The sequence below is a fragment of the Daucus carota genome, chromosome 1 (assembly GCF_001625215.2).
Source record: "Daucus carota subsp. sativus chromosome 1, DH1 v3.0, whole genome shotgun sequence".
NCBI classification, from domain to species: Eukaryota; Viridiplantae; Streptophyta; class Magnoliopsida; order Apiales; family Apiaceae; genus Daucus; species Daucus carota.
In genome coordinates, this window is record NC_030381.2 from 12,127,698 (window position 1) to 12,198,192 (window position 70,495).

The window sequence follows — 70,495 nt, forward strand, 5'->3', positions numbered from 1 at the left end:
AATAAGCATATAATTGTCATGGATCACAATTTAACTAAGATGAAATAAAAATTACCTACGCAATATCATATAATTATCAAATCAGCATATAACAACTAAAATCATGACAATCATACAAAGATATTCGCAAGCCCGAGGGAAAGTTGAAGAAAAGTTCACAAGTCCTATACATGTAAGCATTGAGTACAAGTAAACTCACACAACTCCTCGCAGAAAATATTAACAATTAATATTAGTGATCTACATATAAGCATGCAAAAATGTCACTAACACTAAAAGTATCACAACTATATGTAGTTAGACATGAAATAAAATATCAATTAATAAATCATCAAATATCCAACACAAAAAGTTATGCTTCAAGTATATACACTAATATAAATGGATTCAGCCTAGTGAGAATCTAAGTAACTCCACAAATACTAGTATATCATGACTAAATTCTAACTAGATTCTAACCACATACCAATTACTGATACAAGTCACAAGTCTAGAAACAAATAAGTCATGCTTCAGATTTTATACCTATAAAAATGAATTCAACCTAGAAAATAATCCTAAGTATGTTCACAAATACAGATATATCACGACTAGATTATGACAAAGTTTCTCTACTAGATACCAATTGTTAAAGAGGTATAGATCAAGAAAAATAACATAATTAAGTCATGCTTCATGTCATCTCTAATCATTTAAATCATGAACAAATAAGTCACTTAATTGTCATGCAACATAATTTAAATAATTGAAATAACAAACGCTCATGCTAAAACATATAATCACCATCTAAGCATGCAAAGCAATAAACATGGCAATCACATAGAATAGCAAAAAGCACGAGGTACTGTATTTTAAATAAATTCACAAGTCCTATGTATAGACAATTTAATACTCATGAATTCATTCAAGAAATACGATAGACATGCTCATGAAAGAAGTAATACCTTATAGAAAGTATAGTATGTGATCCACTTGCAGTTAAGTAAAGTGATAAGTTGAATACCTCTGAGACTTGACATTTCAGTTGATGTTACTTTCTTGTACTGATGAAGTCCAGTGGTTGTTGGCATAAGTCTTGGCAGGTCTAGAATCTTCCAAAATGCGCATATTCAAAAGATCCTTGACTTCCTTTTATTGCCATCATTCTTTAGGCTAACTAGTAGACCATAAAGAATTGCAACTTTCCAACAAACTCATCATATCACTAATCTGCATTCACTTAGCAATTATCTTGCACAAGTGACGTTAGTCCACATATAATATAATCATGGTATCACAGCACATATAGTCATTTGTGTGTGCCTTGTATCATGAGAGGTAATAATATGGATACCAAATATGACTCTAGCAAGAAAAAATATTAAAATAATATGCTAGTCAGAAGTCATACCATGTCCATGACGAGCATCAGGTCTTGGAGAGTAACTCATAGAGAGCTGATGAGGAAAGAGATATACAAATTCCGTTGGATCTGCAACTGCAAAGTCCTTGAAATGTTGTATGAAGCTTTATCTTCAAGCTCACTGTAATATCCTGAACCAACGTCTCGTCAATGGTGCTTTAGTTTAATCATGAAGGTCGTTGAGTCCCCTAAGATGTAGAGTCCTGAACTTGAAGATTCTGTTTCCATCATCTTCATAACCTTCTCTTTTGAATTAACTCTTAAGCAACCAAATTTGGCTTGTCCCTCGTAACAGAGCCAAAAACATCCAGTTGGAATCTAAATACCCGACAAGTACTAAGTACTGAATTGTCTTTAGGTCAGGGTATCAGAATCCGCACAATCTGCTTTCAAACTGATTGAGATCATCTTGCTGTCCAATCACTCAATCTGGATCCCTTTAAGAGCTTCTGAATCTTCCCCAAATTTCACTTCAGATTGAAACCCAAAGAAATAACATCCTTTCACAATAGCTCTCCTAGTCTTCACTTGACCATTAGGAACATATAAGAACTAGAACCCGAGAATGATATTGACTTCAAACCCTTTGTCTAAGCAGATACGTTCTTCATATGTCCTGTTCATCTTCAATGTGGTGTTGAGTTTGACTAGTGGATCCACCAAATGCTCCGCCTAAGCTGTTGTTGGGATTTCCTTAACAATTCTTATCCTTGCAAAGAGATTCTGCTTGGATTTGAATCATCATAACACCAATGATATCACCTTTAACAGCTTGGAGCAAAGTGTCATTCAATGTCCTGTCCAGACTTACAATCACCTTCTGTTGATTAATCACAATCACCCTGTAGACTGTAGACTCCATTGAGTAGCCGAGAAAAATATTCTTTGAGCTTTAGATGCAAGACTTGCAAAGATGCTCACACTAATATTTCGAAATGAAGCATTTTCCTCCAAACACATACCATGAATTAGTGTTTGCTTCTGATTGGCCACTGACAAGAATGGTGTCTTTCTAGATTTATCAACAATCAGGGTTCATCTTGATCAACCTCTATTTGTGATGTCTTGTCCTTCGAACACATACGAACAACACGAAAGAATCTAGAGTAGTCAATGATCATCGCAAAAAGAAATCTGGCTTTGTTTGCAGACATGACATTAGTTGATCCGTAGAAATCCATACGTATCATCTGAAGCGGCTCAGTAATGTTGATCATATATTTGCTTCTGTGCGATGCTCCTTCGACTTCCCTATTTTGACATAACTCATATTCTTCATCCAATAATGAATTCCAGATGAGGTAGTCCTCTCACCGATTATCTTCTTACGAATAGAAAGAGCTCCTTGTTTTGACATACAAGTGCGAGAGCTTCAGATGCCATAGCCAACACTTATCTCATGAAGCTTTACTATCGAAACAGCTCACTCCATCTTCAATTAAAGTTACATATTAGCTACGAGCAAATTCAAATCCTTTCTGATTTGAGATAAAGCACTATTCCATGAACTGACATAATGTCCTTTGTCAGAGAACAGTCTGATACTAGGAATTTGTGTGCTTTGACTCTTTCAAGAAAGATATGTTTCCATGATGACATTCCAGGAAAACAGGCATGTCCCGCAAGAGAATCTTTGTTGTCATCTTTCAAAGATTATTGACGGAACTGCTCACACGATCACATTTGCTGACAGGGTACTTTTGGTAAATATATGATTTCAGCTACTCAGCAAACAGAGTGCACCAAAAATCATATGGAACATATGTAACCTGCAATCACAAATGGAAAGTGTTCTATGGTCCCCAATCATTATTGGGTCCGGATGGATTAGAGATTTTTCTTTAACAGTGGTAACAACAGAATCAACCTTAACATGCTAATTCTTATTTAGACATTGCCCTAATGTGATTCTCAAACATGCTTTTCTAAAATCAATGCAAGTACACGGACATGCATTCATGACAAGAAAATAAGCAGACATGATGTTGAATACACATGGCAAATAATCAAAGATAAGACAAGAGCAAGGTAGGCAGTTATGCAATTCAGAAGATTCAGTACTCTCTACTTAAACCAATTAACACAAGTGTAACAGGTAGCAAGTAGAATTACAGATATTCAATAATCTTCTAAGAGCATAAGGATTAATCCCAATCTGTTGTTATACGGGATTATACTATCTCTATTACCTAAGTTAGTTTTAGATCTAACATGAAGTTCTAAAAGTTCTACTAACACAAGGTAGACATTCCATCATAGAACAAATAAATTCCTTAACAAACAATTCAGATAAATAAGCAAATCTAGTTGTACTAGGGAATTTGAAACTAAGTGTTTTAACAAAGTTATATATGCTAGGATCATAACCCATAAAACTAAGAGTCGTGTTCCAAAGGAAAGCTTCTAATCTCACCATTGCAAATAATCAAATACTAAATATTCATACACATGTTAAGAATCTGCTAAAGACACATGCACAAGATTATCATCAATCCTAGTTACCAGAACAGTGATCTAGCATACTAGTTCAACATTATCTATTGTGATGCTATCATGCTTGTGCTTGTGTGTTAAACAATTCTACTCAGAGATTTATAACATGCTTTAAATATAAAGAAATAAGTATTGCATAGTTAGAAAGAATTTGTACCTGAGAAGTGCGAGGTGAGTCATCTTCAGAGAATGCTAGGATAGCCAGATAACCATAATCATCCTTCTCATTAGCAATTGATCCATCTCACACCTTTCCTTATGTAGCATAAGAACTTGTTGTGATGCTTCTTTCAAAACATCCACTTGAATTTCAGACAAGCCCTATCATCCTTGTTTGTCGAGGCTTCAATATGTATAGCAACCTTCTTTGCTAAAGATACCAATCAATATTGTGTGTACTTACCAACTCAGTTTTCAAACAACCTGTCGAACTAAACCCCGAAGAGTCTCCACTTGAAACCAATGGATTCCATCTGAATCTGACATGACTAAACCTCTCAGACAGTGTTATGCCAATCCTTGAAGTTCTGTCCTCACATTCTTCAAAAGTGTTAACTTTCGTCGACTTGAGCTTCCTCAAATTCAGCAGTTACAAACTCTTCTGTTCAATCCTAAGGTTTTGACATAAATGCACGAAACTGATTTGGTGTGGTAGTAACTCGATAATTATATCCTTAAACCTCCACAGTTCTCTGTCTTTGATTCAGTTGATTCTGGATGGATTTAGCATTGCTACAATTCACTGTGTAATTGTATATCCCCGAATCACTGAGTTAGATTGAAATCCCTTGAAGATTCGTCCGTAAAAACTTCTCTTTTCCTACTACCAGTGATGCCATTCAAAGTTGACATTTCGAGCCCTGGAAAGATGCTTCACTGCAGATGTAGCAAATTCCCATCCTGATCTGGTGATCTGATAATCAAATAGGAGTAATTACTCAGATCAAGGCCTGAAGTACCTTCTTCAAAATTCACTGTCAGTAGTGTCCAATCAGTCTTCAATAGAATCTTCTTCGAATCACAATCAGCTTTGTCGAACATAGAAAACTGCTTCTAATAATCCTTTGAGTAATCAATTGGATTGGGTCATCAATGTACTTCCATTACCGGTTCTGAGAATCTGGTATTTGAAAGCCCGGTGTTTGTCTTGTAATCTGTCAGCCTGATCTGTCTCAACTAAATGTCAATCTGATTTGTCTTGGAGTAGAATAATTAAAAAGGTTACGGGACACTTGATTATTTAAACTAAGTTTAAATTATAGAGAAAATAAATTTAAAAAAAGTTTTAAAAGATGAAAGAAAATAAAGTATAAAATAAGCTTAGTCAAATCTATAAAATAAATTTAATTATATTTAAAAAATAAATTCAAATAAATTCATAATAAACTGAAAAGTTTAGAATAAATTTATTTCAAATTCATTTAGTAAATATATTAAAATTTATTAGATAAATTTAATTTTTGAAAATATTCAAGTGTCTCGTCTCCAATTAAATCATAGCTTCCTGAACAAACTAAATTGAACCCTTGAACTTGAACTTATATCCATAATCAGTTAAAACCTCTTAAATTTATATTCTAGATTTTAACTTAAATTTAAATCATAAACTATACAAATTTAAATAATAAATTTATAAAAATTTATGATAAACTTGATAAAGTCTAAGAGTAAACTTTACAAGTCTAAAATAAATTTAAACAAATTTTATAATTGAATTTAGTACAGTTTATAAAGTAAATTTAATTAAGTTTATAAGATAAATTTAATTAATTCATAATAAACTCAATTAATAAGTTTAAAATAAATTAAGTCAAATTTATAAAATAAACTTATTAAAATTTAAAGTATAAATTTATAAGTCCCGGTCCAAAGTTCAGTATCCGACAGATAATCCTTGCTTAGGCCTACGGACAAATTCAGCAACACAAACCGGAAGAACATTTCCCCTAATCAAATATCAAAAGCTAGGTTCTTGATTTTCCGTACGATAAGGATCCTGATTTGTATATCAATCAGCCTGCGCTCTGATACCAATTGTTAGGTCCAAAGTATCGTAGAAGGGGGGGTTGAATACGATACTCACTACAAATTTAAATTCTTTCGAATCTTGCGGATAAATAAATTGCAGTCCTGTAATGGGTTTCGTGTTCCGGATATTTATTGGGTCGGTTTCTGAGGATATGAAAATATTAAACCAACACACAATATTTTCCAAGGTATATCTGTATATTGATAAATACCTCGAAGGGTGCTATAAATCCAAACCCGAAGGTTGGCTACAATGACCACTCCTCTAAATATTACAAGCCCTATCCACTACAAATATTTATGGTACAAAACTAGGCTAGGGTGTGTGTATATTTGAGAGAGTTTGTGCAAAGCACTTGGCCATCCATCCCGAAGGATGATGATAATTGTGAGAACCACAATCACATATTTATAGGCTTTCATAAACTAACCATGGTTAATGAGTTCGTCCTGGACGACTTGAGTTCGTCCTGGACGAATTCAATTTAACTGTGGTTAAATTGAATTGTCCAAATAAAAACTAACTCCAAAGTTGCGCCACTGAATCTTTGAAGGTCAAACTTGGCGCCAGTCAAATGTTGCGCTTGCCCAATGCTTCACAGTATATGTACCACTTAAAATTTATTCTAAGTTATAACCCGTACCACTGAGAAAATGGCTTGGAGTCGCAAACTTTGACTTGGTCAAAGTTTGCGCTCCAAGTGAAGTTGCGCCTCCATGATGTCTAGTGATGATTCCCTTAGAAAAGAAACATGGCTTTCCAAAGTTGCGCTTCCACAAGCATTCCAGTGTATGTATGACTTAGATGAATTCTAAGTTGTAAAAGTTGCGCCAAGATTGTTGATTAGAGGAGCAACATTTGACCAGGTCAAATGTTGTTCCAATATAGTGCATCCCTTGTAGAGTTGTGACTTAGAAATTATTCTAAGTCACAAAGGGTTAGTGCCAAGAGTTGTTAGTAGAGGAGCAACATTTGACCGGTCAAATGTTGCGCCCGGGTCAAACCTTGCGCCTTGGTCAAATGTTGCGCCATAGAGTGTGCAAGAGGTATATGGTGACTTAGAGAAATTCTAAGGCAAATATGAACTTGCTCCACCATTGTAATGCTTCCCCTGTTATCTCTCATCTCTTGGGGACGAACTTTGACTTTGGTCAAAGGTTGCGCCTCAAGAGTGCTATGTCTTCACTGTGATGTACTTAGAGAATTTTCTAAGTGAGGAAGAGCTGTTGACTTCGGTCAAATGTTGTTCCTCACATAGTAAGAGCTTTCCTTGTTATCACTCCTTTGACTGAGATTGACTTGAGTTTGCTCCATCCATATATTTATATTATATTCATAATATTATATCAATATATGTATAAATAAAGATATATATATAAATGTATATAAATAATATTTATATAAACATATAGTAATATATATATATACATATATTTAAATATATTCTCATATATTTAAATATATATAATATACATAAAATTATATGTAAATATAAATATAAATATATATAGGGATATATATATAATTATCTATAGATATAAATATACACATATTTATGCACATAATATAATATATATATATACACTTAAATATATAAATGTTTATGTAAAATATAAATACATATACTATATACATATATATTTATTTAAATATATATACATATAAATATACATATACATATGTTTAAAAACATATATACATATATATTATATATATTATATTTAATTAAATATACATATATACATATATAATTATATTTGTACATATACAAATATATAAGTGCACACATATATAAAATGTCACTTCCTGATATGGCTTTCTGTGGAAGCTTTGACATATGGCATTTGAGCAGTAAGCTTTGGCATAGCTGGCATTTGGCTTGACTTGGCTTTGGAACAAATGACTTGATATGACTGGATCAATTCTTCGATCGATAAATACTTTGCAAAGCTCCGTACGTGCTGACGCTTAGTGCACTGGTCTGGTTCACAAGCGACTAACACTGAAGTTGAACATTGTACCGTCTTTGTCAGCAACCATTGATCAGTCGGTTCCGGGTTAGTTTATGCTTCAGTTTGTTGATTATAAATAACCAACCAAGATATATAGAAATATCTTGCTTCAGGGGTTGCACTGAAATCTTTCGAGTACTTGGACAACATCTTCATTGCTTCCACAATCTTGAATACTTCAATCTTTATTCTTCACTGAGGCATGAACATATTAATGAACTTCTTCCAGTGAACTTATTCCTTCAAGACTGTAGATGGCTTCTTCAACCTTTGTCTTCGTATCTTCCGATTCCGGTGCAGGCGTAGTGTTATTTACTTGTCCTGTTCTATTGTTGAGTTATCATCCCTATGTAACAGATAGGGTTGTCTTTACATTTAGACTTACAATAACTAAAGTTTGGTACTTATTTTAATATTTAGTATTCTGATGATATTGATTCCGCTTATTGATAAAAACTATATATGGATATTATATTAATATCAATATGAACTCCTTGTTTATTTGAACTTTGAAGCATGATAAAAGATTCACATAGTTGTTTCGTATATTAAATTATTTGAGTTAAAAAAATTTCAAATAATTGGTTCAGTTTTGAAAGAACAATTCGGTTTTTTCGGTTTCAGTTTTGTATAGTTGGTTCGGTTTAGAGTAAAAATTCGGTTTAGTTTCAGAAAAAAGAACAATGCGATTTTTTCGGTTCACTTCGGTTTTGAACTGAGCTGTCGGCCCTATTTAAAAGAACACACAGTTTGTTAGTAGTAAATAAGTAAGAAACCAAAAATGACATTTGTATCTAAAGGACTTCTCAAGGGTACTAATAGCGACTCCTGATAAATTTGTAGAATTTGCAAATGGAAGTAACATTTTAGTGATACATTAGCTATAATTTTGTATTAGCACTAGTTTGAATTAGTAGTATTAACATTATATTTTAATGGTACCGATGAGATCTTACTGCAGGGGAGCTATGTTGACAATTATCCAAAAGATATGTTACTCAAATAACAACATGAAAGTTAAGTCTAGTTTAATTGTACACTATAAATTCCACTACATGTATTTATAAGAAATTAAAATTCAAATCAAATTGAATCAGTTGAAACTAAACTAATTGTACACTATGCATTAGGTTGTTATCTAACCAGCTAGACCTTGTTAATGGTTCATTAAGTTGTAGAAGTGAGTTCTAACTTATAGACACTATGCATTCCACTAATGTTATCTATAACTAATTGTACACTAATGTTATCTAATTTGCTAGAGCTTAGTTTTCACTCTCACTTAGGCCTGACAATTTGACACGTGACACGCTAACACGAAACGAAACGACACGAAAAAAATGGATATGGGTTTTGATTTTCGATACACGAAACACGAAAGTACACGAACACGAAATTACACGATAGATTTCGTGTCGGATATGGGTTTTCATTTGGGGTACACGAAATACACGAAAGTACACGAAATATTTGAAGATAATATTTATTATATATATGTTATGATATATTAAATATATAATTGAGTAAAAAGTATATATTTATATGTATGTGTGGATATATATTGTAGATACATTAACAAATTTATAGAGAATTGTATACAAGTATAAATATATCATTCACATTTAATAAATTTATAAAGGAAAATATATATTAAATCCATTTTTTGATTAAAAAATATATTAATATTTTTATATATAATATACACGAAAAGTACACGAAATATACACGAAACGATTCGGATCGGATACGGGTTTCAAATTAGGTACACGAAATTAATAACGGGCGGATACAGGTTTCACCTTCGAGTACACGAAACACGAAAATACACGAAACGAAAGTATACGAAACGAAACGATTGACACCCCTACTCTCACTACAACGTTTTGTTCGGATAGTTGAATGGCGACATCACTAAATTATAGACTAAACGAAATTAATTTTAAATAACAAGTTATTCACATTATGCAGTACACTAAATTATAGACTAAATGACATTAATCTCAACTAATCATTAATTTACACTAATCTATCATTAATTTTATGAAGAAAATCTAGATGAAAACATACAAATCAACTATACACCACCAAATCACCTTAAACATAAATCCACAAATCAACTTATGAACAAGTATACAATCAACAAATCAACATACAAATATTATTAAAAACTACAAAAATGTTAAAAAAAACATTAAACCCTAAATTAACATACCTCCTCTAGTTCTAGCCATAACTAATTAGTTTTGACAGTGAAAAACTTAAATAGTAGCTGTTATGAAAGAACATTAGGAGTTAATTGTCAGTATTTAGTATAAAATATTATAAAAGCCTAGAAATTCGAAAAATCAAACATGCATTCACTATACGAGATGCATAACACATATATAGAGATTTCGCTACGAACTATAACTTTCGGAGATTTTCCTCTTGATTTTCCTCAGCTCTTGAAGATTTGATTATAATTTAGTGATATCGTCTTTGTTTTCTTAAAAAAAACTGTAAAAAGATGAATTAGTGCTTTTTAATATTGGGCTGGGTTTCTAAATCTAGTGGACTGGCTTGCTAATTTTTAGTTTTTATTCTAATATGGTTTCTATTAGAGTAGTATTTTATATATCAACATCAACGTCATCTTTACAAACCCTTCAAGTTTTTTAAATCGATGAATTTAATATAAAATATATAGCACATACACTGCTAAACCCATGACAGGCAATTCAACTACGTACAATCGGATACCATCTACAAAGATTATGAATGCTTAATTTAATTTGAATGCAATTTTTAGACATACATAACTATTTCATAAATATATTAAAGATCATCAAAATTATCATAATTAATAAATAACATTTACATTATCAAGAAGTAGCAAATGTTACTTAAGAAAATCTCGTGTAACAATATATGATCGTGTGAAGTAAAATGGAGGAAAAATTGAAAAATGAAGCTAGGAAGGAGCAATTAAAGGATGTGGCAGCTGAATATAAACAAAAGATAAGATTAATAATATTGTTATACAGTTAAATTCGACTTAATTATTTCAAAATTAATATTTCGGAAATGGTCAAAATTTCTATTTCGACGATATCAAAGTTGTTCAACCAACTGTGGCGACGAAGTTTTGTCGAATTTACTAATTTTGTTAACAATATAAAGTTCTCCTACAATTGGTTTATTGACTCAATATATTGTGATGTTGAACATTGAGGAGGATCGATAAATAAACGGAAGACCTCCAATTCATTTGAAATTGTAACTTATGATTTTACGGGATTTAATGTGATAAGTTGTAATTTTAAAAAAATTATTTGAGCAAATTTGACTTATTAATGATTTATGGATTATTAAAAGTATAATAATAAAAATAAATGTGATTTACGGATAACTAATAACTTATGTGTAATATATATCAATTTTTTTTATAAAAAAACTAAGTCACCGATCGAAAAGAATACCTCAAAAACTAACTTCCAACTTTATATCAGTTTCTAATTATTTATTTCTGATTTTAAATCAATTCCTAATTTATTATACAAACATATTTTTCTGTTTAAATCGCAAATATTTTAAATCCGATCTTTATAAATCGGAACTAACAGCTGTTAGTTAAAAGAAAGAACTCCAGTCTTATTTGCAAATAAATATTACATTCATTTGCAACCCTAAAAAGTCACGGGGCCTAGATTTGTGTGTGTTGAAAGTTTGAACCATAATTAACTGAATCTAAGTCGTAATACATGTCCGGAGGTAAGACTTGAACCTAACAACCAGAATTTGAAATTTTATGCGAGCTATTTATTCGGACCTTGGTCACTCTGGGCTCCCCCTTTGATCGATTATATATTGTCATTTACCTTTGATGACAGATATGACTCATATGGGCACAGAACAAACAAAAAAAAAAAAAGGTTTTCTGTATAATTTTTTTGTTCAAAGTCAATCTACCCATCTCCCAGAAACCATCAATACAAGCTAGCTGTTAGCCTATTACCGGATACCTTCTACTGAATATAGGATTGAGATAACTATTGCTTTGTTTGCTGCAGATATTTTTCAATGTTAAAAGAAGATCATATCTAGCTACTAAAACTTAAAATCTTGTTCCCAGTTCCTAATGAATGTTTTTGAATCATTTTATATTAAATTATTATTCACTTCGGTGAACAAATATATATCCATATCCGTTCATTATATCCATTTTTGATATTTTTTCATTAAACTTCTTCATTGATCCGTTTCTTCATATTAATTAAAAATATAATATATTTCTCTTTATTGGTGTTTAATAAATTCCACCATCTTACCTCCAATTTCTCATTTTTCTTTATATTTGCCTATCTTTTTCTAAAACTCTTTATCCAACAAATTAAAATGTTAAAGGCTCATCGGAACCGACCTAGTATAACTATGGCATCAGACGACTGATAAATCTGATACGTATGAACAGTGGCGGATCTGACTATGAAGTTAAGGGGGGTCAATTTTTTTGTAAAAAAATTTAAAAGGGGTCACAAAAAAATTAAGGGGGTCAATTTCAATTTTACAACCTAAGAATACGTATAATATTAACAAAAAAAAAATTAAGGGGGGTCAGTTGCCCCCTCTTGCCCAGATCCGCCTCTGCGTATGAACCCCGGTATCCAAACCTGACATTGACTAAACAAAAATAATAATATTGCGCACTCCGTACATACGTCTTGTTTTACATGGTAATATTGAAACGTAAAGATAAACATTATCTGTCATGTTTTATTACATCAATAATATTAATGACAATTTCCAAGCCGCTACTTACATTTTTTTAGGGACACTTACAGTTTTTTGTTGGCTTGCTCGATATAACAATTGTAGTCATACAAGGCTATATATAGAGACGGCATCTATTATTGAGTTACCATAAAAATTTAGAGTTGTACAAGTCGATTGTTATATGTTAGCCATGCATGCACTAGATATGAGCTTTTATCTATATATTTTGCTTATAATTTTTCCTTTGTTGGTTTTGTTGGTATTGCTAAGACGCGAGAATGGACGCTCAGGCATGAAAATTCCCCCAGGATCATGTGGATGGCCAGTGATCGGAGAAAGTATCAAGTTTGTGTTATCCGGTCCGCAGAGATTTATCAGCGAGAGGCGAAGAAAGTACTCCAACGATGTGTTTCAAACGAGTCTTTTCGGGCAAAGGATGGCGGTGTTTTGTGGAGCACAAGGAAATAAGTTTGTGTTCACCAAACTACTGACCAGCTGGTGGCCTGTGTCTGTGAGAAAGGTTCTGGTTTTCCCCGAGTTCGCCGACGCTTCTGTGAAAGAAGTTTCGGCTGTGATGCATGGCTTTGTGCGTGAGATTCTAAAGCCCGAGGCACTCAAGCAGTACATCCCGGTGATGGACGCTATGGCACGAGACCATGTGGAATCGGAATGGGATGGTAATGAAGTGGTGAAGGTGCTTCCACTCACGAAGAAGTACACGTTTGATCTTGCGTTTAATACGTTTATGAGTGTTGTGGATGATGAGCATCTCGCGAGGCTATTCAAGCAGTTTACACTTATGACTACTGGACTGTTTTCGGTCCCAATTGATCTTCCGGGCATGGCCTTTAATAAAGGAATTAAGGGCGGGGAAGTGGTCCGGGGGGAGCTCTTGAAGATAATTAGCAAGAGGCGCAAGGAAATGATGGAGAGCAAAGAAGGCTCACAATTGTCTACGGATTTTTTGGCTCGATTGCTGCTGGTGCAGGATGAAAATGGAAAATATATGAGCGAAAAGGAGATATCGAATAATATTATTGGTTTACTTGTTGCTGGCTACGAGACCACCAGCACGGCTGTTACCTTTGCGCTCAAGTATCTTGCGGAGCTTCCACATATTTATGATGAGGTTCACAAAGAACTAATGGAAATAGCACAATCAAAAGGAGAGGGGGAGTTGTTAACGTGGGAAGATATTCAGAAGATGAGATACACATGGAACGTTGTCTGTGAATCTCTAAGGCTCACGCCACCTGCTCATGGTGGCTTTAGGGAGGCTGTCAATGATGTTTCGTTTGCTGGTTTTACCATTCCAAAGGGGTGGAAGGTATCTAACAAAAGCATATTCCAATTTCCTTTCGACTCTATATAACATCTACGAAACATTTCCCTAATTTATAAATTTTTGTTTTCTGTGCAGGCATCGTGGACAGTGCATAGCACACACAAGGATCCAGAATGCTTTCCGGATCCAGAGAAATTTGATCCATCAAGGTTTGAAGGGAAAGGACCTGCCCCGTACACATTCGTGCCTTTTGGCGGAGGACCTAGAATGTGCCCCGGAAAAGAGTATGCTAGACTTGAAATTCTGGTTTTTATATACAACATAGTTACCAGATACAAGTTGGAAAAGAGCAATCCCCGAGAGAAGATGATATTCCACTTTGCCCCAGTACCAAATGAAGGCCTTCCACTTCGCATAATCCCCCATACAATATAAAGAGCAGAGTGAAGATGTATGTGCAGTGTAGACTCTGCAGCATGTAGTTATTTCATAAATGTACTTATTCAAAATCGTGATACAGTTGCAATGTACTCCCCTCCTTCCCGTTTTACATATATTGTATGTGTAATGTGTGTCTTGTGAAAAAGCACTCATCTAAGAAAATTTTTAGTCGGATAATCTGTTAGTTGTCCTTTTTTTAAAAAAAAAATTCAAATATTTATTGGGAAAGATCGAAGAAAATAACAAAAGTAAAGTAGACCTTCACCATTTCTATTAGTTATAGTTGTTGAACAAGTATATATGAGTAAGAGAAATGGACCTGAGATATGTTGTTATCAGAGTAGATGAACGCCATTGAAGAACAAACTAAAAGTTTCATTATACTAGAGTGTTTGATTACAAGCTATAGAAAGAAGAAATGTAAAACTTACATACTAAGCTACCAATCTGTAACTGACTATATATAGAACTGAGTAGTCTAACTAACTAACAATAATTACAGCTAGCATTTCTATTTACAGTAACAGAATGAGAAGGTGGTGGACGTCCAGATACTTCCAGGCTGTTATGCTGAGCTGGACTATGCTGAGCTGGAGTAGTTGAAGCAACTGGAGTAGTGGATAGTTTAACATCCCCCCGCAAGCTTGGGAGGGGAAGACACATGCCAAGCTTGGATTTAAGCTCATTGAACTGTGGTGATGGCAGTATCTTGGTGAACAGATCTGCTAGCTGATTTTGGGAAGGTAAGTATGAAAGTTGAATCAAGCCTTCCATGACCTTATCACGAGTAAAGTGACAGTCTATATCTATGTGCTTCGTGCGCTCGTGAAAGACAGGATTTCGAGCAATATGTAAAGCTGATTGATTATCACAGTATAATGTGATTGGAGTAAGCTTGTCAATACCCAGTTCTGTTAACAATCGTACGAGCCAAGTGACCTCAGAAGCAGCAGATGCCATAGCTCGATATTCAGCTTCTGATGAAGACTTGGAGACAGTAGATTGTTTCTTTGATTTCCAACTAATTGGTGAATTACCAAGTAGAAGAAGATAGCCTGAGATTGAACGTCTAGTATTTGGGCATGCAGCCCAGTCAGAATCAGAATATGCTTTCAAGGTTAAAGCATTGATGCCGTTAAGAATAAGACCTTGACCAGCTGTGCTAGCAACATAGTGTAAAACATGCTGTAAAGCATCAAAATGTTGAATCCTGGGTGAATGCATGAATTGACTAAGTGTCTGCACTGAATAAGCAAGATCTGGTCGCGTATGAGTTAAGAAATTGAGCTTGCCCACGAGTGCTCGATACAGTGCAGTATCCTCAAATAATTCACCAGTATCAACATGGAGTTTTAGGTTGAGTGGTAAAGGAGTGGCAACATGTTTGTACTGAGTGATACCAGAATTAGTAATAAGTTCCCTTGTAAACTTTGCTTGAGTAAGCATGATGCCATCAGTACAATAACCAACCTCGAACCCTAAAAAGAAATGTAACAAGCCAAGATCTTTAATGCCAAAAACATGATGTAAATGAGCCTTAAATGCATTGATCTCAGCTAAATCAGTCCCTGTGATGATAATATCATCCACGTAAACAGCTGCTATAGTGATATTGGAACCAACCCTTTTAATGAACAAAGAATAATCATTCTTTGATTGAGTGAAATTCTGAAATTTCAGCTCCTGAAGTAACTTTGCAAACCACTCTCGACTAGCCTGTTTCAACCCATATATTGATTTTTTAAGTCTGCGGACTTTGTTGTGTGGGTTTGGAAGGCCTTCAGGCATCATCATATACACCTCTTCATGCAAATCTCCATGGAGAAATGCATTATTAACATCTAATTGGAAGACCTTCCACTTTTTGCTGGCTGCTAAAGAGAGTATACTACGGACTGTAGCCATCTTGACAACTGGAGAAAATGTTTCTTCGTAGTCTATCCCATATTTTTGGTTGAACCCCTTGGCTACAAGTCGTGCTTTGAAACGTTCTATAGAACCATCAGCCTTGAGTTTTGTTTTAAAAACCCATCTGCTCCCAATTGCTTTCTTTCCTGGAGGTAAATCAACAATATCCCAAGTGTTATTGGATTCCAAAGCAGCTAATTCTTTGTTCATTGCTTGAACCCAGTTTGGATCTGTTGAAGCCTCCTGATAATTTGCAGGTTCTTTGATAGATGATGTCTGTACAAGTAGTGCCTGATGGTCTTTTGGTAGAGAATCAAAGGAGACAAGATTACAGACATAATCTTTTAAGTGAACTGGCTTATGAGATTCTCTAGAAGACCTTCTAAGCACATTCTGTGGTGGAGACTCATCCTGTGGTGGAGATGCATCTAAAGATGTTTGAGACTTTGGTGAATTTATATGAGGATGTGGTGAGGTATTACCAGTGTTCTGAGAATCATCCAAAGTCTGAGTATTCTGATGAAAGACATCAGGTAGCTCAAAAGAAGAAAAATGTGCATGTATATGGTGTATGAGTTGGCAGAAAAAACTGTGTAATAGGGACAGTTGGAATTCTAGCCATATGATAGGGAAAGTTCTTTTCATGAAACTTAACATCTCTAGACACAGTTATCTTGTGAGTAGTAAGACTAAGAACTTTATAGCCTTTAGTAGCTGGAGGATAGCCAAGAAAAACACAGGGGTCTGCCCTGGGGTCAAGCTTTGATATGTTGTGTTAATGAGTGGAAGTGAAGCACAAGCAACCAAAACATCTCAAATAGGAGTAGTCTGGTTTACTACCAAAAAGTCTTTCATAAGGAGTGATGTTGTTGAACTGTGTTATAGGCATCCTATTGATAAGAAAAGCAGCACATTCTACACACTCCCCCCAATATTTAACAGGAAGCTTTGACTGAAAGAATAAAGCTCTAGCAGTCTCCATAAGGTGCTTATGTTTTCTCTCAACCACCCCATTTTGTTGGGGTGTATCAGAACAACTAGTCTGGTGCAAAATGCCAAGAGACTGATATATATGCAAGATTCTACCATGGCATAATTCCAGAGCATTATCTGTCCTAATGATCTTTACTGTAGCATCAAACTGATTCTTAACAAATCTAAGAAAGGTTTTCAAGATATCAACAGTGTCAAGTTTAGACTTCATAAGATGTATCCAAGTTGATCTACTATGATCATCCACAATAGTCAAAAAGTATCTACAACCATGATGAGTGGGGGTTCGAAATGGACCCCACACATCTATGTGAAGAAGCTCAAAATTTTTCTGAGTTTTTGTATTACTAGAAGAGAAAGAAAGCCTATTCTGTCTGGCAGCAGGACAAATTGCACATATACATTTGTCAAAGCATGTAGCAGAGAATCTTGTATCAATACAATGCAACTTCTGATAGGAAATATGACCAAGTCTTAGATGAAATAGTTTTGCTTCATCAAGCATTGAACTAACAACATTACTAGCAACAGAAACAAAAGTAGTCTTGTTATCAGATAACAGACATGGAGTAGTGGAGAGTGGAGATTTATCTGTGGAAGTGTGAAACAGAGTTGCATCAGCAAAATAGAGGCCTTGAGACATCCTACCAAGAATTATTGGTTGGGTCCTTGAAGGCGCCTGAAGAGTACAAAGCTCAGAAGTAAAATGAACAGAGTAAGATTGAGTTTGACACAATTTGTTCACAGAAATCAGATTGAACTTAAAAGTTGGAGCATATAGCACATCAATCAACTCAATATAATTGTTGAGTTTTATATTTCCTATGTGAGTGACCTTAAGTTTGGTACCATCAGGAATAGTAATCTGATTATCTATATGCAGTTCCTTATAGGTATGAAAATAAGAAAGGGATGAGCACATGTGATCAGATGCACCACTATCAATAATCCAATTATTGGTGTGAAGAGCAGAAAACAGGCAATAGTTACCTGCTAAGAGAGCATTTCCAGAGTAAGGAGCATTTCCAGAATAAGGCTCCTGATCACCAATGCTGTTATGTGCCAGCATTGTCATGAGATGATTGTATTGATCCACAGAGATGTTCTGAGAGCCAGAAGGTCCAGCTGCAGCAGATGCAGACTGTGAGTCTTTGTCACCACACAATTGTTTCACAGGATTGCAGTCTTCCTGAGTTTCAGGATCATCAGTAACAGTACAAGCAGCTGCAAATTTCCTTGGCTGAGATGGCTTAAAACCAGGTGGATAACCATGGAGCTTGAAGCATCTTTCCTTGCTATGCGCTGGGATCTTGCAGTGATCACAGAAATAGTACTTCCTAGGTTTTCCAGTCATAGCAGAGTTTTGAAACTGAGATTTGGCCTGGAATCCAGTCTGCTGTCGATTATAACCCTGATTTCTGTCAAAAGCAAATGCAGCAGAATCAGTAGGGGTAATGATCCTCGAGATTTCTTTGTGCCTTTGTTCCTGTAACAGCATCCTGTAGGCCTGAGGCAGAGTAGGCAAAATCTCCATCATCAAGATATGAGATCGAACATTAGCAAAATCTCCACACATTTTCATGAGAAACACCATCAGGCGCTGATCCTGTTATAATTTGAGCACTTTCTGTGTGAGATTGCAAGTGCAATTAGCACATTCACAAGTAGGCAGTTGCTTCAAATTGTCAATTTCATCCCAAACCTTCTTCAGTTGAGTGTAGTAATCAGATAGAGAAATATTCTCTTGAGAAACCTGTGAAATTTCTTGTTCCAAAGCATAGATCTGTGCAGAAGAGACTTGTCCAAATCGTTCCTCTAAATCGATCCAAATATCTCTTGCAGTGTCAACATACAAGATACTAGCAGCAATTGGAGGTTCCAAAGCAGTGATCAACCAGACGATGATCATGCTATTACAGCGACACCAGGACTTGTAAGAGTTATCAAGAAGATCAGGTTTGAGAAGAGATCCATCGATGAAACACATTTTGTTCTTAGCAGTGAGACCTATAACCATAGATCGCTTCCAGTTTGCATAAGAACTTCCATTAAAAGGAGTTGTGACAAGTTTCATGCCAGTATTATAAGATGGATGAAGATAATAGACGCTATTAGTATCTTGAGTTAATTCCATAGTGAATCAATAGAGAAGTATTGAAATCGAGAGAATTAGGGCAAATAGATCGAGAAAATCGAGAGAATTGCGATCGAGCGATGAGAAACAAGATGCAAGCCAAGAACTAGATGAAAGACTAGAAAAGAAGAATAATCTTACATGACGAGCTATACAGTGAGATCGAGAGGCTCTGATACCATGTTATCAGAGTAGATGAACGCCATTGAAGAACAAACTAAAAGCTTCATTATACTAGAGTGTTTGATTACAAGCTATAGAAAGAAGAAATGTAAAACTTACATACTAAGCTACCAATCTGTAACTGACTATATATAGAACTGAGTAGTCTAACTAACTAACAATAATTACAGCTAGCATTTCTATTTACAGTAACAGAATGAGAAGGTGGTGGACGTCCAGATACTTCCAGGCTGTTATGCTGAGCTGGACTATGCTGAGCTGGAGTAGTTGAAGCAACTGGAGTAGTGGATAGTTTAACAGATTACAAACAATATAATCATTTTATTTTGTTAGTCCTGTAGTAACACTACATGTAGCTTTTCGGATTTAAAAATAAAATATGATAAAATTGTTACATTATTTCTAATCTATCTCTTAAGTCCATGTCTCTTGATTATATATACTTACTCAACTAATAGACATAGTAAAAATCTATTTTACCTTTATTTGTAAATAATATAGGTAAACGAAAAATATAAAAAGGAACCGGGATTAATAAATACACATACACAGGTTTTTCCTCAAACTCAAATAGAAACATAATTAATTAGACTAGAAAGCAATCTGATCAAACATATGTAGTTTCTTTTACAATTTAAATTAAACTTGTGCCACACAATTTTTATGACCGTTTTTCTTTGTCATCACTTCATCCATCCTTTAATTGCACATCATTCCTTCTTAAACTTCTTGCACATATATATAGTAACGTGATAATTTTTAACAGTTTAAAAAGGTAACGACATGAAAATACGTGATATTTAGTTGTCTTTAAACCTAAATTTCGATACGCCAGTATCACAAATTCTGTAGACACATACCAAAATAATTTGAATTAAAACATAAAAAATTTAAGAATATAAAATATACAAAATAAAATATATTCAAATTTAAAATAAAAAATTAATACAGCTAATACATTTTCCTGTAATTTTACATACTTTGTATTTTTCTCACATATTTGTTCCTAAATTATAATTTCATTATATTTTATGTTTTGTTATACAAATATATTGTAAGTTTTATAAATACAGTATATATTTTTCTATATTATATAAACATAATTTTTTCGAATAACGTAGTTAAAATTATTTAAAATATTGAACATAGGTTTTCAAATATGAAATGAAATATAAGAAAAATGAGGACCACTTTGTATAAAAAAATTTAAGAACAAGAAAAATATAAAAAACAACAAATACAATGTCATGTATTTTCTTATACTAGCTAAAAGCCCGATCATGATTAAAACAATGACATGAGAGTAATTTTATATTAAATATGATTATATAGAGTTAAATAGATCTATACAGTAGCAACAATACTTTTATAGAGTTATATTGATTTATTGAGGAGCAACATCAAGAAAATAGTTCGTGACATTGAAATATCCATATATCTATTTATAGATATACACATGTATTGCGTTAGATATATACGAAAATCCAGAACTCGTTTGCTTTTTTTCCTTCTTTTATCTTCATTGTTAGTCATATTCATAACTATCTGTATATATATTATATTATGTTAATCTACACAATACTAGAAGAAAGATTGTAGAAGATGAGGTTGAATACAATCTTTTACAAATTAAAAGATTCAAAAACAGATACACACAATTTGCAGTAAATTAAACAACACCAAGTATTTAAAAATACGTGTGGATTGTTTGATCTACCCGTGAAAATATATTAAGAAGAAATCTATGGATTCTTACAAACTCACAACTGCTGGTTTTTAACACTAGGACTCTTAGGAAATCTCTAGCTTTGCTCATGTTTCAAACAGTTCAAATATTGCTACTAACTTGGTCATATATTCCAAGTTTACAAAGTTTACTTAAAAACAAAACTAGCACTCTAATCTAAACTTTGTTGCATCACATTTGTCTTATACAAGTCTTCTGAATTGTCTTCATATTTGACTGTTCTTCTTAATTTGATCCAGGTTGCGTTACATAAAACAGATGCGTTTCTGCTTCTTCTTTATTGTCTCAGATAGGCATCCATGTCTGTATTAGTGAAATCAACCCATGTGATCTATCAGATTAAGCACGGGTCATTTTCAACGGATGTAGAGTTATCCGTTGAAACATGCTTCATCCGTTGATTGATTTACAAGTTTCATCTCTTGACTGGTTTGCATAACTCATCCATTGAGATCTTGAAGACTTATTCGTTAGGAAGCTTACAGCCTTCATCCGTTGACATGTTGATTATACATCTGTTGATTATCCTTCACTTATAAAATTACATGGCATTGAATATTTACAAATAGCCATCATATTCTACCTATCCGTTGATGGATCTTAAATTAAGACTAATATTGATTTCAACTGATAAAATATCTAACTAAAACATGTTACAACGTTTATGTTATCATCAAAACTAGTGATTCCTAAATCCTAACATATTAAATTTAGTAAATGAAACTTATTTTACAAAATATTGGTGTACTTTTATTTTCTCATAAAAAAATTCGAAGTTGAATACAATTAACTCAAAAAAATTATAAATGCACAATGACGACAACTCAGTCATGATTAAAATAATGACAATATATGATTTCTTTTCAATTTGAAAATAAAATTGTATATCATCTCTTCTGATCAAGACAACTCGATAATAATTAAAACAATGACAACGGAATAATTTCTACATTAAGTATGATTGTATAGAGTTAAATAGATCTACAAAGTAGCAACAACAACAGCAAAATGGTTCTTGACATTGAAGATATCTATATATAGATATACATATGTGTTGCAGTAGATATATTCAAAAATTCATAACTCGTTTGTCTTTTTCTTCTTTTATATTCATTTTTATTCATATTTATAACTATCTAAATATATTATATTCAAGTTAAGAAATGAAACTTATTTTGAAAAATAGTGATTGACTTTATTGTTTCATAAAAAATCTCAATCCCAAAAAAATTATAAATATACAATCACGACAACTCGGTCATGATTAAAACAGTGACGATGTATGATCTCTTTTTTATGTGAAAATAAAATTGTATGTGAACTCTTCTGATCACAACAGTTCCATCATGATTAAAACTATGAAATGAGAATTATTTCCATATTAAGTACGGTTATATAGAGTTAAATAGATCTAACGAGGGCAGCATCAAATGGCTCTTGATATGAAGATATCCATATCAATATCCATATAGAAATACATATGTTGTTTGTATGATGATAACCAAATTTTGGTATTTTGGTATTTGTTGTTTCTATATTTCAGTAAAAAGTATATCGCTTATTAATAAAGAGTATAGATTTGAATTTTTTTCCGAGTATTTACAATATTCATATTAATTAGTTTAATAGAGAAAAACAAGTGATTGCATTTTACACGGTAAAGGCTTCTAAAAAATAAAAGTAGACTATAATTTTGAAACAAACAAAGTTGTACTCTTAATTCTAAATCGCTCATTTATCATGCGATGATTTCCAACATAGTAATACGCTTCAATTTTCCCGTAATATTTTCCATTCCAAACTCAATTATCCAAAAATTTATAAATGTACAATCATCATAGCTCGGTCATAATTAAAGCATATCTCTTCTCAATTTAAAAATAGGAATGGATATGATCTCTTTTTAATCATCACAGCTAGGTGACGACTAAAATAGTATCATGTGTATAAATGTATAATTGCTATATAAAGTCTGATTGTGTAGAGTAATATAGATCCACCGAGTACAAACAATAATAGGAACAACAGGAGAAAAATGGCTCTTGACATTGAAGTTCTCTCTAAACAAGACATAAAGCCGTCTGTTCCAACACCCCAACACCTCAAAAAATACTCCATTTCATTCCTTGATCATATTGCCCCTAGAGTTTTTATACCACTAATCTTCTACTACACTGCAATTGATAAAGACAAAAACAACCTCAAATTCGACCACCTCAAAAAATCTCTTTCGGAGGCATTAACTAAATTTTATCCACTAGCTAGCCGATTTATTGATAACGCCCATGTTTACTGCAACGACGATGGTGCACACTATGTCGAAGCCCGTGTCGACTGCAACTTAAAGGATATTATTCGTGATCCGATACCTAATGAACTAATCAAGTTGCTTCCACTGGAGGTGGATGATGCTGCTGTGGACGTCAACTTGGCAGTTCAAGTCAATTTCTTCGAATGTGGAGGAATCGCTATTAGGCGCTGTGATCTCGCACAAGCTAGCTGATGGCTTGTCATGCGTAAATTTCATGACTACTTGGGCTCCTATTGCTCGCGGGGAGCCCAACGTGCCATCCCCCATTCTGGATTTAGTGAAATTATTTCCACCGCTTGATATTTCTGGATTCGAAGATCGTATAGGTATTTTGAAAGAAAATATAATTTGCAAGAGGTTCGTGTTTGATGCTACCAAGGATATGACACAACCAACACGTTTTGAAGCCGTTTTGACTTAATTGAATATCTCAAGTCGAGATTTAATGATTTTGTGATCAGATTCCACAAATGACATTCGGAGACCACATTATGAGCAAGTTTTGTGGGGAAACAGATTGCTTTGCATTCTGCAACCACAGATGATAAACGCCCTCGAGCGCCTTCGTGTTCTTACAAATAGCACATCTGTGCACCAATTAAAGCCAATCCATGCATCCATCGCCACCGACAGCCATGGCGGATCGAGCGGGACGCTTATTACAGAATTATCTATGTTTTAGAATTTTTTAAATATTAATTAAATCCTCATTTATTAATTTCTACATCAATAATTGTCACTTATAGAGAATTATAATGTGATTCAATGAATAATTGACTTATTTGAACATTTCTCATGTACAATATATTTTAACAAAATATATGCTATTAATATTGGACTATTAGAACATCTCCAATGGGGCTGGTTATAATCGTGGGCTAGAGTGGACCTGCAAGATATTATGCAGATTTTGTTGAACCTGTAAGAAATTGTGCTTCAATGACAGTATTGGCTATATTGGTTGACTATAATTTAAAAATAGTATTTTTAAATTGTTAAAATAGAATATATCACTTCGATATGGTAATAAATCATGTGCAACTTCTTACAGAGTTCTTACAGACCTGTAGAGGTTCGACAAATATAGTCATCCATAAAAAGTTGGCTAACATTATAGACAGTTATGGTTGGAGTGTGAGTTTTTCGAGAAGTTGGCTATACTTTTTATTTTTGGCATGTTAAGAGCTTTCTATGGTTGGAGATGCTCTTATATATTGAGTATCCTTTTTATAATATTTCATTTGTGACCTCAGTTATAATATTTTAGTTTGTCTGTTGTATTATCCCTTCGTTCCAGCAGGTTGTTTACGTTGACTATATGCACGTATTTTGAGACTTTTATAAAGTATAGTTTCAAACGTCTTTTTAAGTTATTCTTTTTTGAATAAAAGTTTAAATGCTAAACTTTTATTCAAAAAAATATTGAAAAAATATTATGAAACTATACTTTATAAAACCACAAAACAATTATGCAAAAATAACGTAAAGAACCAGTTGGGACAGAGAAAGTATAAAAGATTCCATAATCAATATATGCAAAGCGTCTAAATTTAACCATTAGCCCCTTAACTTGTGTTAGACCATTTTAAATGAGCTTTGTTATAATGGTCAACTAAATTAAATTTATAAGATATAATATAAAATTTGCTGAACCGGTAACATATTTTGTTCCGATTGTACTGACTATATTGATTAACTATATTATAAATATAACATGTTATTATTATTTCGAATTATAATAAATATAATTTTTTATTTTAATATTGTAATTGATGACGTGACGTGACATTTGCTACATATTTGTAGTGGTTCGACAAATAGTCATCCATAGGAGCTTGATTAAAAATATAGACAAGAAAATAATATGATTGGTTCGACAAATAGTCATTCATAGGAGTTTGATTAAAAATATAGATAAGAAAATAATATGATTGGAACGTGATATTTTCAGGAGATTATGTGCCTGTTTGGGACCCAGAAGCAATTTTTGGTTCTAGCTTCTACATTTTTTTTGGACCTGTTTGTGTAAAGAAGTGAAAACACTTTTAAGAAGCTGAGAATGCTATCTTCTCTCCCACAGCTTGTGCTTCTTTAGTTTCCAAACATTTTATTAACTTATTTACTTCTCTAATACACTTCTAATTTACTTCTCTACTACATTTCTTTAATTTAAGTAAGAAATCAATTTTTTTAAATTTGGTCAAACGGCCCCTATCTATGAATTTTATTTTTAATACACTAACTCACGATTTTTTATAATCAGAATTGCTCTTATATTAATTTCGCTAAACGCAACATTGGCAAAAGAAAATAATGACACAGTAACCTATATACAGGGCGTACTCAACTAAACATCGAATAACGCTTAAAATTATAAACTAGTAATTTTCAGTTATTATGTTTCATTATAGAAACTCTGAATTTGTACACATGTCCAGAAGACATGCATACAAATTTTCGGTATATATACTGCACCCAAAAACCATCAATACCTAAGCTATTACCAAATACTTTCTACTAGATATAAGACTGAGATAACTATTGCTGCACACGTTTCAAATAAAATATTATTGCTGCACATATAATTTTATTATAAAAAAATTTATCTAACAACTAGAACTTAAAAACTCCTCTCCGATTTCCTGCATCAATATTTATCATACTTTCTAATCTATTATATATAATTATAATTTTGACCTCCGTGCACAAAGTCTTTCATAGGGAAAAAAGTCAAAACCGAGCTGATTTTGTAGTGTAAACTGTATTAAGGAGTGGCCCTATTTCAACCGAATATCAAACCTTCTTACGTCCTGTGACCTGTTTCACTTGGTCTATGTTGTAATAACGTTGCGATAAACATTATCGCTTATTTCACTACATCAATCATCATTTATTACGATTTCTCAACCTACTTACATTTTATTGACTAGCTTGATTTCTATCGTAGTTCTCAGCCTATATAACGAGCCATGCACATAGTATTTCAGCATACAAATTTAGAGTTCCCGACTTGAAATACTTCCTCCGTCTCAGTTTAACAGTCGTTTTCAGTCCGTCTCAGTTTAACAGTCGTTTTCAGTTTTCTTACTTGATCGATACATATTAGCTATGCAGACTCTAGTTATGAGCTTTTATCTTTACATATTACTTCTCATTGTTCCTTTGTTAGTTTTGCTGGTGATACTTAAACCAAAGAGTGGATACTCTGGCAAAAAACTTCCACCAGGATCCACTGGATGGCCTGTGGTTGGTGAGACCATGAGGTTCGTGTTATCAGGGCCGCAACGATTTATCCGCGAAAGGCGAAGAAAGTACTCTAACGATGTGTTTCGGACTAGTCTGTTCGGGCAAAAAATGGCTGTGTTTTGTGGAGCGCAGGGGAATAAATTTGTCTACACCAAACTATTCACCCCCTGGTGGCCAGAGTCCGTGAGCAGGGTCATGTTTTTCCCCGAGTACACGGACACTCCTGTGAACGAAGTCTCCGCTGTGATGCATAGTTTCGTGCATGAGATTCTAAAGCCGGACGCACTAAAACAGTACGTCCGGGTCATGGATGCCATGGCACGAGAGCACATTGAGTCGGAGTGGGATGGTAAGGGCGTCGTAAAGGTGCATCCCCTGGCTAAGAAATACACGTTTGATTTAGCGTTTAGATTATTTATAAATGTTGTCGATGTTGAGCATGTCACGAGGCTGTTCAATCACTTTAGGCTCATTACTACTGGATTATTTTCGGTCCCGATTAATCTTCCCGGGACTGCCTTTAGTAAAGGCGTAAAGGGGGGGAAGATGATCAGAGAGGAGCTTTTGAAGATCATTAGCAACAGGAGAAAAGAAATGATGGAGAGAAGAGAAAACACCCCATCGTCTACTGATTTTTTGTCGCGGTTGCTTCTGGTGAAGGATGAGAATGGAAAGTATTTGAGCGATAAGGAAATATCGAATAATATTATTGGTTTACTTGTTGCTAGCTATGAGACCACCAGCACTGCTGTTACCTTCATGCTCAAGTATCTTGCGGAGCTTCCACATATTTATGATGAAGTTTACAAAGGTACTAAAAATCAGTGCCTTAAATTTTTAGTAAGAAACGTTAGTTGATATAACTGTTCAGATTCGTTGTTAATTGAAATTATTTGATTAAATGCAGAATTAATGGAAATATCACAGTCAAAAAAAGAGGGGGAGTTGTTGATGTGGGATGATATTCAGAAGATGAGATACACATGGAACGTTGTCTGTGAATCTCTAAGGCTTACGCCACCCGGTCACGGTGGCTTTAGGGAGGCTGTCTCTGATGTAACTTTCGCTGGTTTTACCATTCCAAAGGGATGGAAGGTATCTAAATAACACATAGAGTCTAATTTATAAAATTTTATTGTATTATCTATGAAGAATTTCATTAATTCTGTAAATTTTGTTTACAGGCATCATGGACAGTGCATACCACACACAAGGATCCAGAATGCTTTCCGGATCCAGAAAAATTTGATCCATCAAGATTCGAAGGGAAAGGACCTGCCCCGTACACCTTTGTACCTTTCGGCGGAGGACCCAGAATGTGTCCGGGAAAAGAGTATGCTCGACTTGAAATTTTGGTATTTATATATAACATAGTTACCAGATACAAATTGGAGAGGATTAATCCCAAAGAGAAGATAATATTCCACGTTATCCCGGTACCTACTGAAGGCCTTCCGCTTCGCATAATTCCCCATTCTATATAGATAACTGCGCAGCCGGCCGGCCGGCGTGTACTTTATAATGTTATGTGTATAATCATGCAGATCAAGTTCTAGTTTTCAGATATATGAACAATCCAATAAGATATCTCTGCTAGAATGATTTTCAGACATGTAAGACATGCTATGTAATTAAATAGACTAATGAGTAATGAGTCGTATCGATTCCTAAGATTTCATATTATATTTTCACACTATGATTGTGTGTACTGTAGCAGAACATAAAAGAAACTGAGCAACCCTAGCTAGTTTCAAACATTCAGAACTGTTCTGTTGCTTTTAAATTAAACGTGATGGTTCTAAACTGTAAATACCGTCACATTGAGCACACATTAATGTGCTTAATATCTATGAGTCTTCCGTAAATTATGTGCGAGGGAATGAATAATTTCATGATCAAGTGGTAAAATACAAGTGACCTATGCTTAATATATCAGAAGCTATATTGTTAGTTCAGTATATCGGGTTAATTTTCTAATAAAATAGTTTTGATCAATTTCTGACTATCTGATTAATTCATGTATTATGTTTTTTTAAGGAAAAAAATCATGTATTATGTTTTTTCTTATTCCCATTTTTTACAACATGCTAGAAATCATATAATTATCAAGATTATGATACTCAACTTTACAAAATACTCTGCAATCTGAAAAGAAAGAAAAAAAAAAATCTATCGACAATTGTTACTATCTCTCTCTCCTCCGTCGTCCCTCCGCTTTCTTTACAAATAGTTTGGGAACTGATAAATGTATATAATAAGGAGAAAGAAAAGTGTATAAAGTGGATAGATTCAAAATCCTTGTCCATGATAATTATAACCAATCTTTTGATTTTGGCTATATTTGACACTGTCTAGACAATTATTATATTAAAATAATAAATTTTATTTATACCATATTTGGAATAATAATGGTATACCAATTTTAGAATATAGTCAACAAATATAACCGGTATCATCAAAATAAAATATATTACATATTTATCGAATTTTATATATATAATATTTTTAATGTCCAATTTAGCCAACTATTTTAACTTAATACCATTGCAAATTCTCTTAACATTCATATTAGAGTAATTGACAGTTCACACCCCTAACTTAAGTGGTTTTGCAATTTGGGAACATTTTTATAATGTTGGCAGTATGCAACCCAAAGCTTATAATTATTAAACAAACAACAACCCGATCTCCAACTCCCATTAAAAGTTAACGGCCAACATTATTTGACCGCTATGTATAATACCCGTCTTAATAAAACTGTTGAGACACAAAGATTGATACCATCCCCCCGGCCCAACATCATCTCCAAAATTTCCCCTTAATCTTGATCGATTGAGAGTTAAGAAACCCTAGATGAGTAATATAATCTTGATCAACACAATGTGAGGTCGATTGAGAGTAGATGGTCACGTTTTTAGAGAAAACCCAAGCTGGCTTGAAGTTCCTCATGAGTACTGGAGTAAAAGAATGCTTGTCGGTGATTCCATAGCCTACTCTCGCTCCTAGCGACGAGTACCCCAAAATATTGAGGTTCAACTCATGACTATATCCTCGTTTTTTTATGCATGCATGTGTTTAGAGATTTTCTTGTATGATTTATGAGAAAGTGGATTAATGAGTAATTGACAGTATACTCCTCTAGAATTTATGTTTCCAGTGTTTTTATTATTTATTGCATAATTCATATCTAAGTGGATTTATATAGTTTGGTGCTTTTTATAGTATGTGGTGGTCCCTTTGTGTTATATAGTGTCTGAATTGAAGGAGCAAGCTAACTTTTTACTAAATATGTTGCCACGTGCATTGTAAAGTGTCCTATTATATTGTAACATATTTTTACATATGTATGTTGATACACATAGGATTCAAGATATTTTATAATTAAAATGGATTATGGTGGGAAGTTTGATGATAATGTTGATAGCTATGTGGGTGGTGAAGTTAAGTACTTTGATATGTGTGAAGTTGTGGATTTTAGTCTAATTGATATGGAGTCCATGCTTACAGAACTGGGGTTAGTGTTTGGAGAATTTTGCCTTTGGTTTTGTATTCCTGATACAGAATTGGCGAAGGGGATTATGCCAATTGTCACTGATGAGGAAGTGGTATCAATTAGTGTTTACACTGCATATTTTTGATGCTTGAACATATATACGACAGATGAACCACTTGATACAGTAGTTGGTGAGCCGAGGATCAAAGGATTGAGAGGATTGAAGATATGAGAGAGGAGGTAGGAGGTAGGATATGTAGGTGAGCCTGCTAGTGACAATGAAGGGGTTAATCCACCTAAGAAAGAAGAAGAAAAGGTGAGTTGGGAAGGTAACAATTCCAACTTGGATTCTAATGACAGCGAAGTTAAGAAATTGCCACAAAAAAGGAGGAGAATACCCCTACCTAATCCACCCTACAGGACCATAAAGAGGGGAAGATATTCAATGACGAGGGTATGTAAAAGTGTCCTTGTATAATTTTCATATGTAAAACTGTATAACTTGTGTACATTTTTTTTGCAGAGATTGTTCAAAAATATAGAGGACACTCTAGTCATCATTACTGATGAGGATGGTCCTCTTGAAAGCCAACCAAGTTAGGCTGAAGAAAAAAAAATGAGAAATCAAAGTCAATGAAAGGGATGATAGTGCCAAGGAAAAAAGCTAATCAAAGCACTAAAAAACAACAGACAAATTAAGAAAAAGTTGAAGATCATGTGGATAATGAAAATGTTGAAAAAATTGAAGACACTGAGGCTGTTAAAAATTATGAAAAAAATGAAGACTTTCTGGCTGATAAAAAAGGACAAAAATGTGAAGATCATGAGGGTGATGACAAAGTGGATAACATCTCTGAGTCACAGCACTGATGAAAGGATCGCAGTTTCATCTTGTGATGATGATATCAGTTTCGATGAGTTTAATGAAATGACAGACATGGATGACTCTCAATTCAAGATAGGCATGCTTTTTGCAAGTGGAGCAATATTTAGAGTTGCGGTGAGGAAACATGCCATAGTCCAGCAGAGGCCTATCAGATTAAAGAAGAACTTGGGTGATAATAAAATAAAATGGGTGTGTAGTGGGGGTTGTTAGTGGAAGTACTATAGTATCAAGCAGCAAAGGACATAGAACATACAAATAAAGACCCTGATTAACAGACATACTTGCAATCCTACATGGGTTCTGAAATATGTTAATTCCACATGAATTGCAAATGAATATGAGTATGAAATCCGATTGAACCCAGCATGGCAAACACAAGCATTTCATGCAAGAGTTGTCAATGACTTGAAATGTAAAATTTCACTGTCTATAGTGTACAGAGCATGAATGCCACAAGAAAGAGTACTATTTGAGGGTATACATCCACGTTCTTGAACCTTTAAATCGGGAGCAATTTTGGGAGGAAACATTTGAAACTCCAATCACTACTAGAAATTTGTCAATAGACATCGGTACATAGACATCGGTTGTAGTTTCACCCGATGTTAAAGAACCTTTTAACATCGTCAAAAAATTAACTAATGTTTAAGAATTTTACGACATGAGTATTTTTTGTAACTAATGTCTAACGACCTATCTTAAAAAAATAAAAATAGGGCGGCATTTCCTCCCGCCCCTTGATTTCATAATAGAAGGTGAATTTTTTCAATTGAATCTGGTAGCCTTAGCCAAAATTCCCCCCCAATCAAAAAACATTCCCCTTTCTCCATACCAAAAAAATTGAAGACCCACTTTATCTAACAAAACATAATATTTTTCAACATAATAAACGTTTTCCATACCTAACAAATTCCATCTTCTCTCTCCACGATATAAACCCTAACGCCCAGTTACCCTCAAATGGACCAATTTGGTGTTCCGATCAATTTGGTTGTGTGTTTGGTCGATTTGCTTGGTGTTCCGATCAATTTGGTTGTGTGTTTGGTCGATTTGCTCGATTTTCATGCTTTCGAACCACCCCTGTTGCTCAGGATGCTATAGCTCAAGCTGTTCGTCTCCTTCTTCAAGAATGTATGTGTCCTTACTCGAAAACTCTCTAATATTTGTTCTTTAGTAGTGGATTTATCTTATTTAATGTGTATTTTTAGTAATCTACATGTAATATATCATTGTTCTGTTCATACCCTGGTTAAGGACAATAAGGGTAGTTCGGATACGAAGTATGTGGCCATTGTGCTTGCCCTTGGGACCGAGTGCGATATTGGTGAGGATGTTTAACATAATTGTGCTCAATTTGTTTTAATATAGCATTTGGTTTATAGTCGCTGAAATCTCGGGTTTTGGCGTGTTTTCCTATTTGTGTATGTTTCGGTTTTGTGTTGTTGAAAACATTTTCTAGAATTCAAGTAAACAATGTGTGTTTGTGTGAACGGGAGGTTTTGTCTTATAGATAATCATGTTAAATTCAGGTTGCATTTTTAGTTGTGTGACACATTGTGGTCTACCGCTCTTGGTAGCTGATGATGAGTTCTGGGATGGGGTGTCCACTGTGGAATTTTGGGATTTGCCTACATTTTAAGATGTTGTGACAGTTGTGGGTTACCCATTGGTGGGGATACAATATCCGTCATTGGCGGGGATCACACGATGCAGGGAAATTAACATCAACATTGTTTGTATTACTCTCTAAGTTTAAATGATTTTTTCAAATTATAATTTATCAAATACACTAGAGCATAATGATATGGGTCTGAAATTGGCCCTAAAAATTATTGGGTTATTTTGAGCCCGAGTCTGATTAAAGGTCTGAGTATGAGGCTTGGATTCTGGGTTTAACACCCAAAATTCGTAACTAGCAGATTGAGGTTATAAAAATCCTGTTGGGCATCCACATTTGGGAAACGTGGGCTGCCCAATCTCAAGGCTCGAGCCCCCAGCCCGGTCAGGGCCCAGAACTCGAATCCTAGTCCTACTAGGAGTCTGATTGATGAGTCCAGGACCCCGAGAGTCCTACAAGAACTCTGAATTTCGTGGATAACTATCTAGAGTCTTAGATAACCTCCAGCAGCTCAGGATAAGGATCAGGGGTAAGTCCTATCCTGTCTCTGACTCAAATACCTATTTCTACTAGGACTCTAACACCAGGGATCCTACTTCTAATCAGTCTATAACCCTGAGACATCTATATAAAGGGCTCTACCCCTCCAAAATAGAACTACGTTTTTTGACTTCATTCTTCACCCCGCTGAAGATACGTCGGCACCTCGTGAAGACCCGTCTGAGTTCCGACTCGCGAGATTAGTCAAAAAGCACGAAGCTCACCCCTCGATTTTTGATCCATAACATTTGGCGCCGTCTGTGGGAAGAAGACAACAACCATGGTGTCCACCAGATTACGCTCAGAAATTCATGCTCCTTCAAACAGAGACAACACTACAACCCAGGATCCACCCTCTTCTCAGGTCACCGCTGGAACCTCGAATCCCATCACCACCACACCACCAGTCACATTGACCCTTGCTAGCAGTGGCACAACCACCGCTGCTCAAACCTCGATTCCTATGATTTTTGGCACGCTGCCCCTATGACTAATGTTGTGGCCATAGCCACTGATCATGAGACTCATTACTCAACCGTTGTGACGACCACAAGAGGACCAACAGATGAGTATGTAGTTTATACGGACGACTCTTCTGAAGATTCAGAGAGGGACTATGATATTCCCCCACGAAGAAGGAGAGACGGAAACCAGAGCCGGGGCTCCCAGCACAACACTAGGCCGAATAACCCCGAGTCCCGTCGACCCACGGACCAGGAGTACGAAGCTAGGATTCGAGCTTATGAACAGGAGATAGCTCAATTGAAAAGAGACAGGGCGGTACATCAGGCCAGGCAGCCACCGTCCGAACCTCGGCAACAGACTGAAAACCCTCAGAATGCAGGTATGAATAGAATTCACTTGTTGGCTGCAGGTGATCCAGATAACCTGATCCCCCCATTCACCGAGGAGATCATGGCAGAAAGGATTTCTCGGAAGTTCAAGTTGCCCACTATTAAGGCGTATGATGGAACGGGTGATCCCGCGAATCATGTACGAACCTTCATCAATGCATTGCTGGTGCAACCAGTCACGGAGGCCATTAAGTGTCGAGCCTTTCCCCAAACCTTGAGCGGGATGGCACAACACTGGTATAGTGGACTACCCCCTAACTCTATATCCTCGTTTGGAGATTTGAGCCGAGCTTTCATAGGCCAGTTTATTGCACTACAACAATAACACCATTAGACAACACTGATCAGACAACGCACGGTGAAAAAAGCGTTGTTTGGAAAAAAGACACAACACTTTCTTTTCGTCCTCGAAAAATTATTGTCTAACACCTACGACCTACAACGGTTAAAAAATTGTTGTCTAGTAAATTCAATTAGACAACGGTTTCTTAACTGTGGTATTGTGTAATGATGCATGTTAGACAACTGTTTTGAGAGCCGATGTGTGAAGAAACTTCAGACAATAGTTCAAGAAACCGTCGTTGTAATTAGACAAGTGTTTTATTTGTTGTGTTGTTTATGAGGAGTTCAAACAAGGGTTTTATATAGTGTTGTGTGACTGGGAAGCTAACATACAAGTGTTTTTGTTAGCATTGTAGCATGACATTATAGACAAGCCTGTACTATCTAATAAAATGTTGTATGATTGAATGAATTTTAAGAAAATGGATGTACATAGGAGAGTGCAAAGATTCAAAGTCCTAACCAAAGTTATAACAAAACAATCAATTTCTTGATAGTCATTTGTTTTTCTTGCATTAGATCAAGAATTGATCAAGGAAATGCGAATTTTTAACTCATAAAAATGAAAATTTATTATACAACGGTTTCCTTCCCATAAACTGTTGTCTACACTACTTTTATACAACGGATTTTCCGTGAACCATTGTTTGAGCCTAATTTAGACAATAGATTTTCTTAGAACGGTATACTTCTGTAACAGTTGTGTCATTTTCAATTATACAACATAGGTGCATATAAAAACCATTGTCTGTTAGACACTACATGACAAAAAATACCTTTTTACAGTAAGACAAAATTTACAATTGACTAGTATTGTTAAAAAAAACATACAAAATAAACATAAAAAAATTGATTTTTTTTATACATGACTAATATTGTTAGTTTTCGACATCCGTACGGTTAGATCATCAAAATCAATATTTATAAAATAATACGGAGCTAATCTTATATATAGCAAAGATCCTATTCAGTACTTTCTAAATTGTAAATATAAAACACATACCAATACTCATGTTCGAACTACAAAATTATCTTCATAGTACAAATGACAATTGATATTTGCATATATACATAATATAAGTATATTTGTTAAGACAAAGAGTACAAAAACAAGAACTAATCAAGAAAATGTGAATTTCTAACTCTTAAAAATGAAAATTTATTATACAACGGTTTGCCTCCCAGAAGCCATTGTCTACACTACTTACATACAACGAGTTTTTCCCGAAACATTGTTTGAGCCTATTTTAGACAATAGATTTTGTTATGACTGTATAATGTCCATAACAGTTGTGTCATTTTAACTCATACAACACACGTGCCTATAAGTACCGTTGTCTGTTGGACACTACAAGACAAAAATTACCTTTTTACAATAAGACAAATTTTACAATTGACTAGTTTTGTAAAAAAAAGCATATAATATAAACATAAAAAAATCTAATTTTTTTATGCATGACTAATATTGTTAGTTATTAACATCCGTACGGTTATATCATCGAAAAAAATATTTATAAATTAATTCAGAGCAAATTTTTTACATAACAAAATTCCTATCTAGTGCTTCCTAAATTGTGAACATAAAACACATAGTAATACTCAGGTCCGAACAACAAAATTATCTTCCAATTACAAATGAATAATACAAATTTGGACATATGCATAATATAAATATATTTTTTAGATAAAAAGTACAAAAATAAGAAATGATATAAAAACAACGATCATCACTAGTTTTGTTACAACAGGATATAAATAAATATTGAAAAATTTAAAAAAATTATACATGACTAATATTGATAGATATTAAGATCTTTATATGTTTTCATGATCGAAAATAATATTTCAAAATTAATACGGGGTTAATCATATAGATCACAAAACTTCTATTAAGTACATCCTATATTGTAAATATGAAATTTATACTAATATTGACATTTGAACCACACAAATATCTTCTTATTACAAATGAATAATAAAAATTTGTGTATATTTTATTTAGACAAAGAGTACAAAAACGGAATACATCGAGAAAATGAGAATTTTAACTGTTAAAGAATTATTAATTTTTTATTAAATAGTTGTATTTCAACTATATTTTGTGAAAAAGATTTACCAGATTAATTTTTAATTTTTTGAAGATTTTCACAAATAACTAAAATAATTAGATATTGACATCTACATTAAAATTGTTTTTAAAATTTATTTAATATGAAATATTTGTAATCAAATACAAAAATATAATTTAAAAAATTCATTTATTTATAATTCAACTATATGGATATTACAATACATTGATTTTGTTATTTACACAGGATGAACGAATGATTTCCACCTAACAAAAATTTTCAATTCCCTCTCTACTTGTTTATCCAAATTTTCATTTCCCCCTCTATTTTGACCTAAAATTTGTAAGTGAGAGTAAATCTCTCTTCTTCTGAATCTATCTCTTCCTCTTCTGATGCGGCTGTGTCTTCCCCACTCTTGCCGCAATTGATTTGTTAAAGCATCTCCCCCCTCCCCTCCCTCTCGCCCTCTGTCTCTCCCTCACCCTCCTCTGAACTCTCCCCTCCCTCCCCCGTCTCTATCTCATTTTCTACAAAGCTTACTCAGATCTGTTCTGTCGGCGATAACCCCAAAGGCCATTCAAGTTTTTGATGCCGGTGTTGACCGTGCTGATTAGTTTAACAACAATTCACCTTATGAAGAGGTAAACGAATGCTTTTTACTGTGTAATTGTACTTGATTTTGTGGATAAAGTTTGAATCTATATGAGATTTTTGTTTGTGTGTTTGATTTTAGTAGTAGTTGTGTGTTTTAGTGATGGATCTTGTGTTGTCTTGGTTTTGTGTGATAACATTTGTGCTTTGATTTTAATCTGTGTGTTTGGAGACAGATGATTTTATTAATTTTATATTTGTTTTGGCTGATGAGGTTTGTTAATTTCTAGATATACATGCTTCATCAACTGAATAAATATCCCTGGGACATTCTTGTATATATTCCGAGGCATCCATACAACTGACTTCTTTTTGTCCATCTTCTTCTTATAGAGTGTGGGTACATTACTTGCTGCAGGTTATTTTAATGACCAAGCAAGAAAATGACTCGAGATGGTATGTTATATTTTCCGAATAATATTATATTTATGTATCTAATCTTTAAAATTTCATATACAGCACATATATGTTAACACAAATGTTGTCAATAATGTAAGAGAGTTTGGAAGAAATCTCTCTGCTTCCAGCAGCTCATATGGATCTACCCACATGGCATCTATATCAAACACTACCATCAATCCTCCTTACTCTGCTTTTTACTCACATGGTTTGTCTTTATTTTCGACTTTTTTTAAATCTCTATGACCATATTTTCGGGCCTGGACTTTTTGTGCATCTCTACGCATTTCGGTTAATTTGGTATCTTTTAATGTTTAATTCAGGTCATAAAGGAACTTATTTTTATCCATCACAACAACCATGCCAGAGATTTGAATGATATTCCGCTGAACATGGTACGTCTTCTGGTCCATGATTATATTGCAAATAGTAGCTTGCAAGAGTTTTTATACTTCACTGATGATAGAAGCAAGATGCTGATGTTGTTCCTTATGTTGTTAATAGTACCTTAAAGTCAGCAAATATTTTACTTGATGAACTCAATCCCCATTTGTCTGATTTTGGCTTAGCTGCTCCAACTCTAAATACAGAAAGACTGGTATGTTGATAGGGCTCACAATTGCTACAATTTATTGTGTATGAATGACGTGAAACCATGGAAGATGGCACACTGGTATATTTTGAACTCGAAACATACTCCTCAACCACATTAATTTCTTTGTACGAAAAGCATATCAAGAACTTTTTTATGTATTACAGGTGGTTGCAGTAGAGTCACTTCCAAAAGAGATAGCAGGAGGGCTCCATCCGAATCAAAAGAATGCAATCAGAGGATTGTTCCTGGGCTGGGTAGTTGAAAAGCTCACAAAAGACTCTTGTAGTCACATATGCCTCTCTAGATGCTACCATTTATTGTAGGTATTTATATTTTTGAGATTTGCCATCCTCGGGGGAAATATTTCTGGATATTGGATAGTATATATGATTTGGTTGTAACAATGGTTATTAGTGCATAATGAAATTTTTTGTTTACAAATTTTTGGCTTTTTAATTACATTCTCTAGCTTAGTTTAATCGAGTTATGTTAATCATTTTCTATTATGTATTTAGGTAATGGGATAATACAGGGCCATTGTCATATTGAACATGATACAATAATCATTATTCATTAAAAACATTGTCTCATAAAACTGGAAACAATGATTTATTGTTACAAAACCATTGTCCAAACAAATGACTTGCAATAATGATGAAACAGAAACAATTGTTAAAACATGTAAACGACAACCAACTATGAAAGAAAACCATTGTCTGACGTAACTAAACACAACAACCTCACTAATTAAAACATTGTTAGAAGGGGCCTTACACAAGTGGCTTGGTGTTCGAAACCCGTTGTACAAGAGAGGTAAGAACGAGCTTCTCTATTTCAACTACTGTTGTATGATCATCTTTCCAACAAGTCTTGCGAGCTAATAAAACTGTTGTGGATAGTCTCTCTAACAACACCATTTTCGAAATTGACTATTGTTAAGAAGTGTTTCTAACAACACCACGTTTAAGAGTAAACGTTGTTGTTTCTGGGTGTTGAACAACAATTTTTTTAACGTAAACCATCGTGTTTAGCACTATCACACAACGGTGCGCACCGTTGTCTGATACGCATATCAGACGGCGTCTCGATAGACCACGGTTTTCCGTGGTCTCAGACAACGGGCAAAAACCGTTGTGTGATGCTAAATCTGTTGTAGTGTTGGGAGTAAGACCCATGCTAAGAGTTCAGCCTCGTTGATGAACCTTCACCAAGGCAGGAACAAATCCCTTAGAGATTATATGAATAGGTTCACTAAGGAGGCGCTCAAGGTCCCGGATTTAGACCAAAAAGTAGCAATGATTGCCTTACAGCAAGGAACCACTGATGATAATTTCCGCCGATCACTAGCCAAGAGGGCCCCTGAAAACATGAATGAGCTCCAAGAGAGGGCCGGGAAGTATATCAAGACTGAGGAAAGCCTGAAGAAATCCCAGAATAACCAGGGACCGACCCCGAACCCAAAGAAACGTGGAAACGACACCGAGTACAACGCGGATAGTAAGTATTCAAAGACAGGGGATGGTGATAAGTCCCCGACTAAAAAGAGAGCAGGACTGAGGTTCACTGAGTATGCAAGGCTGAATGCCCCTAGGAGTCAGATCCTGATGGAAATTGAGAAAGATGGAAGTGTTCGATGGCCGAAGCCTATCAGGACTGACCCCGAAAAGAGAAACAAAGACTTGTACTGCAGGTTTCATAAGGATACAGAACATAAGACCGATGATTGTCGGCAGTTAAAGGATGAGATTGAGTTTTTGATCCGGAAAGGCAAGTTGTCTAGGTATACTAGGGATACAGACAGGAATTCCCGTGACAATGACAATCGTGGAAAAGACAACGATGATAGGGATAAGAGAAACCAGCCTAGAGGGCCTGTGATCAATGTAATCTCTGGAGGACCGACCGCAGCAGGCCTATCTACTAACTCACGAAAGGCTTATGCTCGTGAAGTGATGTGCATTCTTGGAGAGCCCCCGAAGAGGGCAAAAATTGAGTTTTCTCTAGCATTCGACAATTTAGATCTTGACAGAGTTAAATTTCCCCATGATGATCCTTTGGTAATCACCATGGTGATTGGAACCTCTTCTGTAAAAATGGTACTCGTTGACAGTGGAGCCCTCAGTAGATATCTTTTTATGATGCATATGAGAAGATGGGATATTCTGATTCGCAATTGACACCTTCAGATTTGCCTATATACGGCTTTAATAACGTGGAGACAAAGATTGAAGGTATGATCCAACTACCCGTGACAATGGGCACCGAGCCTAGACAGGCCACATGTATGCTGAATTTTTTGGTCATTAAGGCTTCATCAACCTACAATGCTATCCTTGGAAGGACTGGGATACATGCTTTTAAAGCAATCCCATCCACCTACCACTTGAAGATCAAATTCCCTACCAAGAACGGAGTGGGAGAAGAAATAGGAGATCAAAATATGGCTAGAAGTTGTTATGTGGGGGCTCTGAAATCTGGAGGAACCGGGAGGCAGGTTCTCCCAATTGAGGACTTGGATGTCCGAGAAGAAGAGGAAAGTAGAGGGAAACCTGCTTCTTGGTTCCCATCTCCCTATAACCGAATGAGCCCGAGAAGGTGATCTATGTAGGGGCGTCGCTCCCCGAGGATATGAAATCCAAATTTGTGAAATTCTTGAGGAACAACCGGGATGTGTTTGCTTGGACCGCTGCTGATATGCCAGGGACTGATCCCCTCTTTATGACACACACGCTTAATGTGAACCCAGATAGAAAACCCGTGAAACAAATGTTAGAATTAATATTAATATAAATATTATCTCTATAGTTTGCTTTAAAAGAAAAATCTAGAAAAATCTTCAAAACTTTTCAGTTTGTGACTTTTCACTTTGGAGCCTTTTTATCTCCTTGAATTAATGGTGTCTTTTGGCCATTCTTGGAGTTACAAGTTTGAGCTCTTATAAAAGGAGGTCCCCCTCTCATGTTTGCACACACACAAAAACAATTTTCCTCTCATATAGATATAAGTATATTTTTGGGCAATGATCAAGAGTGTTTTCAATCTATTTCTTTGTACTACACCAAAGAAATAGAAGTAGTGTAACCTTGGAGGTTGATTGCCATGAGGCCGTGTGTACGTAGCGGGGCAAATTCAACTTTAGGACAATGTTAATTCACGCCACGACTCGTACATTCTCTAAAGTTCTTTTCGGTTTGCTTTCTCTTCTTTTCCTACATTCTAAAGTTGAATTTTTGTGTTAGCATATATCTTATCTGCCACCATGAATTCCAATACTTTTATTCCTGATATGTCTAAATTAGACCCTTTTGATGGGAAAAATTATAAAATGTGGTCCGATAAGATGGAGTTTTTCTTGAGTCAGATTGGAGTAGATTATTGTCTCACTAATGACTCAGCCCCTGAAAATTCTGGAAAAGATTTCGAGAAGGATAATAAGACTTGTCGTGGAATGTTATTGCATTATATGACATATGCTTTATATTTAATCTATAGCAAGTCCTTAAAGGCCAAAGAAATTTGGGATGCTTTAAAAACCAAGTATGGTTCTGATGATTATGGGACTAAGAAATATGCATGTAGTCGTTGGCTAAATTTTCGTATGTCTGATGATAAGCCTGTTCTTCAACAAGTTCATGAGTATGAATATTTATGTGCTGATATTATTGCTGAAGGAATGAAAATTTGTGAAATGTTTCAAGCTAATTGCCTTCTTGAAAAATTACCATCATCTTGGCAAACATATGTTCATTCTATGAAGCACAAACAGAAGGACTTCACTCTGCAAGATTTAGTGTCTCACATCAAGATTGAGGAACAAAATCGAATTCAAACAAATGAAACAACACTTGGTCATTCTTCATTTACTGCTAATCTATTTGAGTCAAAAGATGCAGGTCGTACGAAAGGACCAAAAGGTAAAGGTCCAAATCAGTTCCATGGCACTAAAACTAAGAATAAGAACTTCAAAGGGAGAAGGCAGTTTAAAGAAAATTGCTTCACTTGTGGAAAATTCGGGTATGCCGCAAAGGAGTGTAGGCAAGGAAAGGGACCTGGTTCAAAAACAAACGAAGACAAATCTAAGACTCAGGCCAATTTCACTGAAGAAATCATAGCTGCTGTTGTATCCGAAGTAAATTTGGTGAGCAATATTTCTGAATGGGTGGTGGATACCGGTGCAACTCGTCATATTTGTTCAAATAAGGATATGTTCCAGGACTATGATAAAGCATCTGATGGAGAATGTGTCTTCATGGGCAACTCAAGCACTGTGAGTATACTTGGAAAGGGAAAGGTTTCTCTTAAACTTACTTCTGGAAAAACTATTGCTTTGCATAATGTTTTGCATGTCCCTGATATTCGTAGAAACCTGATTTCTGGAGCCTTATTGAACAAAGCTGGTATTAAATTAACCTTTGAATCTGATAAACTTGTTCTTACTAAAAATGGTGATTTTATGGGCAAAGGCTTTTGTAATGGTGGGCTGTTTGTACTTGATATTTTGACTGATAATAAAATTGCTACCGCTTCTGCTTATATTGCTGAATCTGTTACCTTATGGCATGCTAGATTGGGTCACGTAAATGTTGCTTCTGTGAAAAGGCTTAAATAACTTAGGCTAATCCCTGAATTCAGCAAAACATCTTTTGATAAATGTGAAGTATGTGTTGAAGCAAAACACCCTAAAAAGGCCTTTAACAAAATCGGAAACCGGTCTTCGACATTGCTTGAATTAATTCACAGTGATTTAGGTGACTTTAAGAACACTATGAGTAGAGGAGGTAAACGTTATTACATTACTTTTGTGGATGACTTTTCACGATTCACCAAGCTCTACATGTTGAGTTCGAAAGATGAGGCCGAAGAAAAATTTCTTATTTATAAGGCTGAAGTTGAGAAACAATTGAATAAAAATATTAAAAGGTTAAGAACAGATAGGGGTGGTGAATATGATGGAGCAACTCTAAAGAAATTTTGTGAACTTAATGGGATTATTCACGAGGTTACAACACCATAAACGCCTGAACAAAATGGGGTAGCTGAACGAAAAAATAGAACTCTTAAAGATATGATGAATGCTATGCTTATCAGTTCAGGAATGCCTTCTAATATGTGGAGTGAAGCTATTTTATATGCTTGCTATGTACTTAATCGTGTTCCGCATAAAAAATCTGATAAAATTCCCTATGAATTATGGAAGGGTTTCGCGCCCAACTTGAGTTGCCTTAAAGTGTGGGGTGTTTGGGAAAAATTGGGCTCCCAGATTTTCAAAGAAGTAAAATTGGTCCCAAGACTGTTGATGGTATTTTTGTTGGTTTTAATGGTGGTGCATATAGACTTATTCTTAAAGATGCATCTGGTTTCGGTCCATTTAAAGAGTCAAGAGACGTTGAATTTTTTGAGCATATTTTTCCTTTGAAAGTTAATGTGCAATAATGTTTAGCATCTGGATCTTCTTCATCAGTGTCACATCATAATATTACATCTACCGATGCAAATCATGAGCCTAGAAGGAGTAAAAGAGCTAGAGTCGAGACTAGCTTTGGGCCTGATTTTCTAACTACTTTTTTGACTGAAAAAGAGTTTGTAGGTGTTAGGAATCAATAATTTTTGATGATAACATAAAAATTTTGTAGCATGTTTTATTTAGAATCTTTATCAAATTTCAGTTGTAATTGTTATACCTCTTGTCTTTGGGAATTATCAACGGATGGGTAGAATAGGATGGCTAATTGTAAATATCCAATGCCATGTAATTTTATCTAAGTGAAGGATATTCAACTGATGAGATGTAACTATTCAACTGATGAAGACTGGGTCATGTTTCAACTGATGAAAACCAAGCATTCAACTGAAGACAAAGAATTCAACTGATGATGCTAAGGAATTCAACTGATGAGACTGGAACAGCATTCAACTGATGAAGTCTGTAATTCGTTCAACTGATGAAAGAACTTTCAACTGATGAAGCAAAGAGCAGTTGAAAGTGACTAGAGCTTAAGTCTGACAAATCACATGGATCGAATTACACTAAAATAGACATGGAAGCCTGATTAGGAAAATAAAGAAGAAGCAGAAACATTCTTATCTCATGCAATGCAATCTGGATCAAATCAAGATGATGGTCAAAGATGAAGACATCTCAGAAAGCATGCATAAGACAAAGATGTGCAGCATTGTTTTAGATTAGAGTGCAATTTGTATTTTAGTTAAAAGCTTTGTAAAACTTGGAGTATATAACCAAGTTAGTAGCATCAGTTGAACTTGTTCGAAAAACTTGAGAGAATATCTGAGAGTTAGAAACTGTTCAAGTGATGAACCTGCAGCTGTGCGAATTGTAATCAATCCACAAATTCTTCAATATAAAATCTCACGGGTGGATCATTCAATCCACCCGTATTTTTAATACTTGGTGTTTTTTGTTTGTTGTTTTAAAGTGATTGTTCTTGAATCTTTTATTTTTGTAAAAGATTGTATTCAACCCCCCCTTCTACAATCTTTCTTATAGTTGGTGTAAAATAACAGTAGGTGATCAGGAGATAAATGTTTTCATTCTTGAAGAAGACCCTAAAACCTATGAGGAGGCTATGAGATCAATTGATTCTAATTTTTGGCGAGAGGCTATTAATAGTGAAATTGAGTCCATTATGAATAATAATACTTGGGTTTTATGTGATCTTCCTCGAGGTTGTAAAGCACTGAGAAGCAGGTGGATTTTTAAAAAAAATATAAATATGATGGATCAATTGAAAAATACAAAGCCAGGTTAGTGGTTGGTGGACATCGACAAAAGAAAGGTGTTGATTTCTTAGATACTTACTTTCCCGTGGCAAATATTTCCACCATTAGAGCCTTAATAGCTCTTGCATCTATTCATAATCTCATTGTGCATCAAATGGACGTGAAGACTGCCTTTTTAAATGGCGATTTAAATGAGGAGATATACATGAAGCAACCAGAAGGATGTGTTGTCCAGGGATATGAAGACAAAATATGTCGGCTTATAAGATCATTGTATGGCCTCAAACAAGCTCCGAAAGACTGGTATGAGAAATTTCATCAAACTATCATCTCTGATGGCTTCCAAGTAAATGATTCTGATGCATGTGTTTATTCTAAATTTGATCAATTTAGTTGTGTGATCATATGTCTATATGTTGATGATATGTTAATTTTTGGTACCAATATTGATGTGGTAAATACTAGCAAGGCCTTCCTAAGTTCCTGTTTTGATATGAAGGATTTAGGAGAGGCAGATGTGATTCTTGGCATAAAGATTACTAGGAATTCATATGGGTTGTCATTAAACCAGTCTCATTATGTTGAGAAAATTTTAAAGAAATTTAATCAATTTGATTGTACCCCTGTGAAGACACCATATGATCCTAGTATTCATTTGAAAACGAATAAAGGTCGCAGTGTTTCCCAAGAAGAGTATGCCAAGATAATTGGAAGTGTAATGTTTTTAATGAATCATACCAGGCCTGATATAGCATATGCTGTTAGTAGACTGAGTAGATACACTCACAATCCTAATCGTGATCATTGGGGTGCTTTGATTAGATTGTTGAAGTATTTAAAGGGTACTATAAATTGGGGTTTGCATTATCAAAGAAGTCCTCATGTTTTGGAAGGATATTGTGATGCAAATTGGGTGTCGGATAATGATGAGATTCAGTCTACTAGTGGTTATGTCTTCACTCTTGCTGGAGCTGCTATATCTTGGAAATCTTCAAAACAAACTTGTCATGCTAAATCCACACAAGAATCTGAGTTTATTGCGTTGGAGTTGGCTGGTCAAGAAGCTGAATGGCTAAGATGTTTACTTGCTGATATTCCTTTGTGGCGGAAGCCAGGTCCATCAGTTTCAATGCATTGTGACTCACAAGCTGCACTGGGACTAGGGAATAATCAACTCTACAATGGGAAGAAAAGACATATTCGCTTGAGGCATGCTATAATTCGAAGTCTGATCAGAAATAATGTGATATCACTCGAGTATGTAAAATCAGAGAGGAATATTGCAGAGCCTCTCACCAAAGGCCTTTGTAGAAAATTAGTGTTGGAGTCAGTACAAGGAATGGGTTTAAAGCCTATTGTGGAGTGAATTGTGATGGACACCCATCTTAAACTAGTTTAAGTTCAATGGGTCAAACGAAATCATAAAAGAACTCATGTTTATATACTACTACCATTCCTATTAATAAAGTGATGTAGTATTTTTATTATTGTCACATGTGTTAGGATGAGCTAATGCTCTTAATAAGTTCATAGTCTCGTAAGAGGTGGTTTGCGACAATACAAACTTGATGAACTTACCTATGTGAATGTGGGGGCTATGCCCAACCCCCTATGAGAGTCCTTTGGCGAAGGACCTGTAGAGCATTCACGGAAATCCAGGTACAATGTTGGGGCAGTTTTATGAAAATATAATCCAGGTTCAAGGATTTTTCTACCTCACATGGTTTTGAGGCATGTTTGTATGCACCAGTGTCAATTCAAGTCCACAAGACATTGGTGCTTAAAAAACCGACTATCCATTGCCCATTAAATTACTTAAATTATTTTTCTTTTGCAGCATGTGGGTTAAAGTTAGAATTAATATTAATATAAATATTATCTCTATAGTTTGCTTTATAAGAAAAATCTATAAAAATCTTCAAAACTTTTCAGTCTGTGACTTTTCACTTTGGAGCCTTTTTATCTCCTTGAATTAATCGTGTCTTTTGGCCATTCTTGGAGTTACAAGTTTGAGCTCTTATAAAAGGAGGTCTCCCCCTCATGTTTGCACACACACAAAAACAATTTTCCTCTCATATAGATATAAGTATATTTTTGGGCAATGATCAAGAGTGTTTTCAATCTATTTCTTTGTACTACACCAAAGGAAATAGAAGTCGTGTAACCTTGGAGGTTGATTGCCATGAGGCCGTGTGTACGTAGCGGGGCAAATTCAACTTTAGGGCAGTGTTAATTCACGCCATGACTCCTACATTCTCTAAAGTTCTTTTCGGTTTGCTTTCTCTTCTTTTCCTACAACAAAAGAAGAGAAGTTTTGCCCCTGAGAGGCAAGAAGCCATAAAACAAGAGGTCGATAAGCTTTTGGAAGCAGGTGTTATAGAGGAAATCCAATTCCCAGAATGGCTAGCCAACCCAGTCATGGTCAAGAAAGCTAATGGAAAGTGGAGGATGTGTGTAGACTTCACAGATTTGAATGATGCTTGTCCTAAGGATTGTTTTCCTCTCCCAAGAATAGATACTCTAATCGATGCTACAGCTGGGCACGAGATGTTGAGCTTTATGGATGGCTTTAGTGGATAAAACCAGATCCGAATGAATAAGTACGACATTCCTAAGATTTCATTCATCACTGATTTTGGTATCTTTTGTTATTTGGTTATGGCGTTTGGTTTAAATAATGCAGGAGCCACATATCAACGCCTAGCAAATAAGATGTTCAAACAACTGATTGGAAAAACCATGGAGGTCTATGTTGATGATATGCTAGTGAAGAGCTTGAACAAAGCTGATCACCTTGAGCACCTGAGAGAGGCTTTTGAAGTCCTGAGGACACATAAGATGATGTTGAATCCAGCCAAGTGTGCCTTTGGAGTTGGGTCTGGAAAATTTTTGGGTCTGATGGTCTCAAAACGTGGGATTGAGGCCAACCCCGACAAGGGAAAGGCCATCCTTGATATGGAACCGCCTAAGTCTATAAAGGATGTTCAAAAGTTAACAGGAAGAATCGCGGCACTAGGACGTTTCATCTCGAAGTCCGGGGATAAGTGCTTGCCCTTCTTTAAGGCTTTGAAGAAAGTTAAAGATTTTGAATGGACAAGTGAGAGCCAAGAGGCCTTTGAGCAGTTGAAGAAGTATATGGCAGAGCCACCACTCTTATCAAAGCCCGTAGATGGAGAAACATTATATGTCTACTTGGCTGTCTCTGAGAAAGCACTGAGTGCGGTCTTGGTTCGTGAGGATCGAAAAATCCAGAAACCCGTCTACTATGTTAGTAAGATATTGCATGGAGCAGAACTCAACTATTCTGTGATTGAGAAGTTTGCCTTAGCCATGATTACAGCTTCAAGAAAGCTGAGACCCTACTTCCAGGCCTACAAAATTGAAGTCTTGACGGACCAGCCCCTTAGGAACATAATGCATAGCCCGAAGGCTAGTGGGAGATTAATAAAATGGGCAGTAGAGCTCGGGGAATTCGAAATTCGATACAAACCACGGGTGGCAATCAAGGCTCAAGCTCTAGCTAACTTCCTCGTTGAATGCACCATTGACAACAAGGAAGTCGGAGGGCAGGAGAGTAAGGTAGAAGAACCCAAAGAAGAGGAGAAACCTAAAGAGTATTGGTTACTATTTTTTGACGGAGCTTCAAAAACAAAAAATAGTGGGGCAGGGCTGGTGCTTCGAAGCCCGGATGGGTTCACGGTCGAGTACGCGATCAAGTTAGACTTTCTAACTACCAACAATGAAGCTGAGTATGAGGCCCTTATAGCTGGATTGGGATTGGCGAGAACCCTGAGGGTTAAAAACCTGAAAGTTTGTGGGGACTAAAGACTTGTGGTGTCACAGGTTAATGGAGAATTTGAGGCACGAGAAGAAACAATGCTGAAATACTTGAGGATTGTTAAAGCCCAGATGACACAATTTGAAGAATGTTTGGTAGAACATATACCCAGGGAAGAGAATGCAAAGGCTGATGCCTTATCCCAGTTTGCATCCTCGGAGAATGAGGTGTGCTCGGGAAGTGTTTACTATCAGGTTTTGAAAACCCCAAATATCAATGCCAAGCTAATAGCCCCAATTGACACGGGGGCCACTTGGATCGATGAAATCAAATCGTATCTCGAAACTGGACACCTACCACCTGATGCTGGGGAAGCACGAAAACTACAGGTAAGAGCTTTAAAGAATGCACTGATTGAGGGGATTCTCTATAAGAAGTCTTTTGTTATACCATATTTGAAGTGTTTAAGGCCAGATGAGGCCCGGGAAGCCCTGAAAGAGGTCCATGAAGGAATTTATGGCTAGCACCTAGGTGGGAGAGCCCTGGCTCACAAAGTTACACGCCTTGGGTTCTTTTGGCCAAATATGCTGAAGGAGGCGAAGGATTATGTTAAGAGATGCGATCGATGTCAGAGATTTGCGCCTGTTGTGCGCCAGCCCCCAGAGATGTTGACATCCATTAACTCCCCGATTCCCTTTGCTATGTGGGGGATGGATATCCTAGGGCCGTTTCCACTCGCCAGTGCTCAAAGGAAGTTTTTGATAGTGGCTATTAACTACTTTACCAAGTGGATTGAGGCCAAACCCCTGGCCAAGATAACCACCAAGCAAGTTGCTCAGTTCTTCTGGGAAAACATCATATGCAGGTATGGCATACCCCGAGTCTTGGTTACTGACAACAGAGCCCAATTCAACAATTCAGAGTTTGTAGGATACTGTGACGACTATAGCATTGAGCTACGATTCAAGTCGGTTGCCCATCCTCAAGCCAATGGGCAAGCTGAAGTAGCCAACAGGATAATCCTTGATGGACTAAAGAAAAGAGACGAGAAAGCGCATGGGTCTTGGGCTGAAGAGATTCTCCCTATACTATGGGCATATCGAACAACCTGCAAGGTCTCCGCCGGAGCAACCCCGTTCCAGTTAGCTTACGGAGCTGAAGCCGTGGTGCCACTTGAGATAACTCATACCTCCCCCAGGGTCGAGCAGTATGAGCCCGAAGCCAATGAGGAAGGAATGAGACTCGCACTCGACATGATCGATGAGGTCCGAGATGAAGCTAACGCTAGGATCGTTGAGAGCCAAAAATGAGCTTCCTATTACTATAATCTCCGAGTCAAGGAGCGATTCTTCAGAAAACGGGATTTAGTCCTAAGGAAAGCTGAGGCCTCAGGAGTTGGTCCCAAGGGAAAGATGGCCCCAAACTGGGAAGGTCCGTATCAGGTGAAGGATGTTATTGGTCGTGGCTCATACTGTAGGAACAATCGGACCTTGGCCCTGCATTTTATGATACTAATTAAAAGTTCGAACAGAATATTAACCTTAATCGCTACGGCGCAAGCGATTCAAATTCACGTCTTCTACTGTATTCCCTGATTCTCCTTGGACGAAGTGTGGCCTTCGATCTCCCAAGGTGTGCCTCTCCTTAAAGCTCCGAAAACCCAAAACCCTAGCTGTCTCCTTGAGAAAAACGTCTTCCTCTCTCTGACTCTAAGATGAATTCGTTTTGGTGTGTATTTCAGCTTTAGGAGAACGAGAATATATATATACGCTATAGTAGGGATCATGGACCATTAGGTCAAGCCTTCCAACGACATTCCGGGCCAGGCCCAATGTCATTAAATATTAATTCATTTACTAAAGAATTAATATTTGCACTACCTTTCCTAATTCCGTAAATTAATTATTTAATTCGGCTCCCATATTAATTGCTTATAAATTCCCCATGTTTAAGATATCGCATGTCCATTAATTAAATTAATTTCTGACAATTAATTTAATCAACATCTTTTATCCTTGATCATCCACTCAACCTTATAATTATGCAAGAACAAATCTGCGTGCAGGACTAAAGCATAATTATCTTTATGAGCTTTCAAGTGGACATCATCACCCGACTATATTTTTCGGACACGGTTTCCTTCTATAGTCAATATCCCACTCTGTATATAATGTCATTGCCCAATACATAAATTCGTAATTTAAAATAAATTAGTTAACTTATGAGTCAAGGCATGTGCATTAAATACAAGTGTCAATCACTATATCTGGATTAAAAACTTAAGCATTAATAACATCATAGAATCTTAGTTCTTTATTGTTAGAATTAAAGAAACAATTATTCTACTATTTTGATCTCGTTCAATATACACAAAGTATATAAGTATTATTTAATAGTCAAGATAAACTATTTCCAAATAATACTTCAGCCGTTCCAGTGGTTTGTCTAACACCACCTCGACTGTGAACCTTTATTATATTATATAAGGAGTCTGACAATCTAATCTTCTGCTATCCCATTTGATACTAGATTGTCTACAATATATAATATACAAACAATGTGAAAACACGCATTCATGATTCTCAAATAATTGTTATATACTTCAAACAAATATTTCAGTATAACCCTAACACATACAAGCTTCAGACCTTGGATGGAGTTGAGTTTCCAAGGAGTTGGCTGTAGGAACAATCGGATCTTGGCCCTGCGTTTTATGATACTTATTAAAAGTTCGAACAGAATATTAACCTTAATCGCTACGGCGCAAGCGATTCAAATCCACGTCTTCTACTGTATTCCTTGATTCTCCTTGGACGAAGTGTGGCCTTCGATCTCCCAAGGTGTGCCTCTCCTTAAAGCTCCGAAAACCCAAAACCCTAGCTGTCTCGTTGAGAAAAACGTCTGCTTCTCTCTGACTCTAGGATTAATTCGTTTTGGTGTGTCTTTCAGCTTTAGGAGAACGAGAATATATATAGGCTACAGCAGGGATCATGGATCATTAGGTCAGGCCTTCCAATGACATTTCGGGCCAGGCCCAATGTCATTATATATTAATTCTATCCACTAAAGAACTAATATTTGCACTGCCTTTCCTAATTCCGTAAATTAATTATTTAATTCGGCTCCCATATTAATTGCTTATGAATTCCCCATGTTTAAGATATCGCATGTCCATTAATTAAATTAATTTCTGACAATTAATTTAATCAATATCTTTTATCCTTGATCATCCACTCAACCTTATAATTATGCAAGAACAAATCTGCCTGCAGGACTAAAGCATAATTATCTTTATGAGCTTTCAAGAGGACATCATCACCCGAATATATTTTTCGGACACGGTTTCCTTCTATAGTCAATATCCCACTCTGTATATAATGTCATTGCCCAATACATAAATTCGTAATTTAAAATAAATTACTTAATTTATGAGTCAAGGCATGTGCATTAAATACAAGTGTCAATCACTATATCCGGATTAAGAACTTAAGCATTAATAACATCATAGAATCTTAGTTCTTTATTGTCAGAATTAAAGAAACAATTATTCTACTATTTTGATCTCGTTCAATATACACAAAGTATATAAGTATTATTTAATAGTCAAGATAAACTATTTCCAAATAATACTTCAGCCGTTCCAGTGGTTTGTCTAACACCACCTCGACTGTGAACCTTTATTATATTATATAAGGAGTCTGACAATCTAATCTTCTGCTATCCCATTTGATACTAGATTGTCTACAATATATAATATACAAACAATGTGAAAACACGCATTCATGATTCTCAAATAATTGTTATATACTTCAAACAAATATTTCAGTATAACCCTAACACATACAAGCTTCAGACCTTGGATGGAGTTGAGTTTCCAAGGAGTTGGCTGTAGGAACAATCGGATCTTGGCCCTGCGTTTTATGATACTTATTAAAAGTTCGAACAGAATATTAACCTTAATCGCTACGGCGCAAGCGATTCAAATCCACGTCTTCTACTGTATTCCTTGATTCTCCTTGGACGAAGTGTGGCCTTCGATCTCCCAAGGTGTGCCTCTCCTTAAAGCTCCGAAAACCCAAAACCCTAGCTGTCTCGTTGAGAAAAACGTCTGCTTCTCTCTGACTCTAGGATTAATTCGTTTTGGTGTGTCTTTCAGCTTTAGGAGAACGAGAATATATATAGGCTACAGCAGGGATCATGGATCATTAGGTCAGGCCTTCCAATGACATTTCGGGCCAGGCCCAATGTCATTATATATTAATTCTATCCACTAAAGAACTAATATTTGCACTGCCTTTCCTAATTCCGTAAATTAATTATTTAATTCGGCTCCCATATTAATTGCTTATGAATTCCCCATGTTTAAGATATCGCATGTCCATTAATTAAATTAATTTCTGACAATTAATTTAATCAATATCTTTTATCCTTGATCATCCACTCAACCTTATAATTATGCAAGAACAAATCTGCCTGCAGGACTAAAGCATAATTATCTTTATGAGCTTTCAAGAGGACATCATCACCCGAATATATTTTTCGGACACGGTTTCCTTCTATAGTCAATATCCCACTCTGTATATAATGTCATTGCCCAATACATAAATTCGTAATTTAAAATAAATTACTTAATTTATGAGTCAAGGCATGTGCATTAAATACAAGTGTCAATCACTATATCCGGATTAAGAACTTAAGCATTAATAACATCATAGAATCTTAGTTCTTTATTGTCAGAATTAAAGAAACAATTATTCTACTATTTTGATCCCGTTCAATATACACAAAGTATATAAGTATTATTCAATAGTCAAGATAAACTATTTCCAAATAATACTTCAGCCGTTCCAGTGGTTTGTCTAACACCACCTCGACTGTGAACCTTTATTATATTATATAAGGAGTCTGACAATCTAATCTTCTGCTATCCCATTTGATACTAGATTGTCTACAATATATAATATACAGACAATGGAAAACATGCATTCAAGATTCTCAAATAATTGTTATATACTTCAAACGAATATTTTAGTATAACCCTAACATTGGCATGCCGCCAACTTGAAGATTTATTATATTTGATTATCTTAGTAAGTAGATGACCATTGAATAAGGTCTGATAGACCACTGCCAGATAGTTTATAACTTAGTTGATTTTAGTTGTTTATCTCTTCTACTATAGTTTCAATAAAATTTCTTATGGATTGCTCCATATCTCATGTTTTTAATGTTTTCCTTGAGTTTTTGTTTGCCTACCGTGAACGGATCAACCCGGAACATAAATTCAACCACAAATAAGTTACTATTAACATTGATTGAGTTAAAATTACAAGCTAAGGCTTGATAAGTCCGATACTACGAGTTAAGGCTAAATAAGTCCAATACTACAAGTTAAGGCTAGATAAGTCTAAATAAGTAGACCACGCAGGGTCCTTAATAAATCCTACTCATCGGACTCGGAATCAGCCTCTGAGCTATCTGTAGAGTTGGACTCCCCAACCGGATGCTTTTCAATAACATCCAAAGGTTCGACTTCCTCTTCAACAGGACTAGGAGAGTCAACAACAATCCTCATGGGACAGATATACTCCCATCTAGGGTCGAACATGTCCGAATGATCCTCATGAATGCTCTTAACAGCATCGTTCCACCCGATACTGTAATCCTCTGGAAAGGTGATCTCATTGTGCTTCTCCATCAGCTTCTTGAACTCATCAGAGTCCATATAGTCGTCAATGATAGCATCCTTTCCCTTTCGAGCCTCGACTAGCTCGCTTCGAGCTTCCACCAGCTCCGATTGAGTCTTATCCACGTTCTCGTCCTTTTCCATATCCTTGATTCGAAGGGCCTCCAAGCCTTCTTCCAAGGATTCCTTAGCCTTCTTGTGGCTCTCAGCTTATTTTTTCCAAGCTTTAGCCTAATAAAGGGCAGCTTGAAATTGAGCATTGGCCTGAGACAAGTAAACAAACGGGTTAAGGAAGACTCGAAAAACCTAAACAATAAGTGTGTAAAGATACTCACACTAGCAAGGGCTTGAGATCCAAGGCCATCAATCCCCTCGATCTCCGACTGTAGCACCACATCATGGTAGTCGGCAGGGGTAATAGAGTGAAGGGACCAATCAGAGGCATGAACAGTCGATCCCAGCACTGAACCAGTCCTTCGAAAACCCCAAGCCGGTTTAAAGGCTTGAGACTTGGAAGCCCAAGGCTGACTAGATGATCCGCCCTCCGCCGAATGAGGTTGAAGGAGGGCGGGCAACTCCCGAGGGACCCGAGGGTCCTTAGCCAACGTATGCCGCTTCATCCGCCCCGTCTCCTCTTGGAGGGGCGCATTCTGCTCATTGCATTGTGTGGCAGCTGCAAAAGGGAAACAAGAAATAAGTTAAGTCGTGAATAATGGGGTAGACCCGAGAAAAGTCCTAGGTGTAAAAAAAAGGTTTATACCTTCATCACTAACCCTTGAAAGACCAAGCTTTCTAAGATTGAACTCATCAAGGAGATCCCAGCATTTGGATTGGCCATTGTCTTTGACCAATTCAGCATAGGCTGCCTTCTCGACATCCGATAGGTGGATGGAGTCGACAATCCCATCAACGACCTTACAAAACTTGGATCTGAATAGAGTTCCCCAATCTCCCCCTTCCCAGTGTAGCTTAAAGAACTCTTTCTTCCAACGAGGGTTGTTATCCAGAATGGAGGAATTGTTGAAAATATGAGGCTGGTCAGGCCGATGACTAATAAGAACCCAACCCGTAAAACCCGTCAGGTAGTTCTTGAATTGGAAAATCTTACGAAACAATGGGACAGACATGGAAAGGCCTTTAGATAGGCACTGAACCATGAAACAATGGATCATACGCCAAGCATAAGGCGTCAATTGGCAAGGATTGAGTCCCACATCAGCTAAGAGCTTAGGGATGAAGGGATGCAGGGGAAACCTAAGTCCGGCTAGTAGAGCATGTTTGTATATAAACAAGTGCTGAGGATCCCAATCACAGGTCCTATCCCCGGGTTCGGCACGGACCAGGGAATAAGCCTTGGGAAAGTTAAGCAATCTATGATAGACCTTAGCCAACGAAGGCGAACAATCGACAGCATAGCCATAAGAACCTAGCTAGGCTAGGGAGGGGTATTCATCCCGCATAATATTGATCAAATCAAGTAAAGATGAACAAGAAGAGTTTATAATTATACGAGTACCTCTCTTGGACTTGGAGGAGGTGCCCTTCGCCTTGGAAATCTTGGCCAAGCGTGATGCTTCCCGATCAACCATATGAGCTCGAAAGAACCTTGGTGGTGAAAGCTTGAGGCTCAAGAGAATTCTAGAGAGATGTTGTAAACTTGTAGAGTGAGAAGTGAGAAATGAGGATGCTCACTTATTTATAAGATGGCCAACAGGTCATCTAACAGGTCAACAGGCCAAGTCACCTGTTATTACAGGTCAACTAGCCTAAGCCAAAGAAAAAGCCCATAATCTAGAAGGTTTTCGAAGGATCTAGATTTTCCTAGAGTCTAAAAATAAATGAAAATACAATATTTTTACATGTTTACATGTATAAAGTATGTATAAAACTCAATAAAACCCTAATCAAGGGATTAGCCTAGAAAAGGCCCCTAAAACCTTGATTAAGGCCTAATCTTATCTCATACCATTAACAAGTCATAATCAAGCATGATTACACTTAATGGTTGCATAATCCATTTTTAAACTATGTATAGTCCCAAAATGCTCGAGAGCGCCCGGTAAGCGCCCCAGGAGCGCCCTATGTGCACCCCAGTAGCGCCAAGAGCGTCCGAGGTGCGCCTGAGGACCTCACCATGTTCGACCTGGGCACCCAGGACGCCTTAAATCGACCTGGGTGAGGTCGACAATTCACTTGGGCGTTAAAAAACACCCAACGCTCGAGAGCGCCCTATGAGCGCCCCAGGAGCGCCAAGAGCGCCCGATGAGCACCTGAGGAACTCACCAGCGTCGACCTGGGCACCCAGGACACCCTAAATCGACCTGGGTGAGGTCGAATATTAACTTGGGTGTTAAAAAACAACCAACGCTTGAGAGCGCCCTGGGAGCGCCCTATGAGCGCCCCAGGAGCTCAAAGATCGCCCAAGGAGCGCTTGAGGGTCTCACCATGGCGACCTGGGCACCCAAAACGCTCTAAATCGACCTGGGTGAGGTCGACAATCAACTTGGGTGTCAAAAAACACCCAACACCCGGGAGCGCCCACGAGCGCCCGAGGTACGCTTGGGCGCCCAAGGTGCGCGCCAGCGTCGCCCAAGATGCGCGCCAGCGTCGACCTGGTCGCCCAATGCGCCGTAAATCGACCTGGGCGAGGTCGAGCACCCAAGAAGAGCCCGGAAAACGCTCAAAACACAATACCATAGATTGCATTTAGCAACCCCTGAAAATAGTTGCTATATTATAAAAAATCATTGCAATAGCGTCTATTGCAATGATTTTTAAGAAATCGACCGTTAACTTTGCCTCTGTTGCCATAGGGCCCTTTTTGCAATAAATTAACATATGTATTGCAACAAGTTCATATCATTTCCAGAGCCACATATTGCAACAACTTTTTCTCTATAGCAATGCTATTTAAATCATTGCTTTAGTTTGTTCTTTTACTGCAACAAAATTGGCAACACTTTATTTTGGTTTAAAGATTGCTATATAGTACCTGTGGCAACAAATTTTGGTTCTAAGGCATTGTTATATTAATGATTCACAATAGTAAAAGCGATCTTTAAGGCAACATTATAATCATATATTGCAACAGTATGAATAAAAAAAATTGACATTACCATTTCAAATATATATTAATCCACCATTAAAGGTTCAACACCAACAAATCCCAAAAACAGTACCAAGACTGTTACCAATCACAAGTATGATCATTGCTAGACAACCACAACCAATATCAATACCATGTTTACTAAGCAGGAAACCAATTCTGAGTTGAACACTAATGGAAATAGGCCAAAATAGGTTAAGTACATCAAAATTAAATGGGCCAAATCTAGAATATAGTACTACTGATCGTGAATAATCAGCTGCATCGCCGTCCGCATTCGACTCACGACTCATGTTAATTCTGACCACTAGCATATATAGTTCTCCAAAATTAATATATAATGAGAGAATCTTTCTCAGCCAAATGTCTGAGGATTGTCTTCAGTTTTTTTAACTTTATCCTCCATATGAGAAGCTTTCTTAGAGATCTCCAAGTCCATTGATATCCTGTACATCGACAAGTATATAATCATGTCATATATCCTTAGAATAGTAAGAAAAATAAATAAATAAAAGTGTCAACTACCTTTTTTAGAGAACAACACCATTGTAATCAATCAACTGATTCTAATTTTATATTACAATATATAGACAAATTAACATATCAAAATTAACATATCAATAAAGGTTATTGTTCGGCCCTGCCTTCGTTAATAATAATGATCTAAACTTTAAGTGTGCATATCAATAAATGTGCATTTAAGTGTTGATCTAAACTTTTGTTTTATTAAACTAGAAGGTAAATCTCTACACAAAACATATGGGAAATCATATCAGTTATGAAATATATACAACTTTTGGGTGTCAGGCAGATATAATTTGTCTCGTTTCAATGCAGGTTCTGTATAATGATAGGGGAAGTGAGGACAGAGGAGTTCTATCGGATCTAAAAAAGGCATAACTTATTTGATTTTGTGAAAATGGAATTAGTACTTCATAAAGTACTTGAACCATCAACATGAAGTTGTGCCGCTTGTGTAAATAAATGGCCATAAACTACAGTAACAAATAACAAGAACATACAACAGGAAAGTTATTTCAAAATTTCAAACAAGTAAAAGAATAACCCTGGACAAGTTCCCATACATACAACTGACTAGCCGAGCATGAACATCGTTAAAAGCATATATCAATAGTATAACACTTACCTAAGCATGTTATGATGTACAATTGCTCACGAATCACATAAAAATAGGCTCACATAAGCATTCAGATTTAGACAAACCCATATAGAACATTAACAACAAGACGCAAAAACTAATTCAATATTCAATAGAGTCTAAGATATAGGTTAATTTATAATACTAAACAAGGATATAGATTAATTTATAATACTAAACAAGGATGGCCAGGAATAAGTAAGCCCCTCACCATTTCAGGATTGAGTTCCAGAATATTGATCTCCACCTATTAAATTAAATAATATAAGCAAGTCAAATAAAATTCATGCAACACTCGAAAGCATGCCATATCACACACAGAGACACACAATCTCAATATAATTAGTGTTTTCCATCGCAAATACCTCAACCCATGTACAGAGTCCCCAACAGAGTATAATCCAATATCAGTGATTAAGGACCAAACTTCAACAACTAACAAATATATTACGATAGACAACTAGACAAGTACTGGAATCTGGACATGAAATGTCCAATTACGAACAAGCATTCATTGGGATACCCTATTTCCAATTCTCATCTAACTACCACGTTAATTAATTATCTTTTTACTAGTACAGTACAGAAACATGATGAACAGAGCAATAAACAAAAACCCTCAATTAAATCCCTAAATTAACAAACGGACAGAACCCATAAAATAAACTATGAACCCTAAGTTAAACAAATCTAATACCTAACTAATAACATAAATCCTTAATTTAACAAGTGTAAGATGAAATTAACAACAAAAAATCAATTAAAAACATATACAAACTCAGTTAAACACGTATACCAAGCAAATTAAAACACATATAAACTTTTACATACTTAGAGCTATTAGGAGAAGAACATTATTCCTCTATATGGCGTGCTTTCTTCTCCCTCTCTGATCTTCTTCTCTCTTTCCTTATTCCTGTCTCGCTATGGCCATCTCTCTCTCGCCATCTTTCTCTCTCTTTCGTCTTGTTTCGTCGGTCACAGTGTTTGCAAGGTGAGGTCGAGAGAGTGTTTGAAAGTGTTTTTTGTTTTCATTATTTTGATAAAAAGCCCACCAAAATATTTCATATATCCCGCCCTGATATTTTAATTAGCCCGCCAATTTTTTTGGCCTAAAAAATATCATCTACTGCAACGCCTTTTAATAACATTGCAATAGACAGTTCTTATCATACTCCTCTCAAAAATTTTAACGAAATTTTGATTCTATTGTAACAATTTTTTCAGCATTGCTATATATTGATTTTATTTTTTCAATGGCAACGATTTTGAGAAAATTTTCTTTTGAGTGGTTGCTGAAGCCAATATATGGTATAGTGAAAAGCGCCCCAGAACACTTGATGTACCCCAAAATGCCTCGGATCGATTGGGGAAAGTCCAGATTCGGCCCAGGTGGCTGACTTTACTCAGAATAGGCTCGAGAAGTAGTCTAAAATGCTCTAAAACTTTAGAAAAGTTTCTGCGAAACTTATCCAAAGTTGGGGGGCAAATGATATGGGTCTGAAATTGGCCCTAAAAATTATTGGGTTATTTTGAGCCCGAGTCTGATTAAAGGTCTGAGTATGAGGCCCGGATTCTGGGTTTAACACCCAAAATTCGTAAATAGAAGATTGAGGTTATAAAAAGCCCATTGGGCATCCACGTTTGGGAAACGTGGGCTGCCCAATCTCAAGGCTCGAGCCGCCAGCCCGGCCAAGGCCCAGAACTCGAATCCTAGTCCTACTAGGAGTCTCACTGATGAATCCAGGACTCCGAGAGTCCTACAAGAACTCTGAATTTCGTGGATAACTATCTAGAGTCCTAGATAACCTCCAGCAGCTCAGGACAAGGATCAGGGATCAGTCCTATCCTATTCTGACTCAAATACCTATTTCTACTAGGACTCTAACACCAGGGATCTTACTTCTAATCAGTCTCTAAACATGAGACATCTATATAAAGGGCTCTACCCCTCCAAAATAGAACTACGTTTTTTGACTTGATTCTTCACCCCGCTGAAGATACGTAGGCACCTCGTTAGGACCCGTCTGAGTTTCGACTCGCGAGATCAGTCAAAAAGCACGAAGCTCACCCCTCGATTTTTGATCCATAACACATAAGAACATATTTAACTAATTTAATAGTTTTAAATATATGTATATAGCATCGTATAATGAGAGATTAGTTAAACTGTCCTAAAAAAATTAAAGGTTTGGTTGTAACTTACTACATACTTTTGTAGGTGGACATCCTTGTCAATATGCAAGAGCTTAAAGTCATCTGAGAGGATAGAAGAGAAGTCATAATGCATTAGGTAATGTATAAACTACATGTCAAAATACAAGAGTTGGTGTAACATATCTGATTTTGATTTAAAATGATATGGTTGCAGGTAGCTTGCTGTTTAAAAAAGTGTTATTTAGACAATGCAAACAACAAGTTAGATTGTAGAAGAGGGGGTTGAATACAATCTACAAAAATTTTAATAAATTCTTGCACAACAGATTATATTCAGATTACAAGAGAATATAAAACTAAAATAGAAATTTAAAGAACAAGGATCTTAAAAATTTTAGGTGGATTGTTTGATCCACCTGAGAGATTTTTATATCAAGAACCTTCCAAGTAGAATTACTTGGCTGCTTACAAAAGAATGAAGATCAGAAGCTTACAATTTCTTGCTAACTTTCTTTAGTGCTTTGCTCTTCAGTTCTTGGTGTTTGGATACTTTGAAATGTAAATTACAAAGTGAATATATACTACTACAAACAAAACTAGTCTGTAAAAGTATTTTCCTACTCACTTTCTAGCTAATACAAATATAGAATTTCTTGGACTTGATACTGCATTTGGCAGCTTGAAATTCTTGTTGCTTTGCCAGAAATGGTAGGCTTCGAGGTTCTCAATATTTGACTAAACTGCTTTTGGTTTAGCTTCCAAAGCTGGTGCAACATCTATCACATCAACCCATGTGCTCTTTGTCTTTTACCTGACTTGTAGCTTTCAATTGCTGATATTATCAAAATTATAATGTCCTTGAACTATCAATTGATAAGTTGTTCAGAATTAGCAATTGATAGTCTTCCTATAATTATTGATTGATGGTGTTGATGCAGTGATTGATAAGCTCCCTCTGATTAGCCATTGATACTTCAGGAATAGCGATCGATCTTCACTTCACTTGGATAGATTACATGACTTCACATATTTACAATTATGTCACCCTATCTAAACATCCATTGATAGATCAACTGCTAATCTAGAAGTATTCACAACATTACATCAATTGCTAAGATACTCCAGCTTTGTTACAGTACCTCATCATCCATTGATGGGTTTATCTGATCAATCGATACTGCCTTAGCATGCTATTAATTGATCAGCTACATGCAAATTTATTCTAAGTAAAAACAGAAATATTTTGCACCATCAAGCATCACATATTCCTAACAAAAAGAGATGCTGAAATCGGGCTAAGAAGGTTAAGATCACAACTGAATTCAGTTTTGAAAGGGATACAGACGCGAGCAGATTCACATAGACATGCCCACTTGTCCACAATTTAAAGTAAGATAGCTCAATAGTATAGTGTTGTCCTTAATTTTGTGTGATTATATTATTTTTAAAATCTGTTTTGGGTTCTGCGTCATGTGCTATTTATGTTTAAAAGAAACCATGCTTTCATGCTTAGTAAATGTGTAAGGACTCGGGTATATGCATATAAGATAATTATGCATGGGTTTTTTCCCATCATTCCCCCCCTCCTCGTATTTTCCTGTGCAACAGAGTGTGGGAAAGATTAACAGTGGGCTTATCTAATATGATTTTTCATGTTAGATTTAGAATAATTACTAAAAGCTGATATTAACTTGGACAATGTTTGCACTTGAGTTCTTGACAAAGCAGGTAAAAAGTGGCTGCCAAACTATGCAACTCCTTTTTTTTGCTATTCCATTAAGAAAGATATATTTATGCTTTGACCTAAAGCATTGGTTAGAAGCTTTTACTGTTTTATAGATAAACAATTTTATAATATGCGATGCAATTTTAGGCACTAAACTTGTCAAATCAGATCACTGCTCTTATCTTATCGTTTGTTTTTTTAGTTTTATTATGATTTAAGGAAATCATTGTCTTTTACTAAGACAATATCTTTGATCTGTCTTCACTTAAAGTTTTCTTCTACAGTGTTTTTTCAGTTGCAAATTTGGAGGTGAATGAATAAAACCCAGAACAGAAAGGTGCAGAGTGGTTGTACAATGGAAGTCGGAAGAATTATGGTAACTTATATTTAGATTTCATCTTAAAATTATTTCATTTAATATCCTGTTGATATATTTCGATGTTCATGTGCCACCCCCTAGGTTTTTCTTTGTTTCTTGTATTTAAATACTGCCCCTGCCTAGGATTGGCGGCTCTGTACTTCTGGAGAGTTGTGTCGTTGACAAGAAGGAAAACAATTTAGCATCCCAACAATGCAATAAAGGCTATTTCTGGTCCCAGTACTACTTGAGTCTCAATAATCTCTGTTGCAGCTTTTGGACAATGGATGTCTCAATAGAGCTAGGTTTCCAACATAACTATCTTCATTAAATGTGGTAATTGAGCTCCCTCTGAAAATTGTATGAGCTTCCTCTGAAAATTGTATGCATAGATGAATATTTTCAGTTGATAATGGTTGAAATTGTACGAATGCTATTTGGTTTAATGAAATTGAGTTTTGGTAATATTAATTTCCTTAATTTGTGCAGTTTAGCATGTTTGTGGTCATTATTTCTGATTTTTTTTATTTTACAGTCATTACATCAGTTTTTCTTATAAAAAGATAAATATTTTAATGAAAAGAGGCCAATAAACATCATTTTAATACTTCAAAATGATATCATAATGAGCATAGACAACAGTTTTATACTTAAATCAGATAATCAAACATCAGTCTATTAGTTAAAACTGATGTCATAATGAGCATAAACAACAATTTTATACTTAAATTAGATAATCAAACATCAGTCTATTAGTTAAAATCGATGTGATAATGAACATAGACAACGGCAAAAAATCGATGTCTAATCACGGTCACATAGACATCACCGACAGCAACATTGGTTGTGATGGTCAATAGACAACGGCCAAAAACCGATGTTTATTAACATATTTCTAGTAGTGAATATTACCTCCAAAACCAAGAACAGCTCTTGGTATGCTAAAAAAGAAGCGAGACAAAAAAACTGATATAGTTCAAACAAGGGAGACCAACCCAAATATGCTAAAGAGGACTGGAACAACTCTCAAATGCACTTGGTGCTAAGAATGAAGGCATAATGCAAGAACTTGTCAGAAAAAGGTAGTGTTTTTAAGTGCATTTCCTCATTATGGCATGTTTCTAATTACATTTGAAATTATTTGAAAATTATGCCAAGTTTCTAATTATATTTGCAATCTGCTGAAAATTGATGAAGAAAAAAAGAGGAAAGAAGAGGGGGCGAGAAAGGAGCTGGAACCTCAAGAGCTGCTAGCATTAAAAAGTGCAGTGGATGCCAACAAATTGGACATAATAAAAAAACATGCACTGCTAAAGGATCTGGAACCTCAATTGTTGTTAAAGTGCATTAGTGTTAAACTATTTGCATTACTAAGCACTTATATTATTTTTGAGTAACTGCTTAGAGCATGTTTTTGCTTCACAGAAAAATGATCCAAACCAATCTGGGAGCACTACAAACAACAGACAAGACTCCAAAGCTGTTGAACAACCACCAATAGAGGCATCGAAACAACCAACTGATGCCAACAAAGTCCAGAGAACAGCTGAGGTTGAAAATACAGCCAGTCATGGAGGAATCTACAGAAAATTTGCAAGAGGCTGGTAAAAGGAAGCAATAGCAATTGCTAAAGAAAAATTGGTAGGAGCAATATTTGTCTTGTGATATTGTTTATGGTTGGCTGTTCAGAGATTTTCTGATAATTTGGTGGAAGTCTTAAGAGTAGCAGTAATGGTTATTTTTTTGTGCTTGCTTGGATGTTCAATTTTGGAAGGTTCGCACCAGAACCTTGCCCTTTAAAATTGATTCCTCTGTAGCTGTGGATGAGATTTTAATTTGTGATGTTAATGCTTTTCACTACATTTCTGATATTGTGATGGAGAAGATGATAGTTAATGTAATTGATGGGATTATATATGTCAACTGTTGGGTTTACATTAGTTAGATATGTTACATATTTGATGATGTCACAAGTATCTAACTTGTTTAGTGTGCAGAATTGAAGATCAGAGTTTATCCAGAAATCAATGTTTGACCACTGCTAGCTGGATCAGAGTTTAGCGAAGATCAGAGTTTGCAGGCGGCTGATTTCTGGGAGCAGATCTGGATAAACAAGGAAGATAAAGATCAAGGAAGATTGTGCAGATCAAGACAACAGAAGGATAGCTACTGATTATATTATTTTAGGAAGCAGATAAATATACATCAATCAGTAGATATCATGTAACTGTGTATATAAACACAGCTTAGGGTTTACTCTAAATGAGTTGAGAAATCGAGAATTATTCTTGTAACCCAACAGCTCTTAGTGATAAGTTATAAATCACTAAGAGAGTATTTGTAAGCTACTGTGAATTGTGTTAATAAGAGTTTAGTTAAATTATTCTCTTATTTAAGTGGTCTGCTATTGATTGTGTTCACTATATATATTAGTATAGTGATTTTAGTCGGCCTAACAAGTGGTATCAGAGCCAGCTCTGTTGATATACCTACAGTGAGATCTTAATCACACAATCATGTCTGAAAAATCACAAACTTCAAACAGTAGATATGAGTCAATTAGGGTTCTGATCCTCATGGCATCTGAATATCCTGTCTGGAAAGTCAAGATGGTTATGTTTCTGGAGGCCACATATCCAAAATACTTGGACAGGATTTATGATGGTCCACACATGCCAACCAAGCTCTCTATTGTAGTTGGAGATGGACCTCAGAAGATGATTCCCAAAGAAAAGAAGGACTATACTCTTGAGGATATCTCATCAATTAGCAAGGATGCAAAGGTGAAGTACTTGCTACACAGTGCTCTGGACAATTGTTAGGCCGAATTAATTCACTATAATAATGAATATAGTGAACACAATCAATAATAAAATACTCAAATAAGAGAATTATTAAAGTAAACTCTTATTCACAAAACTCAGTAGGTTACAAATACTCTCTTAATGATTTATAACTTATCACTAAGAGCTGCTGGGTTATAGAAACAATATACTCGATGTTCTAACTCTTATAGAGTAAACCCTAAGCTATGTTTATATACATAGTTACATGATATCTACTGATTGATTTACAATTATCTGCTTCCTAAAATAATCTAATCAGTAGCTATCCTTTTTCTGTCCTGATCTGCACAATCTTCCTTGATCTTTATCTTCATTGTTTATCCAGAGCTGCTCCTGAAAATCAGCCGCCTGCAAACTCTGATCTTCGCTAAACTCTGATCCTGCTTGCGGTCGTTAAACTCTGATTTGCAGTTAAACTCTGATATTTGCTTCTGCACACTAAACAAGTTAGATACCTGTGACATCATCAAATATGTAACAATCTCCCCCAACTTGTACATTAGACAGAATGAACAAGTTATATATATATATATACTGATGTTGTCAAAAACTATCAAGGACAAATGCATACTATAATTAATTTACAAAATTAATTACAACTTACAGAACCAGAAGAACTACCTATCAAATCAACCTATATCCATAGCTTTCTCTGACAAACTGGTTGATCAGATTTTCTTCCTTCAGCTTCAAGGTCTGTATCATCTGGGCTTTGACATTTCTGAGCTCTTCAGTATCATCCCCAGTCTGATAGATAGCTGCTCTCAAGGCATTTACCTTGCTCCTTGCCATAGCATCTCCCAGCTGAATTACCCTTGGTCTGTCTGCATCATTATTATAACCCAAGATTCTGGTGTTTGCAATAGTCTCCACCACAGAGCTATTCTTCTCCATAAAGATTTCAGAACCATCATCTTGAGCTATTTTTGGAATATATTCTTCATCAGACTTTATCCCATAGAATCTTCTTTTCTCATTTATAGTCCTCTTCATCAGATCAGACCATCTGTGAGTAGCTTCATTCTTGACTTCTAGCATGTAATGAAAGTGTTCAAGCTCCCTCAGAGATTTCAGCAATAGATCAGCTTCTAAGATTCTGTAAACTCTTCCAGACTCCAGAAATATAGCAATCTTCTCCTTGTCTCCAGTACCATCATGAGTGTCCATGAGAATCTGCACTGATTCTACTTTGTCCAGGTCCTTTTAAGTAACAGCTTCTCCCACCTTCTCAGTCAGAGGATATGGATCCCTGAAAGTGGTTGCTGAGCTTCTTTCTATCTTCTCCTTCCAGTGCTCTAGACCAGTAGTATCATAAGCTTCCTTTCCTCTGGTTCCATGAGTTCTGATCCTGGTAAGCATTGAGCTTTCCTTGTACAGATTTGTACCAAGGCTTCCAAAGAGACTCTTCTTTTTCTGGTCTTGAGGTTTCCCAGATTTTATTTTCAGCCATGAGGCCTTAGCTTCTTAATTCTCAGGCTTTTCTTCTGTTGCTGGAACTTTAACTTGAGCACTATCAGAGGTTAAAGTTATATCAGAGATTGGCTTGACTTCATTCTTCCTTGTTCTGGTCAATCCAGCTTCTTCTTCTTCTATTTGATCAGATACATCAGTAATTATATTTGCATTCTTGCTTAGCTTTATCATCCTCTGAGAAGGATTCTCTGATGCTATCTTGACAATAGATTTCTTCATCACAGAAGGAACTCCATCAACAAGTTTCTTTCCTTTGTCCTTTGAATCAGTCTTAGGTTGAGTTTGAGACCTGGTTCTTGGTCTGTTGATATCCGTATAGTTCACTTCACTAATCACTATCCCTTTTTGCTTTGGTCTTTTCTGCTTCTGTGAGGGATCAGTGATTTGTTTCCGCTCATCAGACTTTGTCTTGCTGATCTTCATCTTCTCAGCAGCTAGTCTTTCTTCCTCAAGTCTGATATCTTCTATATCCACTCCTGGATTTTCCTTTTCAAATATCTTCCTTGCTACAGCTTCATCAATAGCTTGTAGAGAAGGAGATTTGTAGAAGAAGGTGGTTTCTTTACCTCTGAACTTCAGAGTTTGACAAAACTTCTGAGATTCAGGACCTCCAGCTTCAATCAACTTGTCTGATTCAGGAATCAGACCTTCTTTCTTCTGTTCAACTTCAGAGTTCACAACAGCAAGTTCTTTAGATATAATTTCAGAGACTCTGACTGCTTCATTTATGCTCTGAATTTGAGTATTAATCATTTCCATAGACCTGTGTTTCTGTTGGAATTCTTTGAGCCTCTCAGAGTTTGCACCCTTATCACTCCTTTCTCTGATCTGTACCAACTGCTTGTTGGAGTTTCCATCAGCAGCCTCCTCATTTCCTTCTTCATCATCATCTGACTTTTTCTTTGTTATTGGCTGGTCACCTTTGCATTTGTCTTTAAGCACTTTCTCCCCCGTTTTGACATTATCAGAGGTAAGAGCTTTAACCAGCTGTTCTACATAGGAGCTCAAGTCAACTAGAGTATGCTGCATTGATCTTTGAGTGGCCTCAATGGAGGTAAGTCTGTCTTCCACAGAGGGAGGTTGAGCTCTGCACATCCTCTGGAAATAAGTTAAGTGACAAACTCTTCTCTGTGCAGACATTGAATGTTGAATTGGAGAGGTATGATTTGGAGTTGGAGTCTTGAGAGGAGAAGATTCTCTGACTGGTGACAGTGCTAGAACTGGAGAATCAACTTTTGTTGGTGCAGTATCTCTGACTGGATCAGAGACTGAGACTGGACTTTCAGAAGTCTGAACAGGAATAGAAGTGACCTCTGTTGCATCATCATCATCATTATCAACAAATATACTCAGAGTATGAGATGCCAGAGCTTCTGTTGCTGCATCAGAATTTGCAGCTGTAGAAACCTCCTGAACAGGAGCTGCAACATTGGCTTCAGGTTGGATCAGAGAATCTTGAATCATTTTCAACACAGCCTCTGTTTGAGCATCCTCTGATTGACCTTGAAAATCAGGATTTGTGTCTGACATTTGAATGTCAGCTGCAGCAGTATCAAGAGGCATTGCAGAGAGAGGTTCAATCATTACTGGATCTGCACTTTGTGGTTGATCAGAGAATAGGATCAAGGCCTGGTTAGGATCTTCTGACTGAGGTGGCTCAACAGTCAGATCAGTGATGTTTGTAGGCTTAACTTTCTTTCTCTGTTTCTTAACTGGTGGAGGGAGTTGAGGTGCTTCATCAGAATCAGAGTCTGAGATCTTTTGCAGAAATCTTCTCTTCCTGGGAGGAGGAGATGGTTTGGTTGGAGATTTTGAAGATCTGAGTATTCTCTTAGGTGAAGTTGTTACAACTGGCCCTTTTTGGGAAGAACCAGAGGGTAAGGCTTGGTCAGATTTTACAACTGGCCCTTGTTGAGAAGGACCAGAGGTTGGTTCAACAACTGGTTGAGCAGATGAGGAGGGAGGATGTGGTATATTCTCATCAGAGAATAAAGGTTCATATCTATCTGGCATGGCAACCCTTAATTTATCCTGAACTGTGACAGGAACAGCAAATACTGGTACATTGGGTTTCTTGCTGTCCTTTTTAATAAGATCAGGGAATGCACGTTTGGTTATTCTAAAGGGCAGTTCATTACCATTTTCAGGCATAGGAACATCAGGAAAGCAATAAGAGAATATAAGTTGACAGAATCTAGCATAATACACAATGTTCATATTCTCTTGCCTCCTATCTCCAATAAATCTCAAAATTGAAGTAGCATAATCAAATTTAAGATTGTGGATCAGAGAATACCCAATTTGCTAACTGAAGATAGGAATGGCATCAAAGTTGCTACACTTGTTGCCGAAGGCACTAGTGATGCAATCATAAAAGAAGCTCCACTCCTTGCAGAGATGTGGACGCTTGAGTTCGCCCATCTTATCAGTACTTGCTGCGTAGCCAAAGAAAGTCATCATGTCCCTCAGAGTTTGAGTGGGGACTGAAGAATCGAACTTGTTATGTTCAGGAAGATGAAGAGTCTTCCTGACAGTCGCCGGTGAGACAAAGTACTCTTGACCCTCATAATCACAGGTCAAGGATGGAGAGCCATGATAACCTCCATCATCATAACGAGCTGTCCTCCAGAATGTGAGGACCTGTGAAGGAGAAATAGACTCTGGTTGAGTCAGAGCATACATCAGCTCGCTGTGAGCCAGAAAATCCTGTATCAGATGAAACTCCTTGGGGGCTTCATCATTGTCGAGTATGGCAGCATAATTATTGGTGACAAATTTAGCCCCATCGAACTCAAATGCTGTTGTCGACATTGTTCTGAAAGAAAACAAGAGTTTAAGATAGTGTATGTAAGGTGTTTGATGAAATGCGTAATAGAGAATGATGAGAGAAGTGTGAGAGAGAAAAGCAGTAAAAATCGTGTGTAAAAAGTTAGAAACTTTTTAAAACTGATATATATATGTATATGCACGATATACTGACTAAAAGATGTAGTGGGACACGTGGCAATTGACTAACGGTAACAAAGAGTGAGTGGAGCGGTAATTATTAGTGGCGTGTGAATCATGCAAGCGTGTAACAATTTCC

General features: G+C 35.9%; 6 protein-coding genes across 6 annotated transcripts; 4 read left to right on the forward strand and 2 right to left on the reverse strand.

Annotated features, from left to right (window-relative positions):
* The first annotated feature begins 12,893 nt into the window (after positions 1-12,893).
* Positions 12,894-14,408, forward strand: LOC108192257 (beta-amyrin 6-beta-monooxygenase). Its single transcript, XM_017373364.2, has 2 exons — positions 12,894-14,015; positions 14,109-14,408. The coding sequence occupies exons 1-2, from the start codon at positions 12,894-12,896 to the stop codon at positions 14,406-14,408; spliced, it is 1,422 nt and encodes a 473-aa protein (XP_017228853.2).
* Positions 14,409-18,924: 4,516 nt separating this feature from the next.
* Positions 18,925-19,449, reverse strand: LOC135152006 (uncharacterized). Its single transcript, XM_064091334.1, has one exon. It carries the CDS (start codon positions 19,447-19,449, stop codon positions 18,925-18,927), a length of 525 nt encoding a protein of 174 aa, XP_063947404.1.
* A 3,965-nt stretch (positions 19,450-23,414) lies between these two features.
* On the forward strand, positions 23,415-23,882 carry LOC108192225 (stemmadenine O-acetyltransferase). The gene has a single exon (XM_017373365.1). It carries the CDS (start codon positions 23,415-23,417, stop codon positions 23,880-23,882), a length of 468 nt encoding a protein of 155 aa, XP_017228854.1.
* Positions 23,883-26,798: 2,916 nt separating this feature from the next.
* On the forward strand, positions 26,799-28,420 carry LOC108192226 (beta-amyrin 6-beta-monooxygenase). The gene is made up of 3 exons (XM_017373366.1): positions 26,799-27,747; positions 27,844-28,031; positions 28,121-28,420. Exons 1-3 carry the CDS (start codon positions 26,799-26,801, stop codon positions 28,418-28,420), a joined length of 1,437 nt encoding a protein of 478 aa, XP_017228855.1.
* An 11,258-nt stretch (positions 28,421-39,678) lies between these two features.
* LOC108204075 (uncharacterized) lies at positions 39,679-40,982 on the forward strand. The gene is made up of 3 exons (XM_064091428.1): positions 39,679-40,011; positions 40,117-40,440; positions 40,536-40,982. Exons 1-3 carry the CDS (start codon positions 39,679-39,681, stop codon positions 40,980-40,982), a joined length of 1,104 nt encoding a protein of 367 aa, XP_063947498.1.
* Positions 40,983-67,401: 26,419 nt separating this feature from the next.
* On the reverse strand, positions 67,402-69,627 carry LOC108204077 (uncharacterized). Its single transcript, XM_064091480.1, has one exon. The coding sequence runs from the start codon at positions 69,625-69,627 to the stop codon at positions 67,402-67,404; it is 2,226 nt and encodes a 741-aa protein (XP_063947550.1).
* Between the last annotated feature and the right edge of the window lie 868 nt (positions 69,628-70,495).

What these genes read in the sequence shown, in the direction of transcription:
- LOC108192257 (XM_017373364.2), top strand. Translation starts at nt 12,894, where the DNA reads ATGAGCTTTTATCTATATATTTTGCTTATAATTTTTCCTTTGTTGGTT. An exon ending in CCATTCCAAAGGGGTGGAAG is followed by an intron (nt 14,016 to 14,108) that starts GTATCTAACAAA and finishes TTTTCTGTGCAG; the next exon opens with GCATCGTGGACAGTGCATAG.
- LOC135152006 (XM_064091334.1), bottom strand. Translation starts at nt 19,449, where the DNA reads ATGGAATTAACTCAAGATACTAATAGCGTCTATTATCTTCATCCATCT.
- LOC108192225 (XM_017373365.1), top strand. Translation starts at nt 23,415, where the DNA reads ATGGCTCTTGACATTGAAGTTCTCTCTAAACAAGACATAAAGCCGTCT.
- LOC108192226 (XM_017373366.1), top strand. Translation starts at nt 26,799, where the DNA reads ATGCAGACTCTAGTTATGAGCTTTTATCTTTACATATTACTTCTCATT. An exon ending in TTATGATGAAGTTTACAAAG is followed by an intron (nt 27,748 to 27,843) that starts GTACTAAAAATC and finishes GATTAAATGCAG; the next exon opens with AATTAATGGAAATATCACAG. An exon ending in CCATTCCAAAGGGATGGAAG is followed by an intron (nt 28,032 to 28,120) that starts GTATCTAAATAA and finishes TTTTGTTTACAG; the next exon opens with GCATCATGGACAGTGCATAC.
- LOC108204075 (XM_064091428.1), top strand. Translation starts at nt 39,679, where the DNA reads ATGATTGCCTTACAGCAAGGAACCACTGATGATAATTTCCGCCGATCA. An exon ending in AAATTGAGAAAGATGGAAGT is followed by an intron (nt 40,012 to 40,116) that starts GTTCGATGGCCG and finishes GATTGTCGGCAG; the next exon opens with TTAAAGGATGAGATTGAGTT. An exon ending in TTCCCCATGATGATCCTTTG is followed by an intron (nt 40,441 to 40,535) that starts GTAATCACCATG and finishes GCATATGAGAAG; the next exon opens with ATGGGATATTCTGATTCGCA.
- LOC108204077 (XM_064091480.1), bottom strand. Translation starts at nt 69,627, where the DNA reads ATGAACATTGTGTATTATGCTAGATTCTGTCAACTTATATTCTCTTAT.